Consider the following 72,089-nt stretch of genomic DNA (forward strand, 5'->3'; position numbering starts at 1 on the left):
CCCCCCCCACACACACACACACACACACACACACAAACACCCTCTTCATCCCTGGTTATAATGACAATGAGAAGAGGGGTCTGGGGATGGGGTGGTGGTGGTGGTGGTGGTGGAGGAGGTTGAGTAATGGATGTTTATGCTGATGCTGGTTGGGAGGACAATGTCAGAAGCAAATACAACATGTCCTTAACAAGTGTTGCATAGGCAGTCCGTCCACACACAAAAATAAAACTCGAGCGCAATAAAACGAGACATTATGTTTGCTGGGGAAATAATCCGCGGGACAAGAAGAGGTAATGAAGGGAGATGAATGGGGTGTTCCCCCTCGGCCCTCCAACGCCGCGTGCCTTCATTGTCCGACCCAGCTCCATTTTCCTGGAGCAGCTGGAGCTGTTTTATGTCCCAATTCCTTCTTTAAGATCCACAGTGCTGCTGGGCTTTTTTCATTATGTGCGCTAGGTGCTTCAAATTGTAATCCATTGCTAGCCATTAGTGATACCTGTTATGTGTAAGCGATCGAAACCTTTTGTTGTTGTTGTCGTTGTTTCGTTTTATTTGTTAAATCGTGGCCAGATATTCGTAACGATTTTGGTTAATTCCTTGTGTGTTGGCCCATAAGTAATAATCACGGTGCACAGTATACTAGGGGACGAGTTTAGAAAAGGTCATCTTTGAGTGTGTCCAGATCATTAGATATGAAGACTAACTGTGATTCACTGTGAACTCTAAAGGTCAGTACTGACCACTTCTGCCTCAATAAATAACCTGCCGTTGCCTTCCAAGCGCACATTTCTGAGGGCATTAACCACCAACGTGTTGTTTCATCACTTAGGACCTGGACACTTGTCCAAGGTGTATATGGATGTCATGTCACTGCCAGTGGTGCATACTATGCAATGACTGCCCACAGTGTTATTTTAGTCTAAAGAAATATCATCAAGGAGACACTATATGAAATGGGTCCAAGCAATCTTTGTCGATAACTGTGTTCTTATTAACTGTAATTGCTCACAGACATAAAATGAAAATGTATTAACTGGTCCTGATAAAAACAATAAATAAAAAATGTAACCACCCTGATATTGTTTTGGTTTTGATCTCTACAGTATATTTCTATGAGGTGACACATATACTGACACATATACTGTAGGCATGCTTTAACTGAATAGCTAAGTGATATTAAAGGCCTTTAAAATGTGTAATCCTCATGAGTGACTCAGACTTCTATAACATTTTTAACTATTAACGTAACGTCCTGTGCAAAGTTGAAGAGCACCAGAGCCACACAGTAGCCTTACACCCTAACAGTACTCTATTGCCTATTATCTATTACTATGTGTGGCTGATTATACAGCATAGTATTGTCATCAGCTCTACTGTTTTACATTACACCATATCATTTCATCACTACATACAGCATTCTATACCGAGCTGCATTACAACTACATCCCACAGCATTCTATACTGAACTGCATTACAACTACATCCCTCAGCATTCTATACTGAGCTGCATTACAACTATGCTACATCCCACAGCATTCTATACTGAGCTGCATTACAACTACATCCCTCAGCATTCTATACTGAGCTGCATTACAACTATGCTACATCCCACAGCATTCTATACTGAACTGCATTACAACTATGCTACATCCCACAGCATTCTATACTGAACTGCATTACAACTACATCCCACAGCATTCTATACTGAGCTGCATTACAACTATGCTACATCCCACAGCATTCTATACTGAACTGCATTACAACTATGCTACATCCCACAGCATTCTATACTGAACTGCATTACAACTACATCCCACAGCATTCTATACTGAGCTGCATTACAACTACATCCCTCAGCATTCTATACTGAACTGCATTACAACTATGCTACATCCCACAGCATTCTATACTGAACTGCATTACAACTACATCCCTCAGCATTCTATACTGAGCTGCATTACAACTATGCTACATCCCACAGCATTCTATACTGAGCTGCATTACAACTACATCCCTCAGCATTCTATACTGAGCTGCATTACAACTATGCTACATCCCACAGCATTCTATACTGAACTGCATTACAACTATGCTACATCCCACAGCATTCTATACTGAACTGCATTACAACTACATCCCACAGCATTCTATACTGAGCTGCATTACAACTATGCTACATCCCACAGCATTCTATACTGAACTGCATTACAACTATGCTACATCCCACAGCATTCTATACTGAACTGCATTACAACTACATCCCACAGCATTCTATACTGAGCTGCATTACAACTACATCCCTCAGCATTCTATACTGAACTGCATTACAACTATGCTACATCCCACAGCATTCTATACTGAACTGCATTACAACTACATCCCACAGCATTCTATACTGAGCTGCATTACAACTACATCCCACAGCATTCTATACTGAACTGCATTACAACTATGCTACATCCCACAGCATTCTACGTATACTGAGCTGCATTACAACTATGCTACATCCCACAGCATTCTATACTGAACTGCATTACAACTATGCTACATCCCACAGCATTCTATACTGAGCTGCATTACAACCATACTACATTCCTCAGCATTCTATACTGAGCTGCATTACAACTATGCTACATCCCACAGCATTCTATACTGAACTGCATTACAACTATGCTACATCCCACAGCATTCTATACTGAACTGCATTACAACTACATCCCACAGCATTCTATACTGAGCTGCATTACAACTATGCTACATCCCACAGCATTCTATACTGAACTGCATTATAACTACATCCCACAGCATTCTATACTGAGCTGCATTACAACTACGCTACATCCCACATAACGTCCTTTGATCTGGAACATGGGCAGAAAACAGAATAGTCTCAGATTTCACAGGATCCTCAGCCAGCCAAACAGCTCCTATCTTGTAATAATAACAGCACAACAAACACGAAGAGTAGACAGTACATCGGGGGGAGTCAAGGTTGAATTTTAGTGCTGGGACGAGGAGAAGCCCGAGGCGCCTGAGATGAATGGCGTGGCAGAGAGCAGCCTTCTCCCTGGTGGCGCTTTGGGCTCCTGGGGGCCACGGGTTAGTGTAAATGTTTACTCGCTCATTCACTGGACGGCGAGATAATTAGAATGACATTTAGCGACGCTTCAGGTGGACGCTCCTCGAGCCCCTGGCCCTGGCCCCTCCGTCTGCCTTCATGCCGCCTCCGCTGCAACACATCATTAAAAATCAACATGGCATCAATCTTTGGAGTGGCCATGTGAACCTGGGGCCACCGGCAGTGTTCGGCCCCGACGCGGTCGGTGGCACATTTGCGGCGCGGAGGTGTGGCCGGTGTGCTTGCGAGCCGTCACCGCGGCGACATGGGCAAGCGGCCTGACGAGAAAGTTATTTTTTCTATTTTCCACAGCGAGCTGCACCTGTTGTAACTGGAAGGTCGCCTTCTGAGCTCGTTAAAATGAATGCAGGAGGTATTCAGATGGAACCAACTCTGACTTGAGCCTGATTAATACGTGTGTGTGTGTGTGTGTGTGTGTGTGTGTGTGTGTGTATCGGATTGTGGACTGAGGCACCTGGATTGATTGAGAGTTCAGAAGTCAGCACTCCAGGGTGTGCAGAGAATGGAGGAAAATCCTTGGAAATCCTGGGGCAGCACTGCAGGCTGCCATATGTAGACCTTGAAGATAAACCGCAAACAAGTGCTGCATTGGAAATAAGCACGGATCACATATGCACAGGGGGAAAAAAATATCTTGTTATGGAAAATGTTGTACCAGGGAACTCTGCATTGAAAAAGGAAATGAATGCCCCCCTCCGCCCAGTATAGCCTGCAGCTGAACCCTGAGGTTAGGCAGGCTTCAGATAGGCTGTAAATGAGTGAAGTTAAAGGTTCACGGAAGTGTTGCTGACCATAAGTTCCTTGCAAGTCTTCCCACCACTTTTTTATTTTGTTCATTTGTACACGTCAAAGTCCAATTTTTAATGAGGAAACTTGTGGCTGATAATAGGCTGTCTTTTTTTTTACCAAAGAAATGGATCTCTCCTTATCTGCCAAAGTCATCCATTATCAGGGCATATGGACTTTAATGATGAAGGGGTGGAGGCTTAAACACCAGTTCAAACGAGTTCCTGGTTTAGAAAAAAAAGGGAAAGTGCCTCTGAGTTTTTAAGTGTGTGGTCTTGTTTTTGGCATGAGCTGAAAGTGCTAATTTGGAGCGGAGGGAGAGCGCTGTGGCCGTGGAGGTGCACTCAGCCTTGCCTGCAGCTCTGAATGCTGGCTACATTAACAAGGGTTAAAGTGGGATTTTGTAAAGGTGGCTGAACCGTCTCAAACAATTTGTCGGGATTTGCGAGGGGCAGGTTTTTAACTGCGGAGCGGCTAAGAAATCCCGCATTATGGGGATGGGGATGGGGGCTGGGGGAGTTGTCCTTGTCCTTTGCACTGTGTGTGACAGTTGATTGCATGATAAATTCAACAGCAGTGCGCAGAGCACTTGAAAGGACGCCGGGAGAGTGCACCGGGCGCGCTGACCTTGGTGAACCCAGCGATGTTGTTTTCAACCTAAAGGGGGGGATGTGCACACACTATTAGCCCACGCACACACAAAGTTCCACCAAACTCATTCCATTTGATTCCAACCGAACGGCATTTTCTTTTTTTATCACTGTACCGTCGCTGCTGCTACCATGTCGCCATGGCAACAAACCCTTTATGGTTCGGATTCTACCCCCCTCCCCCCCACCTGACATCCCCCACCACCACGAGGCACACTCTCTCTCTCACTCATTCACTCTCACACACACACACACACACACCACCCACCCCACTCCTCTCCTGTCTTCTCTGGCGCTACCTTCTGTCACCACTTTTGCTGGAGCAGCACTTTGGCCGGAGTGATAGCCAGCAATGGGCGCCACATCCCAGGTGAGACATTGAAACTTTTGGAGGGGCCTGCCATTCATCAGGTCGATGTAATGAACACAGGCATTAGCTCATAGCGTCGTGTTTGTTTTCACCCCCTCCCAAACGCCGCTCGATACTATATCTCGGGCCTGTCTGCCCGACGCAGGGGAAGAGGGCGCTGAGAAATCGTTGTGTCTGATGTTAGGGGCTGCCAGGCCAGAATGATGGATAGATGGGCGGAGGAGAGAAGGTGAGAAGGGAAGAGAAAGGGGGAGTTGTGTGCACACAGTGCCGTGAGCTTTAATGGGCTGAGCAGAGTGGAGGAGAAACTTGGTTTGTCGCTGGTCTCTCTGTGTCAGTCCCTCACTTGTTTCATCCATCCTATTATTATCCCCCCTGCCCTTCATTCTTACATTCCTGTCTCTCTTTCTCTTTTGACTCTATTTTCTTTCATTCCTGTCTCTCTTTCTCTTTTGAATCTACTTTTTCATCTGCCTCTTTTCTTCACTTTGTTTTTGTTGCCCTCTTTTTTCATACTTTTCTGATTCTTTTCTTTCACTCTCTCCTGCATTCTGTTTTTGTTTGTTGGCCCTGTGAGTTTGAGGCCGAAAGCCCTTCATTCTCAGCCACCAGATTGTGCCAGGGGGCTGTCATTGTCTTCAGCTTGACAAACATGGAGCGGAAAAGGGGGGGGGGGGGTGAAATGACTGATAGAACGCTGTGAAGACAGAGGGGGCAGCCCCGGCTATTTCTCTCCTGGCCTCTCATTTTATTTATTTCGACATTCCTCTGAATGTGAAGTTTCGCCGAGCACGCCGTGCGCACGTGGTGTTATTGTTGGAACCGTTCGTTCGACCCATCTCCTGTCCTTCGTCGTTGAGCCAGGAATAGGAGATGACATGCATCCATTGTGCACTTCTTTCTTTCTCTTTCGCCTTCTCTCTCTCTCTCTTTCCTTGCCGTGGCACTGTACTCATCTTCGCGTTTCAGAAGTGTCGACAGGGGCAGACGGAGCTGGAGGATGCAGGGAAGGGTGTGTGTGTGTGTGTGGGGGGGGGGGGTTTGAGAGAAAGCATTTGGCGCGACGCTTCAAAGGGGACACGCTCCCTGAAACATGTATAGTAATAGAGGATCCACTCTAGTGTGTAATAATCAATTTGATTTTCTAGTGTGCATGCCTGTGTGAAGAGAATCCATCTCCCCTCCCTGTCAAAAGAAAAGAAAGCAAGACGGAAAGAGAGAGAGAGAGAGTCAGAGAAAGAGGGGAAGAGGAGGGGGAGGTATAGGGAAAAGGAGAGGGACAGATGGGGTGGCCCGGGGTAATTGTCAATTGGAAAAGTTTGGCTGCTTCCAGTGTTCTGCCCTCCATGTCTCCTTTTTATTTGGCTCTGAGAAGGGACAGTTACTACAGGGAGAGAGAGAGAGGAAGAGACCGACAGAAAAAGAGAGACAGAGAGAGAGAAAATATCTGAACTGAAGAAAAAAAAACTGAAGAACGTGCGTTTCCTACAAGTGCCATTTTTACAACACGCTTTTTAATAGACCATGAGCTGTTATAAGCTGGATGCCAAACATGAGTCAGTCACCAATACCTTAGGGTACTGATATGGATGCTACCATGAGCTGTTATAAACTGGATGCCAAACATGAGTCAGTCACCTCTACCTTAGGGTACTGATATGGATGCTACCATGCGTAGGGCTAATAAAGCATCCATCCCATTCCAAATCATTACGTGTTGTGCTATATTCATGGCCCAATATTCTTTAATCTTCCTAAAGTTGTTCTTTTTTAATAAGCATGGCGTTGTTATTTCCAGGACAGGACCCTCCTGAACTGACCTCGGATTGTCTCCCTCTTTGTCTCAGACGGTGTGATTGCAAATGATGGGCTTTACATTGAGATTTTGGCCATCTAGAGTTAAAAAGCACTTTTAAAATTCACCAACCATCACTTCACCTCTGAATAGGAAGTCCAATTACCATGCATACATACACCTCTATGACCTTCTGTCTGTCACACATACACCATAAGAGTATAATAATGTTGACCTTTTCATCAGAACATGGTGTCAGACATTGGTGTTTATTATAAACAAATAATGCCAAATGTCATGTTTTTAAAGGCAAAAAAGCTGAACAAAAAAACTAATCCTCAGAGAAACTTCATTAGTGGTTTGCACACATATTCCTTTGACCCATAGACAATGTAAGTTTTTCATGCAAAGTTGTTGGTGGTGTTGTGCACACACATGTGTATGTGTGCATGTTTGTGAGTGTGTGTGTGTGTGTGAGTGAGTTTGTATGGTTTACCTCAGAGGATAGTTAGGCTCCGGTGTTTTCAGCATATTGGCTTTTTTCCTTGCGGCGGATCAGACTAAAAGGTCACTCAGGGAAAGTGGCGTTAGAGCCCAATCTGCCACCCAGAGCCTGAGAGGTGAGGACAGGCTGGCATTTGTCCATGGCAGGTAGGCCAGAACTGGGTCACCACTGACGCTGCCAGACTGATCACAGATCAGCTCCCCTCTCCAGTCCAAGTCCTAGTCATTGCAGTAGTGTGCAGGTGTTCAGGTAGAGTGAGTGACTAAAAGACAGCATCATGTACAGTATACTCTCACAGGGATAGGAGGGATCAAATCACACTTTCTCCATTACATTACTGTACTTTACATTTAGCTGACACTTTTTAACCAAAGGGACTTTCAAAAAGGGTACAGTGTAACAAGGAAAAAACTCCAAAGTAAATGAAAAATGAGGTAGAAATGAGGTTTACAACCCTGCTCTCATCTTTTTCCTGTCTGCAAAACCAGTAGTCTATGGAATGGATTTGTCCAGCCACGGCAGAACCGAGCCAGGTCTGTTCCACTGCCAGTGTCATCCAACAGAGGGCGCTTCACTCCCCGAGTCCAAGGGAGAGCGTGAGAGCCAGGCAGGCAGGCAGGCAGACGTGCTGGTGAGGAGGCACAAGAGGGAATTGTAGTGGGATAGAAAAATAAAGGCTTTTCTCTGCCCCCTCCTCTTTCTCTCATTCATGGCGCAGATTCACAGATTGCCCCCAGTCGCTTAGCATTCACTGTAAACTGTTACCTTGATTTTCAGGCCTCCACAGAAAAATGTCATGATGAAAAGTGGGAAATCAATGTATAATTTCATCTCAGGGAACAGAAGTGTTTTCACACTCGGTGGTAATGAGCAAGGCTGTGGCTATTTGGAGAGGGTGCTAAGTATGTGGCGCTCATATGGGAATAGGAACCTTTCCCTTTAACAATATTTCACTATTCTTATATTTTATTTATTTTTCTTCTTCTCACTGTTTCTTTTCTCTTTCCTTTCATCCGCTCTTTCTTTCCTTGTTTCTGTTTGTTTTTTCACTCCCTGTATTACACTTTCAATTAACAACAATGAAACTTAAAAAAAAAACTAAAAAAACTCTTTCTCAACATGCATTTATATGGTTATTTTGACATTTAAAATAAACGGATAAATAAACCCACGAATATAAGAAAAGCCTGGCATTAAAAAAGAAATAATCTTGTGGATTGCGCCATGCAAGAATAAAGCAGAGACAGTGTCTACAGGCAGAGTGTGACATTTTGATTGAGATACTCTGTGTCTGATAACATGCAAATTCCTGCCGAGGACCACTGGTTGGCCAGGCATGTGTTTGTCTCTCTTCTTTCATTTCTCTCTGTGTCTCTCTCTCTCTCACACACACACTCACACTCTCTCTCTCCCTTTCTGCTCTACTCAGTGATGCATGATGCTATCTATTACATTACTGCATGTATTTGCATTCTCCGTCTGTGGCGGGCATCTTTAATAATATCACAACACATGCAGCCCTGCAGAGAGGGCCTGGTGATGGAATCAAAGGCTGTCAGCTAGCAGGAAAATAACAGAGTATGTCACCGAAGGAGGGGAAAAAAACACAGAGAGGGAGTCCATCTGTATACACACAAACCAGGCACAGCAATGACATCTTCATTTCTCTCTCTGTTTAGAACAACAAAGGCACCTTCAAGCCTGGTTATTTAATACAGTATTATAGGTCTGTCCAGGAAAAGCACAATATGTGGGAATTGATTTCATTATGATTGAGTTGCAATTTTTTTTTTTTTGTAGTTCCTAATCTGGACAATGGACTGATTAATTGCATCTTAAACATAAGAGAGCTAGCAACCAATATTCATTCAAATGTGCTTCTACTTGCTTTTGACTCAATATGCTGATTTTTAACGTCTCATTTCTACATGATGATTGTGTATATGAGAGAGAGCCCAACAAAACAACACCCCTCTCTTTGTTTCTCTCCCTCTCTCTCTCTCTCTCCCTCCCTCTCTCTCTCAAGCATTGATTTCTGGAGTGGTGTTGTGGCGCAGCGGTGAAGGAGTGGTGGTGGTGGGGGATGGCGGGGTGGAGTGTTGACCTGGGGGCCCCTCGTCATTACCAGTGACAGGGGGGGTCAGTGTGGAGGGTTTATTTGTGCGGAGTCCTCTCTATGCAGTGAAATGAATAGAGGAAACCAAGTGATCTGATGGCCAGGAGATGGAGGACTGGAGGACTGGACAACAGGAAACGGCAGTGGGAGACCCACAGGAAGTCCTTGACAGCATTTACGGTGGGTTGTGCTCAAGAGTCAACATCAGATGAAATACACGAGAATTACAATATCCATTACTATTGAAGAAAGAAAAACCTTCAGTGCAGTCAGGACAACTTGAGTTACAATAACAATGTAGTGAATTCACTTCTGCTTTCATTATATCCATTTATGTATTTTCCATTTTGTTTTCTTCATAGAAAATGGTTAGAGTGCTGGACATTTTATGGATCTCATTTTTTTGTCATTTAGGGAGAAGTAAGTGACTGCGAGCATGTGTATGTGAGTGAGTGTGTGTGTGTGTGTGCGTGTACTGTATGTGTGTTCACTTCCCTTCATACTGTACCTCCATCCACTCATGAGGTTCCAAGCACTGGAGAGTGTGGGGGTGAATGTGGGAGGTCCGAGGGGGGGTGGTGATTGTGGCGGTGGTGGTTCCTCCGTCCATCAGTATAATTGTCTCGAGCCCTGGAAGTTATTTTCAGCCGAGAAAAGGTTGGTCTCTTTTGTTATCACACAAAGGACGGCCACCCTTGCCCAGATCCGCTCTGCCTTTGAAGAGCCAGTGGCCAGAGAGAATTACCTCAGCGCCGTCTTTGGAATCCTTGTGAGAAAAACAGAGAGAGAGAGAGAGAGAGAGAGAGAGAGAGAAAGAAAGGCGGGTTTTGATCTTGCCTCCTTACATCTCCATGAAGCCTCGGCGAGTCGAGAGCAGGTGTTACGGAGACTTTCGCCTGACACCTCACCATAGTTGTCTGGTTTCTGGGAGCCGTAATTGCCCTTCGCACTTCCCCTGGCGGGAAACCTCTGCCTGTCTGTTGTGTTGTTCCCTTCACCGCCATGTTAATCCCCCTGACAAAGTCGATATTTCACAGGAGGTTTTGTTGCTGCCCTAAACGCCAGGTTACCTGGCGCTTCCCGCGACAGAGCTGTCACTCAACCGGGCCTGTCGCGACCTTTGACATGAAGCGTGACAGTGACACATCTTGGCACCAACAAACCTCCGGTAAGACATTAAAGGGACAAAAAATGTCACTAATGTGCCAATTTATTATAGGACAAGTGCTCTATAGCCTTTCTGGATTCTCACAGGCTAGTTTACAGCACCATACCTACAGTAGACTATACAGGAACAACAATTCAGAATCAGTCATATACTGATGTGTGTGGACTTCTTAAACAAGCTCTCTTCAGATATTGACAGAAGCAAATAAGTGTGAGAATGTAGTCCTTATTCTATTGCCATGTAAATGTTAGCACATCTACCCAGTGCACCAGTACTATACAGAGCATCAAACATCAATAGATCAATAGAAATTGTATAAAAAGCTTGAGTAGTTCCATACATTTGATTCTAAATTCACTTTGCCCTCCAAATGGCTGCAATCCCACCCCGGGCTCTGTGGCGTGTTTAATATTCATTGCTTTGTCCGGCGCTTAAGGATTTCAGTTCATTTGTTCACACATATATCTTTACTTTAATAGCATGAAAGTATATGCATGGGAAAATGTGATTGTTATGTCAGAGAATCAAAAAGCACTTTTAGAACCAATTGCTGTGGCTGTGCTATAGGCAAAGCCCACTCATCTCTGGCTTTCATTTTTGCCTGGGGGTGATGACCGCAAACAAGCTGGGCTATGTTCACAAGTATATGTATATTCAATAGGGTATTGATCCCGTGTCGACCCTCTCCCTGTGCTTTCTGTGGCCACCAAGCCCCCCAGGCCCCTCTTTACGATTAAAAAAGAACAACAAACATAAAACAAATTTGTTCAAAATGTTTGATACAAAGACCATATTTTTGTCTTTTTGGCTCTCCACCGCACCATGTATTTATTTGGACTGAATTATCACCAGGCCCAGGTCCCCACCATGAGCCTGGCCCTTGACATCCCCTCTCTCTCCCCCGGTTACCAGTGTCACAGAGTTTCCAAACAGTGGCGGCTGTGAGCCTGATCAGTCCCAGTCATGCGGTCGGGAGAGCCGCTGCCTCATTTGCCTAAGGTACCACAGTCTGGCTAATGGCAGCGCAGAGCTCTGCCTGTGGACTCAAGCAGTTTCACTGAGCCCTGAGGCTCCACAGGGAAGCCCCAGCCTCCCCCTAAAACCCTCCACCCCCCCCCCCCACGCCTCCCCTCCTTCCCTCCCCTGCCCAGCCGTGCTCGGATGGCTGCCCAGGCTGGGCACTCTGCCGCCAGGCCACATCAGAGCTGGCGTCAGCCGCCGCTACAAGGATTTTGGCAACGGCCCGGGCATCATGCATCATTTAAAAAACCTGCTGGAATTCCCATGATTCTCTGGCCAGGGTTATTTATTAGAGGATAAGGGGGAGAGGGGGTGAGAGAGAGAGAGAGAAGAGAAGAGAGAGGGAAGAGAGAGGGGAGAGAGAGAGAGAAGAGAGAGGGGAGAGAGAGAGAGAAGAGAGAGAGGGGAGAGAGAAGAGAAGAGAGAGAGGGGAGAGAGAGAGAAGAGAGAGAGAGGAGAGAGAGAGAGAAGGGCAGGGAATGAGGAGGAGGAGAGTGGGATGCTGTGGTGGGGAATGAGGAGGAGGAGAGTGGGATGCTGTGGTGGGGTGGAGGAGGAGGAGAGCGGGATGCTGTGGTGGGGTAGAGGAGGAGGAGAGCGGGATGCTGTGGTGGGGTGGAGGAGGAGGAGAGCGGGATGCTGTGGTGGGGTGGAGGAGGAGGAGAGCGGGATGCTGTGGTTGGGTAGAGGAGGAGGAGAGTGGGATGCTGTGGTGGGGTAGAGGAGGAGGAGAGTGGGATGCTGTGGTGGGGTGGAGGCAGAGGAGAGTGGGATGCTGTGGTGGGGTGGAGGCAGAGGAGAGCGGGATGCTGTGGTGGGGTAGAGGAGGAGGAGAGCGGGATGCTGTGGTGGGGTGGAGGAGGAGGAGAGCGGGATGCTGTGGTGGGGTGGGTAGAGGAGGAGGAGAGCGGGATGCTGTGGTGGGGTGGAGGAGGAGGAGAGCGGGATGCTGTGCTGTGGTGGGGTGGAGGCAGAGGAGAGCGGGATGCTGTGGTAGGGTGGAGGAGGAGGCAGAGAGGATGACGCATCCTGCTGGCTCATTGGGGACAGACCTGCATTAAGCCGCGTGGCTCCTTCGCTCGTTTTTCTCCTCTCTTTCGGGGGGCAAAAAATAAATAAATAAATAAATAAAAGAGTTAAAAAGGATCCATTGTTTTTAACGCAGATTGGCGGAAACCCTTTTAGCGGCTAATACCCCCCAGTTTGTCCCAAAAGCCATCAATTAAGGCTGCGCTAAAGCCCTGACTCACTGCAACCTGCGCCTCAGCGCTAACGGGGGGCCGTAGGAGGGAGAGAGGCCTTTTAGAGAGTGCGGCAGAAAGCAGATGTTCCCAAAGTGGTCCCCGGACGGACCTGCTGATGAATGCTAATGGAAGTGATTACCACAAAAAAGGCAAATGGACTCTCTCTCTCTCTCACACACACACACACACACGTATTACACACATCACACACACACATGCACACACACACACACATACGTCACACGTACACACATACATACACACGCACACACACGTATTACACACGCACACACACGTCACACGTACACACATACATACACCCACACACAAACACACATGTGAATATACAGTACACACGCAAGCACAGGCCCAGCAGACGTGTATGGCAACACCAGGTGGACAGAGCTGGTGAATCAGACCCCATGCTGTCTACCACGGGAGGGCCTGGCTCAGTCTGCAGAGATTGCACTGAAAAACAGCTCCCGGAAAAGAAACAGACAGACTTACATATTAAAAGAGATAGACAACTAAAACAAGGCAACCTGTGTGCACAATTTTGGTCCACTGTACATAGGATGGGTTTTCTCATTGTCTGAGCTCTGGCCAACAGGTTATGTTTGTGTCTGTATCTGTGTGTCAGTATCTGTGTGTGTGTGTGTGTGTGTGCGTATGTAACACTGTGGAGAGACTAAATAGGAATCGTCATGGAGAGCTGCTTCAGCTAACTACAATGTCTAATCAGTGAAACGGGAGGGCGAAGGACTCTAATTACCTGCAGCGTATTTATTCTCCCCTCTTGGTTGTGACCCAAGAGCCATGCATGGAGCCTGGAGGGACAAGAAAACATTTGGTGACTGCTTCAGTGCCATGCATGGAGCCTGGAGGGACAAGAAAACATTTGGTGACTGCTTCAGTGCCATGCATGGAGCCTGGAGGGACAAGAAAACATTTGGTGACTGCTTCAGTGCCATGCATGGAGCCTGGAGGGACAAGAAAACATTTGGTGACTGCTTCAGTGCCATGCATGGAGCCTGGAGGGACAAGAAAACATTTGGTGACTGCTTCAGTGCCATGCATGGAGCCTGGAGGGACAAGAAAACATTTGGTGACTGCTTCAGTGCCATGCATGGAGCCTGGAGGGACAAGAAAACATTTGGTGACTGCTTCAGTGCCATGCATGGAGCCTGGAGGGACAAGAAAACATTTGGTGACTGCTTCAGTGCCATGCATGGAGCCTGGAGGGACAAGAAAACATTTGGTGACTGCTTCAGTGCCATGCATGGAGCCTGGAGGGACAAGAAAACATTTGGTGACTGCTTCAGTGCCATGCATGGAGCCTGGAGGGACAAGAAAACATTTGGTGACTGCTTCAGTGCCATGCATGGAGCCTGGAGGGACAAGAAAACATTTGGTGACTGCTTCAGTGCCATGCATGGAGCCTGGAGGGACAAGAAAACATTTGGTGACTGCTTCAGTGCCATGCATGGAGCCTGGAGGGACAAGAAAACATTTGGTGACTGCTTCAGTGCCATGCATGGAGCCTGGAGGGACAAGAAAACATTTGGTGACTGCTTCAGTGCCATGCATGGAGCCTGGAGGGACAAGAAAACATTTGGTGACTGCTTCAGTGCCATGCATGGAGCCTGGAGGGACAAGAAAACATTTGGTGACTGCTTCAGTGCCATGCATGGAGCCTGGAGGGACAAGAAAACATTTGGTGACTGCTTCAGTGCCATGCATGGAGCCTGGAGGGACAAGAAAACATTTGGTGACTGCTTCAGTGCCATGCATGGAGCCTGGAGGGACAAGAAAACATTTGGTGACTGCTTCAGTGCCATGCATGGAGCCTGGAGGGACAAGAAAACATTTGGTGACTGCTTCAGTGCCAGGCATAGATGTGTGGAAAAGCAAAGCGCGGCGTCGTTAAAAGGTTCTGGCGTGTTGTGGTGAGGAAGAGGTGGAGTAGGTGGAGCACGGGCGGTGGTGGAGCACCGGCAAGCGAGCGGGCAGGCAGGCAGGCAGGATGTCTGGAACTCTGCTGTGCGCTCAATGACCCTGAGCTGGGAGAAGCCCGGCGGAACGGGACACCGCCACTGATCCCACCTCATCTCACTCTGCTCCTGGGGTGAGGAGGAGAGATGGAGGAAGAGAGAGAGAGAGAGAAGGATGGTTAGATACTAAAAAGGGGAAAAGAGAGCAAAGGCAATGAAAGAGGGATAGAGGAAGGAATGGAAAGATGGGGAAAACAGAGAGAGGGAGAGAAAAAGGGTGAGAGAGAGAAAGCTGGTGTTTAGATGGTAAGAGAGTGAATGGGGTGAGAAACGAAAAGCAAAACGCAATGAGAGAGGGAGGGAGGGAGGGAGGGAGGAAGGAAAACAGTTGTGCTGAGCAGGGTGAGAGCCGGGGGAAAGAGTGGAGGCGTCGGCGTATGAGCTGGGGGGCGAGCGAGGTGCTGGATGCTCCCATACTGAGCGCAGCATCCTTCCCCCTGTGGGGATGAAAAGCAGCCTCAGGATTACCCACCCACCACCCCAACTACTACTACTACTACTACTATCTGAACCCCCCACCCCTACACCTTACCCACCCACTCAAAGTCCCTCAGAGCCAGACTCACTTAGCTCCAGCATCCCAGCGTGTGTGTGTACAGCGGCAGGGGGCCTCCTTGCTGCCTGTCCCAATGCACACTTCCACACTCTGCTATGGTCCCTCCCTCACGCTAGTGCATGCCGCCAGCTCTACAACAGCATGGGAGCTCTAACAGCAGTCAGAGGGCCTGTCCAATGAGGTGGTGACTAGCCTTAGCTCTGTCATCTTCTAAGGCACAGAATCTACACCTACTGTAAGGTAAAGCACAGAATGGAGCCCTTACATAAAATGTATGACAGAATCTATTGGGATACGCTACAGAAAATAAAAATTGGATATGTATATAAAAAAAATTGTCCTTCCCTAAATACAAGCCAAGATTCAGCTGTCTTCAGGGTCATGGATCCAAACTGCTCAGAGTTCACAACACAGAAATCCCTGCAGTATTAAGAAAAGGTAATTTGTGTAGCCTCCCTGCTGTGCTCAGACTGTCCTAGATCCCTTCTCAACCATCTATCCTTGTCTGTGTCAGCCGTGTTCAGAATGGTTCATCAGCAACCTGTCACAACCAGGATGCGAGTGAAATCTAGAAAATTGACAATCAACACTAACAAATGCATTGTACTTTGAAAAAATAACAGTTCAAGGAGCACTGATAAATTGCCTGAAAGTGCGTTCAGAAACAAACCTTACTCTATTTTTTTAATTGCTCAATGCTAGAGCCCATAATTGTCACTGGACCTTTGCCCCAAGGATGCCTGGGACAGTACTGGGTTTGTAGGTTTGCATCTCTCTCTGATGGTTGACTCACTGAATAGGCCTTTTGGTTGAAATTCCATTTTCCCAACCCTTTTGTAGCTGATTTTTTTAATTAGCTGCATAACATTTTCTGTCTTAATTGTGGGTCAAAGTTCTTTTTCTTCTGCCACAAGTATTAGGAAAATGGAGAGAGTTAATTGGGTTTTCTCACTTAAGATCTGGGGTAAAAAAAGACTAAGCTCCGCCACAAATACGTGATGCAAATTTAAGCAAAAAGTCAGTGGAAGAGAAGTGCTTTTAAATGTCAGTAATTGTGAACCTGACTCATTTGGTAGCTCCTTCCTAGCCCACCCCCTCCGCTAAGGGTTTCACCACATCACCTTTTCTCTTATGCAGCACCCAAAAGCAAATTACATTTAATTATCAAGAGCTTCAAATGTGCGAAAGTAAAAAGAGAACTAAACACTAAACTACTTGTTTCCTTCCTCACAACATTTTTGCGCTTGTTTAGGCGGAATACAATTGGGACCAGCACGCCCAAAAATGTTAGTTTATCCTCTTTTTTGCTTGTTGAATTGAGCAACTGTCTGCCACTTTAAACATGTTTTAGGCCTACTACACAAAATGTTCAGTGGTGAATGTGTTTTGTGTGCCATGGTATATCAAAGGTCTCCCATTGCTTCCAAGGAAAAAGGATATGGAAGGTGCTTTTAAAATTGGCCAACACGGACAGACTTTTTTCATCCTCCAGCCTCCAGTTTCTGTGCAAAGTTTCTGTGTTCGAAATCCTGTCAATTAGATGAGGCAAATATACATTACTCCACCCAGTGCACACTCAGCAGGAGGTTAGGTTAAATTAATTACCATCACACTGAGAACCAACAGCTATATTTGGCAGAAACATCTCTCTTCTTTTTCCATATGTGTTCTTGGCAATTACAGGAATCCGAGGCTTGCAAATGCAATTTCTTATCAACATCCAAGACACACAGTGAGTCTATGTATCATTCTTGTATGAAAGGGGGTTTAAAATGTTAATTGGCCACAAAACCGGTTGCCATAGCAGCTGACGTCACATGTTGAAGTTTGACAATGAAAGGGGGCATGTGTCCCTTTGAAGGTAGGCTGGCGAATTGTGTTCAGTGACAAAAGCTGGAATCGCAAGAAAGCCAAAGACACCCTTCATCATTTCAAAGAGTGTGAGAAAAAAAAAGAGCATAAAGAGATAGCCTCGGCCGGCCTCACCATCTGCTAAGCAAAACACGTCTCAGTAGTGATCTCCGCTGATTATGAGGGTGAAGCTAAGATAGGCCTAATACTGTATGTGTGACACAACCATGATTATGATTTGATTTCATATGGGGAAAGTCCCTGACCTTGTTATCAACTGTCTTTGAGAAAAGAAACCAAGCCTGCCTCTATACTTACTGGCACGGCATGAAATAGTTCATCTATATGTAAGCACTGTATCCAAACAAACAGTAAAATAATGTCTACACTGAATATGCATGAGACTGTGCCAGCATTACATCAGTAGTATTACTTTAGGCCTACATGGTAAATAGAGACACCTGGATCACAATTAATTTAAGCAATGTTCATTAGCAAATGCTTTATAAAAGTCAGTGACATTTGGCAGGGGGAAAAAAATCTGCTTTATTAAATTGCACCCTTAAAGGAAATGTCATAAATATTTACTGCAATAAAACATTATTTTGTCACGTGGAATCAATGGAAAGACAATTATAGCCTCCACACATTGATCTGACTCATGCTCCAAGTTACTCTGTTAACAGCAGACATAAAAGCAAAAATGAACACAGGAGTGCTATCAAACAGAAAATGAAACTCTTAAGAACAATTGGACCCTTTTCACTATTTTGCCATGTATTATTCAAAATCAGCAGTTTCTCCCTCTCGTAATTCACACAGGCATTATCAATTTGGCAGACTTCACAGCATTCCAACGTATTTCAAGCTACTCCTTTTCACTCGCGTCTATCTATAGATTTCAAAAAAGGTGTCAGAAACAGCCCAGTGGGACTAGTAAATTCAGAATCAGCCCCCTTGTTGTCAAGACAATATGATGCTAATTTTGACATTGGCGGGTATCCCGCTGGGATGAGGCCCCTGACGCGCACTAGCGTGCTTCTCTCTGGTTTACATATATCAACCTACAACCAAAGACAAACAGGAAACAGAATTCCCCGCGACCCTGCCAAGGTTAATTTGAGCGTACTGAACCATCCTAGACAGGGCTGGTCAGGTTTTGATAATAAGATTGTTGATAAGTGTCCCATGGCCATTGAATATACACTTTCAAATCACATCCCGTTATTAATATATATTTGTCCCCTTTCTAAGAGGCATAACAAGATCTTCAGTGGTGACAGATGCTAAATATTTCCAGCTCTGTTGCTATGCCATTGGTCTCCATCGCCGTGTATGGCACAATGGGCACGTTCTCAAGAGGACAGAGTGGTTCCTCACAGTCGCCGGAGAATAAAGCCACACTAATGTTAATCGACACACATGCACAGCTCCCAGTAATAAACTCATTAGAAAGCGCCAATTAGACCCCAGGTTTTGTTGTGGATACCGTCGCCTGGGAGAGCATGTAACAAGGCAAGAATATGCCTGGGCTTTGTGGAAAAAAAGGGCAGAAATATACCTCCATCTGAAGCCTTTTGATTCGGATGACAAACACTGGAACCTCCTCTTTCAAAAGGTCTGCTGTGACTTTTTCGTATTGTCTCTGCCTCGGATTGTTTTAGACACTATGAAGGTCTCCAAGGCCCATCTGTCTATTTGACTTGACAATGGCTGCAACAAATAACTTATTTTGTTGTACCATGCATGCATCCTTAACAACAAAAATAATTAAGGTGTACACAAATATTATATACAAGCATACTGTAAGTGTGGAAAGAGGAACATAAAGAGGAGTGTAAAGTATGCCAGTAATGCCACTAATAAAGATACAGCATGATACTAATGTTTATTTGAATGTAATGTTAAGAAATGTTGAGAAAAAGGGTGGATAACTAGCTAACCAGTTTATCATGTTTCATGTTTTTCTTTAGCTGATTCACCTTTTCCTCAAAGGCTGTTCTGCAATGTACCCTTCAGGAAGATTGGATCGGTGATGGTGACCCACCCCCCCTCAGGGGTTAATGTCAATTCCATTGCCAACCCCCCTGTCCCTGAGAGGAAAGAAAGGGAGTTCTAGCTGTATGTCATTGTGCCGGTAATCTTCTCATTAAACGAATCCCTCTGGAACAAAAAAAAAATCATGTTCATGATGACCAATTAGCTGTCGCTTTAGAGACGCCTGTGCGGTCAACCTTTCGGCTCGGCGCGCATCTAAATTTCACCATCAAGGTAACGCGGACGCGCATTAAGGCCAGACATTTGCCGGCGTGGTGACTTGAAAATGAAGGGAATACATTTCACAGATGAGTGAGGATTCAAATGTGGCAAGGCCAAAGACGCATCGCACACACAGTGTCAAAAGACCCACACTCGCAGTGGCAGTGAATAGTTTGCGCATAACAGAAAGGATTTATGGCACCCTGTGTTTTGCTCTCAAATGGTGTTTGGCTTACAATCTCTGGTAGAACATTTTGCAATGTCCTCAATGCTGATCGGTTATGTAATGTCAGAAAGCCAAACATTTCTGTGCTTTTTATTGCAGGTTGTGGAGAGGTGCTGTAGCAATTAGAACGTGCTCACTCAGCGAACATCAGCTGCAGCATCTAGTCTAGTGTCATTTAGCTTCACCATTTAAAAAATAGTTTATACTTGAAACCTACCCAAATCATTCTTATTAGTTGGTGAGGAGGATCCCTGCAGTTCTTCCAGTCTGTCTTCTCCATGCCCTGCATAGGTAAGGAATTCACTAAGTGAAAGAAAAACATGGATTGCTTTTAGTGAGTAATCACCTTGGGACATTTTCAAGGGATTTCTAGTAGCTAAGTTCATCAAACCCAAACCCAGGCAATAGAGTGCACTGAAAATAGTTCAAGGATTGGTTGAGGGTGAACAACTTAAATGATTCCATGTTAATATACTGTGTGTTTATACTGACATTAAGGGCTGAAAAGTAGTTATAATTATAATCTTTGCCTATCTGACATCCAAATTATCAAATGACACCAGATTTTTTAGTATACACTATTTGGACACTTCACCTTAAAAGAATCTCATTCCTGTTGCAAAGAACCGGTGCAGCCTTGCAAGCAATGGTTCTTTAAATGCCTTCTTACCTTCCTACCCCCCCCCCCCCCCACCCCCGACTCTCTCCTTGCCCCAACCACCACGTCCATATCACAGCAACCATACGACAGGAGGAGTGCTGTAGGGCAGCGGAGAGGAGGAGCAGAGCAGTCCTATCTGGCCAAGGAGCCGGCGTGTTGTGTGCAACAGACAGCACAGCCCGGACGCCAGATGAAATGATCCATGTCAGAGAAGCGTCGTGACATATGACAAGCGGCTTCGGGAGAACTTGAGGAATGAACGTTAGCCCCGATATTGACATTGTGCGGTGGGGGAGGGAAAAAAAGGAGACTGCCATAGGCAAAATATCCACAGAGAAACAGTGCAATAACCCTATAACGTTGGATGACACGGCTCAGCTAAGGGAAAGAAATTGTGATGAAAATAAATAAACTCTTGGGATGGGAGGGGGAGTTAATAGTTTTCTTATGGCATAACTAGGTTATCCTCCACAACAGCAATACACCTCATATCCCTCCATACCCTCACCCACCACTCTACACACACGCAACAACAAACTATTTAAATTATTTAAATACGTGTAGGAGGGGGATCATTTGCATATAGATAAAAAGTCAGTTTAATTTTGTAAATTACCCTTTTATACAGCCATCTCGAGGATTTCTCTTTCATCTTCAAATTAACGTCTCGGTGACATTTTTTTTTTTTACCTTCCCTTCTGAACATGTGACAGGGAAGAGGAGGAAGAGAGATAGGTGTTTTTGTGTGTGTGTGTGTGTGAGAGAGAGAGAGGAAGGTATTGTTGAAGACAGGACAAAAAAACATAGGAGGGAATGAGAGTGGGGGTGGTGGTGGTGGTGGTGGTGGAGGGGGAGATGGTTTCCTATTCATGCTGCACCTCCCTGTAATTAAGAGATTATTTACACATGCACACTCCTGTCATTCCCTCCCCTGCAGCTCATTACCTCCCTGACCTCTCCTCTCGGCTCCTCCGCCACCTCTCTGACCACTGTCAGCAGGGAGAGAGGGAGCGAGAGAGGAGGAGAAAAGAAAAAAAAGAGAGGTAGGAGGGGAGAGGGAGGGAGAGCAAGAGATGGGGGAGAGGATATGGAGAGACAGAGAGAAAGAGTGGGAGAAGAAAGAGAGAGAGATTGAGGGAGAGAGAGAGAGAGAGGGCAGTAACGGAGCACTCGGGCCATATCAGGCCGTCCAAGGCTCTGAGATTTTTCCCGGTGATCAGCATGCATATTCCACCGACACGACGACCCTCGTTCCGGATGGCGTGGAGGTGAAAACAGCTAGAGGCCCATGTTGTGACGAGAATGAAACACTCTCTGCAATTATTCTACAGACACCAGAGAGAAAGAAGAGCAGGAAGTGTGTGGGGTGGGGGGGGGGTAGGATGAGGAGAGAGAGAGGGAGACAGAGAGATTCTGTCTGGTCCACGGATGAGGACAAAGGGGAAACAGGTCTGGCTGATTAAATGGGGATCTAATTGTGGGATTTATAGGGATTTGATTGCAAGATTCACCGCCTCCCCTCCTTCCCATCCCTTCGCAAAGGGCTGCTCCCATTAAATCAGGCAGCGGCAGGTCCATTTCATGGCCTTTTGTCTGAACTCACTTTTTTTTCCCCCTTATCTGCCTGTGGTGAAGGAAAAACTCGGATCAAAAGTCAATCTTTTAACGTGATAACCTATCAAAAGAGGAGGAGTGGGGGGGGTGGCTGTAAGAAAAAAATGTGAGATCTTATTTCTTTTTCCCACCATGCGGCCAAAAGAAAAGGGAAACTTCAGATGAACTCCATTCACAGCCATTCTTCCCAGGCTGTGTAATCCATACCTAACGCGCTGTAGTTCCTGAGCGCTGGGCTAAGAGCCTCTCTCCAGCATCCCTGATAGAGGAGGCCCAGAGGCCAACATGCTAACACACACTCCTGCTTCACATGTTACACCTCACATATAATCACTACAGTCATCTGTATGTCACAAACTGGCACGCTCCTTTGTTCCTGTGCTTGTTTATTGTGAGTGGACCCTGTTGCATCAAACTAGAAACGTCACCTTTTTGAGTGACCTTGTGCTGTGCCGTGCAGAAGGATGAGATGTGTGCAAGGGCAGGGACACATGAATAAGCTATGTGCTTATATGCGTATGTATGACTGGAACATGAAGCCTCTATTGAAGGTCCTGCACATCACATTATATGCAGCAGGGCAAGGCATATCAGTGGAGGCTTGTTGTAACATTGCATTCGTACCTTTTTCCTTCTTTTCTCTCTCGTGTGTGAGGCAGAGGGAATCGTGCTCAAGCACTTGTCTCAGCGCAGAGCTTTTTCCACAAAAAATCCCTCTATCTCCTGCACAATCCTGGAGCTTCACCGCAAGCTGTAGCACACTGGGGCAACATGAACACATGCAAGCAATGCATAGCGATCTCAGAAATAGATATGCACATACATACAAAACATGGTGCAATACACCAGTACCAAACACAGACACACACACACACCTCTACTAACTGTAACATGAGTGCCATGATGACACCATGACAAAAACGACATGATGGTGCAGTGGGAAAAATAAAAATTGAACAATAGTACACACGCTTCACATGAAACGCATAAACACGCAGGCTGCATGGCTGCCTTCCCAAACAGAGGGTCTGGAGTGAGAGAAAGGTGCACCATCCAGATCAATAGTGTCATTATCAGCGGGGGTGAGCTGAATTAGATGTCACGGCACCTGGGGGCAGGCAGGGAGAGTGTTGGGGTGGGAGTAGCCGCTAAAATGGCACGCATCAAGATTATGAAACTACAGTGATGGATTGAGACACCGTGGCCCCTTTAAGAGAGAATTGCCCATGTGCAGTATGGATTAGCCTGTTACGGTCCCCCGCCACGCACTGACGACCAAGTAGCGACTTGGCAAATGGAACACCATATCAAACAGTGGGGTGAGCAGTGAGATCTCTATAAAAGGGAATGAGAAGCACCACTGGATGGCTGAGTGGTGCTGGTGTGGGTTAGAGGGAGAACATCAGGGGACCAGACTTTTCATCCCAGACAGGTTTGCCAGAGTTATTTCTTTATTCACAATAATTTGTGTTATTATGTACGCCTGTGTGGAACCGACAGGCGTCACACTATTAAGCAGAGAGGTCACGGTGCAGACGTTGCCCAACTTTTGGGAGTCTTTGATGGAGAATGGATATAAATGTTTGTGGCCCCATGATCCATTGGCTAGACTATATATTGATTTGCTCTGAGTGCACAACTTGATATATCGCATCATTTTTTTTTTTCGCTCTCCAATTTTGTTTCTTTCACCTTTTTGGAGGGTGGGGGGGAAGGCAGAGTGGGGGCTGAGGAGTTGTTAATAAAAGGGTAAATTGAGAAACAGGAGTGTCTCGATTTAAGTGCACAAAATAAAAGCGGCAAAAGCAGCGAATGGGGTCAGTCTGGGTTGTGATGGATCATGGCGTCCGGCGCAAAAGTTCTGGAAGCGGGCTGGAGAATTGTCTTCATCAGACAAGGCAAGACAGGACGTCCATCACAGCAGCACCGGGCAACAAGCACACTCAATAACATCAGTGACTGGCCAAGTACAGGACTGCAGCAGAAATGCCTACCCTCTCTAGGTGCTGCCATTTGTTCGGAGAATAAACCGCATTTAAGACCATGGATACGAAAAACAACGGCGCACAAAAAAAGAAAAATGTGACAAAGGAGTAAGTCACTCGGTGATTGAGCGTCTAGCTGACGCAAACAAAATGTATTACCCGAAACAGTCGCCTTTAAGAGCTCCGTTCCATTTTTGCCAGCTGGTTTGAGGCAAGGCAGCCAAGTTAATGAGCTCACTTTCAACAAACCTCTGGGCTTGTCATGTTGTTTAAAGGTGCCATGTGTAAGAATTGAGGTAAAAATATTCAAAAAATGAGCTACACGCATCAAAAGAATGAGAAGAAATAAGGGCGATGATGTAATTAAAAGAATGACAAGGTATAGTGCTGCAGAGATATCAACCTGAATTAGCATGCTAAATTACTAGCCACAGCCCGACAGGTGTATACTCTTTGGTTCAAGTACGCCCACAAGCCGTGCGAGTTATTCGTGTATTGCAGTTTGGCTGGCGGTTATGTTGCCCGCATACCGCCTCCCATGGCAGAAACTGGTATTATGACACCTGTCGGGCTGTGGCTAGTAATTTAGCATGCTAATACCTCAATTCTTACACATGGCACCTTTAAACAAAATTTTGCAAATTGTTGATCTTCAATGGCACTGACAACAGGGAGAGTAGCTTGGGGCTTGCTGGACAGCAAACAGGCCTTGCACAAGCAGCCTACCAGCCCTCAGCATGACAAGAAATGGGGTCACTTCGGTTATTGCAGAGATGAGAGTTTTTTGTACTTGGTCTGAGCTCTGAGTGTTTATTTCAAAACTCGACCGAATAAGCCGCCCTTCTTGCCAATTCAATCATCAGTAGGTTATAAGAAAATGTTAGTAATGCCCCTTACTGTAAAGAAAACTTTTACATCTCTTTTACATTTTTTTCTTCCAAGACATTTTTTATTTAACTTCACTCAATGTAATTTTGTTATACTGTTGCCAAACATTTTCAGGGAGGCCCATTTTTGAAGTTGCGCAAAAACAGCGTCAAAAGGATGCAATAATAGGGTTATCTAACAGTTGAAATGACCTTGAAGGTACAAGAAGCACCACTACCTCTCAGAAAAAAAGTGTGATCGTGAATTGTTGGGACCAAATTGTAAAAAGTGAAAATAAATAAATAAATAAATCTGTAGCTTTAGAAATATACCAGATCGAAAATGTACCGTAACTGGAATGTTTCTATGAGGAGTGTTCAAATGGCCCAATAGCTCAAGGTTAGGAGAGAAGCCTATCCTTCCACCATTTGTGGACAGGTTTATCTCAGTTAAGGAGATACGCCTCTGGAGATAGTGGCAGAAGATGGATCTGCAGCAGAGAAAGAAGACATGAAGATTAAGGAGATCAATTAGCTAGGAACAGCTTACAGGAAACACAAAAGCTAAATAATGAAATAGAGAAATAAAACAACTTCAAGAGATTGTTCAGCAGCATGTGAAGCTACAGGGTGGGAAATACTTTATTTATTTTTTTAAAGCTTTTTTAGCTTTAGGTTCAAATTTCATTTTAAAAGGACATTTACTGGACAGATTGGTCCGGATGTTTTTCCCACCGTGAGAGGAAACATGACATCAGAAGCACATTGAGGTGAGACTGAAGAGAAGGAGAGAAGGAGGCAGAGAGACAGAGAGAGGTGGACACAGAGCCGCTGAAGTTTTTATTGAGCATGCTACAGAAGTAAAAGGCAGAGTACACAAGAGAGAGAGAGAGGGAGGGACAAAGGGAGGGGACAGACAGCGAAAGAAGTCCCTCCAAAAAAAGCACACCAACCACGAGTCAAGCACAAACCTTTCCCGCTTTGTTAGAAAATTCTGTTTTTAATTGTGCCATTGTCAAACTTTACCGGATCTTACATTACTAAAGCAGTAAAAATTCAACTAATATAGAAAACATACATGGCTTTTCCGTCTTGTTTTTCCTTTTAGCAAACAGAGACAATATGCTTTAATTCCTAGATAGGTACAGTGTGATCTTGGGGAGAAAAAAGGCAGGATGCTCCATCACAAACAAGTCCTTGGTTAACCTTACAACAATGCATGGAATCATTTTTCATAAATCACTTGCATTTTTCTTCCATAAATACAAAAAAAAAAAAAAAAAAAAACACACCTTTCAGTTGGGTAAAAATTCTGTTTGCTGTGGAAATTAAGACTAAAGGCACATAGGTTTTGGTCCCTCCCATGAATCCCTCAGCAGTAAACAGCCACACACACAAAAAAAAAAAAAAAAAAAAAAAAAAAAAAAAAAGGCTCTCTTTAGGTTAGCTTCTAATCTCATGCACAAGCCTAGTGCTCATAAATCTTTAACTAGCTAAAGCAGTCAACGCATGCAGAGTGAAACAAAACTTGGGGGGACCCTTTAGCACAGCGTAAAAAAGCAATATAAACGCCACATGAAGATCAGAAGATATCTACAGGAGCATCCTCAATCACAATGACATTTACACTGTATTCTTTGCCACAGGGCTGTTGGATCAGCATTTAAAAAAAGGCGCTAAAATAAATCCTGTTGATTTGAGGATAAAAAAAAAAAAAGCTTTGGTTGTTGAGATTGTTAAGCCCTCTTTCAAAAATAAAGTGTGGCCTGTACTCAAAGATAATTCATGAGCTAATGTCAATTTCATTATGATCCGACATTCCCAAACAACCAAGAATAGTTATACCAGATACTAACCAAAAATGTCAAAAAAAGTGGAAGAAAACCAACAGCTTAACACAAGCAACAGTGCATGACAAAACATATAATCACATTTCCCCCTGCGTCAAACATCCTTTTCTAGCATCAAAACAAATGTGCCCCCCAAAACAGACTGTAGTTCGTGTAGATGTGTGGATGTAGAAGAGCTGAAACTTATTTTTTGTCAAGTAAGGCACATTGTTTGTCAATCGGCAAATAAAACTAGGAGCCAACATTCCTTCATCCTTCCTTCACATGAAGAAATGAGAAAAGGTAAAATGACCAAATAGTACAAACTGGAAAACGGGGATCAATGAGGAAGTAAAATGTTCTCCATCCACGATTTTCAAGGAATGACTGATAATTATTTATGACAAACTAAAGGTTACTCTGGTCCCAAAAAAGGGTCAAAAAAAAAAAAAAAAATTCAACAGAAAAAGGGGGAAATAGTGTTGATGCGTCTTCGCGTGGTGGTGGTGGGGGTGACCCCTCTCAGATGGTCGATTTAGAGAAGGAAACTCTCAGATGGTGGTTGTTACCCATGTTGTAGTTGTGGAGGTCGATGAGGCCCTGAATTGCCTCTTCCACCGAGGCCATCTGCAGGAGTGCCATTTTATGATCCCTTAGGAAAACAGCAGAGAGAGAGAGAGAGAGAGAGAGAGAGAGAGAGAGAGAGAGAGAGAGAGAGAGAGAGAGAGAGAGAGGTCAGTCACCAACCCCAAGACCAAATGCTAAGGAGTTTTGCCCTTAGCCCCTTGCTGACATGTAGATCAGCGTCAATAATGTTGAAATGGCAAAGTGTGACAAACAGCGATCCATCATGCACTCCAGACACTTACTGGAAAAACTTGAAGGCTTTCACCGTGCCGCCAGAGTTGGAGAACAGAACTCGAAGGTCATCCTCTGTGATGTCTTCACTGCAAATGGTGAAGGTAATGACTCAGTATTGTGACATTTGACATAAGTGACAGAAAAAAGATGGATCCCCACCGCAATCCACAGTTGCACTGTTGGTTTACTCACGGGATATTGGATAGATGCAAGGTGCCTGAAGGAGGGAAGATGTTCTGGAAGTTCTTGGAGCCAGGCTTCTTAAAGCGGTGCAGGGGCGAGTTTGTGAAGTCCTTAGTGAGCCCTTGATCATCCAGACCCTCTCGGGGCAGCTGGACCGTCTGGTGCTTGGACAGGGTCACCCGGATGATCTTGCTGTACATCTTCTGACCATTCAAATGGCTCATAGCTGAAGACATTTTACAACAGTTCACAACACGCCATTACAAGGGAAGTGAAAAAGTGAGATGTAAAGCCAGAACTTTATTTCTTTGGAGGAGTTAGACAAAACTGTACTAAAACAAGATTTCAGATTCATTAGAGATAAATTAAAAAGAATCAAGAGGTTTCTGAAGTTACTACAATTTGCATCCATGTTGTCCCACTTGTCGGCAATTAGAAGTGCTATTCACCAAAGTTTTACTTCTTAAGTGTCAGTGCGAGCTTCTTATTTTAATCCTCACAGCTCAAATTGTAAGTGTAAGTGTACACTGTAATAAAGGGAGCCTTAATATTATTATTTACACTGTGCAAATAACACAGACCATAATTATCTTTTTTTAATGTCTCTGCCACTGGAAACTATTTCAAGAAACTACTGCACAAACAGAAAAAATAAATACAGCCTCTTTGACAGACTTGAAGACAGAAAGCTATTCTTCTACCTAATTGCTAGGATACAACCTCTACCGTCAGAGACAAATGGTGAATTCATAACAAGGTAAGCGTCTCTGGACAAAGTGAATGAGTCAAGGCTCTAAACTATAAGCATATATTTTTTAAATCTATTTGAACTATGCTGGTTAGTATGCCGGTTACACATTTAGTCATGTAAGTCAAGGAAGTGATCAGAACAGACTTCTAGTGGAGTTAGGCAAGATGATAATGAACATCCATTACTATAAATACCATTTATAGTTTGCTGTTCTACAAACTTCTGTGCTCCTTAATTTACTCCTAAATCTTATTTCATTTGTCGGCCCAAATGTCCGTGTGGCTGATCGTCTCAGCACAGAAGGCAGTGGGGAACCGGGGGCTGTTTCTGGTGGGTGGGTGGGTGGGTGTGTGTGTGTGTGTGTGTGTGGGTGGGGGGGGGGGGGGGGATGGGGGGGGTACCTTACCAAGCTGGGCCTGATTAGAGTCTGCCATCTGGATCAAGGCGCTGTCTTTTTTATTGTACAGGATTTTCACACGCTGCACATCACCATAGACGCCTGCATCACAGCAACAAGCAGCACAGGTAGAGCAGGAGGAGGAGGAGGAGGAGAAGGAGGAGGAGGAAGAGTGAGGAGGGAGGAAGAGTGGGGGACAGTTAGCCTTTCAGAAACCAGGACCATCAGGTCGACAGGGTGAAAGAGACAGAACATTAATCACAGGTGGGAAATCAAATACCCGATCTGAACAGAAGAGAACAGATCAGGACATAAACCCTCGGATGAAATTAGGAATAAGGAAATACCACTGGTCAGAAATAATGCTGCATGCAAACTCATTTCCTCGTGCATTAAATACCACTACAGGCTAAACAGAGAGAGAGAAATTCAAATGAAATAGTAGGTGGCAAGGTTCTACCAAACTATTAAAAAACAAGGAAAACAAATCAAAACACAAATGCATGGACTAAAATTAAATACATATGAAGCCTAATTTAAAGAAAATAAATAAAAAAGAATAAAGGTAGAGTGCTAACGATAACATACCGAAGAGGGTAAAGAGACTTTGGGGCGTAACCATCTTTAGAAGGAGAGAAGAGCAAGCAGCGCAAGACAGGTAGGTAGAGAGAAGTCGAGGTAGAGAGCGGAGAGATGAACAGATCGTCCAGAACGGAGGGTGGTTTCCCGTAGAATGGTGAGGTGGTCATGGAGCATGGTTCAAGGCAGTTAATCGAGAGGGAGATGTGGGGTAGGGGCAGGTTGGGAAAGGGGGAGGGGTTGTTTGTTTGTTGTTCAGGCATAATGCATGAACAGCATGGGAGTGGATCAGAGGGTAGGAGGAGGAGAGGGAGAAGGAGAAGGTTTGGGATGAAGTAGAGGGATTCCAAAGAGGGAATGGTGGGTAAGAGAGAGGGAAGAAAGGAGGGAGAAGAAGGGAGGGGTGGGGTGGGATAGGGTAGGGAGGGGTGGGGAGGGAGGGATGGGGTGGGGTGGGGTGGGGAAGAGAGGGCAGGGGTAGGGTAGAGAGGGGATGGGGTGGGGTGGGGTGGGGAAGAGAGGGCAGGGGTAGGGTAGAGAGGGGTGGGGTAGGGTAGAGAGGGGTGGGGTAGGGTAGGGAGGGGTGGGGTGGGGTAGAGAGGGCAGGGGAGGGTTGGCAAATGCAGAATAAAATAAATAAATACATGGGAAGAGGACAAAAAATAAAAACACAGGTCAGTACATAGGAAATGCAGGAGTTTGGTCAGAGAAATGGCTGGCTAATGCATCTCTAGAAATATATATAAAAAAAAAAAAAAAAAAAGCAAATTATTGTGCCAAATGTATTCACCCAGGGCAGCAAGTGGGTGGGGTACATTCATATCAAATCATAAATAACAGCAGTCTGAGAAGACAGACAGACAGACAGACAGAGACAGACAGACACAACAATGAGGAATCAAACCAAGCATGCAGTACAGTTGGCAGACGGGGGGGGTTAGCTCTGAAGATAGCAGGAGGATGAAATGCAGGCAAGCTGGAAGAAGGGGGAGAGTGGCAGGGTGCCCAACACGCCCCAGTGCCAGGGTGTGTCGACTTGAAAACCACCTGGTGGAGTTATGGTGTGGCTGGAGCATGGAGCACACCCCTGTCTGCCACAGCCACCTCACGAACACACACAGACAGACAGACAGAGGCCGCTCGGGGGTGGGGGGGCAGAGACTTGGGGTAGCTGAGCCGACAATTTCAAACTGCTGGAGCGACTCCCACAGATTTCATACCAGCTTTCAGAGAGAGAAAGCAAGAGAGACAGCGAAAGAGAGAGCGCGAGAGAGAAAAATAAAGGAGAAGAGGGCAAGAGTTGGAGAGGACAGAGACAGAGAGACAGAGAGACAGAGAGACAGAGAGAGAGAGAGAGAGAGAGAGAGAGAGAGAGAGAGAGAGAGAGAGAGAGAGAGAGAGAGAGAGAGAGAGAGAGAGAGAGAGAGAGAGAGAGAGAGAGAGAGAGAGAGAGAGAGAGAGAGAGCTCTGAAAGAAGTTCCACAGTAAGTGAATTTTCAATTCACCAGGGCGACAATCTAAAAGCTGGAGAGTCAGACAGAGAGCGAGGGAGAGAAATCAAGAAAGAGCATTTAGAGGGCAATGACCAAGATTTGTGAAAATAAGACAGAGTTGAGAGAGTGGTCAAAAACTTTAACTATTCTCTGAGAGAAAACCTTGAGGAGAAAATGGATCAGACGAACGGAGGTTACACAAGACAGAAAAGACGTGGCAATCGCGAGCACACTGCGACCAAAATACAAAAATGTCTGAGAGAACATGGTGTGAGGATGATGATTATTATAGTTAATGATACCATTACCATTATGAACATGTGCTTAACCTCTTGATGGGCTGAGTTTATGGAGCACAATGTGTGTCTAATGAGCGAATGTAAAGCAAAGCTCGGAAAGAAACCGGCATTTACATTTCAAATCTGGCTAGGGATGGTGCATGGGGCGCACAGACAGGCTTATGGCTTAGGTGTCGCACTAAGTCTGCTGCAGTGCACAGTGCACCTGAGGGCCCAGGGCTGCCTCTTCACAAAAACACCAGTGGTGCCCTCAGTCCAGAGCTTCCAGACAAAGCAACAACAAAACAACAGATGCTGCTAATAAATGTGCAGCAACAAGACAGGAATGGGAGACAGTAAGCACAAGCTGTGGTGATGGAGAAAGAGAGAAAGGAGAGAGGTGTTGGGAACATTGGTGTGTGTATGTGTGTGTGTTTGGTGGTATACTGACCTCTTCGTTGAGGTTACTGACCAGGAGGACTCCACTGGTGCCCGTGTGGCCGAGTGCCACCCTTCCAGCTGCTGCCGCGGCGGCCGCTGCAGCATTCAACGGGCTCAGGGCACCTGCGAACACCAGGTACGTTCAGGTGGGGGCGCTACACTCACTGCCTGAGGTGGGACTAGGCGAGACACAGTGGCATTATGTTCTACGGTCTAATCTACTAGAAAGAGAAAAATCCTTGTCTTGGTCGTTGGGCTGCCAACTAGTCACATCAAGCAGCGGAAGCTTGCCTTCTGATTTCTAGTTTTGTATTCAGTTTTGTAATGATTGGCATCCTAGGCCCAATGCCTTAACTGATGATTTGGGTATTTTGACGTAGGATTCAGACAAAGACATGCACTCACAATAGACCAACAGGAAGGTTTTAAGCCATTTTTAATGGTAAGCCATCCATCTCAAGTTCTGCACTCTGGAGCTGAACACTAAAAGACTGTTGCGGGCCTAATCCCACTTAGGCCTCACAGAATGAGCCACTGGGACAGACATGGAATGGTAAAGGTGAGGAGAGAGAGAAAATAAAAAGTGTGATCTACCTGGAATCTTACCGAGCAGCGAGGAGGAGTCCTTGCTAAAGGCTGCTGCTACGGAAGGGTCAACACTGGGCTGGCCGTCTCCAGACGGGAGCTCCGGGCGCGTGTAGTCCCGACTCTTGTCGTTGTTGTACTTCACATTCAGGTTGACCAGCTTGGAGAAGTCAATACGGAGTGTACAGCAAGCGTTGTAGATGTTTTGTCCATCTAGGGCCTGTAAGCAGGGTGGTAGGGGTGGTGGAGGAGCAAGACAAGACAGGATAAGCCTCAGTCTCACACAGTACAACCACAGTTCACAATGTGTGATTGAGACAGACAACATGGGAGTGAGATGGTCACAAAGTGAGACAGAATACAAATAGAGAAAAACAAGCAGAGGAGAGAGAGAGAGAGAGAAAAAAAAACGAAAAAAAAAAAGAAAAAAAAAAAACAAGAGAACAGAGCAGGGTGAAAGCGATTAAGTCAAGACACACATGCACAGAATAAGGGCTGAGAGAGAATGAGACCAAGAGAGAGAGAGAGCGAGAAAGCGAGAGGTTTGTTAAGCCCAGAGGAATTTCACAGTGGCTGAGCAGGCTGCGCGCGTCACGAGCGCCTGATGCAGCTGTGATCTCTCACCCACCAGTTTGGCCTGCTGCGCATTCACGGGCTCACTGTACTGCAGCAGAGCCTGGAACTGATTGTTCTTGGTGAACGTGATTATCTTCATGACCGTTCCAAACTTCGAGAAGATCTGCAGATAAAGCAAAAGGGGAACAATGGTGCATTTGAGAAACGGTTACATATTATTCGTACGTCCAGATTTTAAATCAGGCAACAAGAAAACTACCAGTGTTGAACTTCAACGTTGTTCATCTTCAACAATAAATACCCTCTTAACAAATGAATTGTATTTGCATCCTACATTAAAAACATTTTAAAAATGTCCCTTTCTAATGTTATTTCAACACTGCTCAGCTGAGGATTTAGTGGGGCAATAGTGACGACCATGACAAAGCGTGGAGGAGGAACACACAGCTAAGTAGAGGTGCTGGCCAGGAGATTATCAATTTAAAAACAGGGTAGCCACACACTCTGGTCTCTTGATATATTTATTAATGACCAATGTTTCGGTCCTTGACAAAGGCTGCGCACCGAAACACTGGTACTTTTATGCTTTTATTTGTTATTACTCTTTGATTTTGTTTATGTAAAGCACATTGAATGACCTCTGTGTATGAAATGCGCTATACAAATAAACTTGACTTGGTCATTAATAAATATATATCGAGAGACTAGAGAGTGCAGCTACTCTGTTTTTAAAGCAATAGTGATGATCAACATGCCTGGACAGCCCATCCACTCATGTCCATAGCAGAGGCACCACAGAGCTACTCTAAACATCATTTAGGCCAACATCACTGCAGGTGCCCCCACCCCCTGCCCACTGCCGAGTGGTCATGCGTGACCCACCTGCTGCAGCACGTCCAGGGTGACGGGGTAGAACATGTTGTCGATGATGATGCGCAGTACGGGGCTTGGAGCGGGCGTGAGAGCGCTTTCGCTGGCAGATGAGCTCGACGTGGGCATGCCGCCCCCCTGCACAGCTGACACGGCCTGTAGAACCGCCTGTGCCCGCTGGATCAGAGACAATATACACAGAGAATGAGGAACCACACACACACATTTCACATGTAGAGGAAATGCATATCTAGACCTATTAAGCAAGCAAAAAGTAAACACAGACCATAAAATGACACTAAACATTACAAAAAATAGTCTTGGCTCAGATTACAAATTAATTCACCCAACTGAAGCAATATATTACACATACATCACACATTAAACATAATAAGCATCACAATTAACAATTTGTTTTACAGACTGCTTTAACAGGCTGACAGTGCATCTATGTTCCTACTACTGACAATTAGCAGTGCTAATTAAAGCTTACGTGGATAGTATTGCATACCTGATTGCCTGCACTGTCTGTCTTCAGCTCTTTGTGAGTCGAGTACTGGATGATGACAGGCGCGTTGCGCACGTGTGGGGTCACGGCCATGTAGTAGTTTAACATGGTGATGGCTGCTTCCTCTGTCCCCATCTCTAAGAAGGCCTGAAAGGTGAGAGGGGAGGGGACAAAATTAGTTGAGACTGTCAATTTAAAAAGTGGGTCCACTGCAATTACAATGTGAGCTATAACCAGGAGACGCCGGTAGAAATAATGACCCTTAGAGAAAATAACTAGTCTTTATCTGGTAATCAGATGTAAGGTCACCTGCCCCAATCAATAGTGCTAATGGTGTAATTAACCATCTCAGGTGAAAGGAAGCCAGGGCAGAGTTTGAATCAGAGTTAAGGCAGAGATGAATAACCCTGGCTCAGACTCGGGTCAAAGAAATGCATGATTCCATTTACAAACAAATCTATTAGAGAGACATACGGTAAACCAGTTGGTCTCTATATTTTTTTATAGCAGTAAAACCAGTTGGTCTCTATATTTTTTTATAGCAGTAAAGCCCTGCAATCTTCTCTGCAGCGTGTGAAATATGTTTTTATTTTTAACCTACTTTAGCACATTACCATTGTAAACCTGTTGTGTAGGCAGATATGGATTTCCCAGCAGGAGCAATAGCCTTCTAGGTATCCAAACTCCTAGTTAGAATAATGAGCAGTCATATGTAGACTACTGAATACTCAAACTACTTTGTGCTAAATGCTAAAGAACTCATGCTGAATAGTCTGATCAATATTACACTTTCCCACTCCAGCTCAAAAGTGACAATTACAAATACTTGCAATAAGTAAACGGCTGATGTTTTGGCTGATACAATGAAAGATAATCGTAACTTCACACTACTCAGTAGGCCATAAGGATTGTTTAGACTAAGCGCCTTTTTATCAGCAACCGGCGTCCGTTTTACATTATAACCCTATGGAGTAGACCATGTTTTCAAAAAAGTCGTCGGCTTCTTTTAAAACGCGACTGCAACAGTCTTTTTCTGCAGCTCAGAAGTTGAGAAATGTTCAACTTCTAGCGGAAAAACGCCATAAGTCATGCTGTCTTTTTTACAGATGACCAATCACAAGCAGATTACCGAGACTTGTGGTTTCCTATGACAACAAGTAAAAAATGGAGAAGGTGACAGAACACCGGTCGAGAGACTCGTTTTAGTGTCTGAGCATATAGGGAATTGTTTGACACGACTTCACAACTTTACCATAACATACCAAAAGCAATAGCCAACATTAATTTTCTCTTCCGCGACATTTTGCACCCACACGTAACGTTAGACAAAGTGACTATCGCAAAAAGATGCTTCGGGCTGCTTTTTGGAACAATACGATGGCAGCTTTTTTTTTTTCAAACTGAAAAAGCGGTCTGCACAACTTCTTGTGTCAGAAAAAGACGCTTAGTCTGAACGTACCCTTAGTCTGGCATTCTTGCCAGCATTGAGCTGTAAAAGAAAGCACAGACTGTTGAAAAGTACCTATGGGGTGGTCTATGGGACAAACATCATAATGCTGGTCCCCCGACCCTGCAGCAGATGCTCACCTGGTTTTTGCCCTTCAGCGTAAGGATGTTGGTGACCTTGCCAAAGGGCAGCCCCAGGGCAATGACCTCGGTCTCAGTGGCCTCGTTGGGGAGCTTCCTGATGTGGAGCACGCGGGAGGGGGGCGCGTCCTCCACCTTAAACTTCTTACTGTCGCTTCCGTTTGACGTGCCGTCTGTAAACAGGCATAGGCGACAAATTAATTGATAGAGCAATTCCCTCTTCAAGCAACAAACTAGTTATTATTGGGAGCAAAGAACAAGGCATGCCCAACATCAAGGGCAAACTTGGCAATTATAATTCAGAAGAGTAAAAGCATAAATTTCATTGCTACGAAGGGGGGGGGGGCAATTTTAATAAAAATTGTGCGACTTCTTGTGCTTTCTTTTAATCTTTGATGTGTTTTTTTTTCTTTGATTGCACAGTGAGATCATTTGGTGAGGACGACCAGAGCATGAAGGCTTGCGCAGTCTACTCCATGCCTTGCCTCATCTGAGGAGGCAACACAAAGAAAGGAAAAAAGAAAAGCCCTCCTCAGAAGCAACACATTGAGATGCGCAGCACACATAATCAAAAATTCTGGGCACACGCTTGCATGTGTGGGTGCCCACCTACAAAAGGAGCACGAGGTTATTCACGGACCACGTACCTCCCCTGAAGAGGGGGATCTGCTAATACAACATTTTCACTTTGAAACACTCATTATCCTTTGATTTCTTTTAATGCTATCCGTGGCTGAGCAAATGACTTATGTAAATTTCATTCTCAGGGCTTGGGTAAGGAAAAAGAAGAAAAAAGAAGTGAGCAGGGGGAAAAAAAGGGTAGAAAGGGTAGAGAACGGACATCAACTCACCACTTATACTGCTCATGCCAGAGTTGGGACTGTTGTAGAGACTACTAGACAAAAGCTCGTCTGATCCTCTCTGGAATAAACAACATGAAATTCATAAGCAATCAAGTAAGAGGAAATCTCTGATCTTTAATGTGGACATTGTCTATTCCAAACAGCTACTCTCAATAGACATTTCTCTGTAGCACCGCTTATGGCGTCACACGACATAAAAAAATACAGCCACCACAACCGCAAACTCTATGCCCCTCTTTTTAATCTTATTCAGCCCTAGATGCAAGGCTTGTGTCCTTTTTATCCCCTGAACCCAGAGCTCCGTTAAGGCCTGGTGAGCTGGAGCCCGTCGCCTCCGCCGATCGGGCGCTCTCGGGGCAGCTAAAAGTGACGAATGGGACAGTGGGGAGAAACGTGAGGCTGTTACGACCCCGAGCCCCCTAATAGGACATCTCTGCTTTTTGTCTGTGAGTGAGATCCAGCGGATTGTTCTTTATCGCCCGCACTTTTATGGAGGCTATAAATAAGGTGTTGAGCCAACCGTGCGGCCGAAGACGGGGAAATAAATTGGATATAATAAAGTTGTCGCTGACAAAATCCCTAAAACCAACATCTCAGTGAGACGGCATTCTTTAAAGGCTAACTGCTATTAAGGGGAAGGACCCAGTGTTCGCATGAGTTCCCAACAACAGCAACACTCTAAAGCTAGTGATTAAAAAGGAGAGCAATGCTATTAAACACACAGCATGCTGAATTCTTCCCCAGGAATGGCTAGGCTAACTTGGTTTTGTAGGGGGAACGAAAGGTGTTTCTTGCCCCTAAACAATGTTAGTGGAAGAAATATCAGGGACCATTTGTGAAAGGAAACAGGCTTTTTCCTAAACTGGCCAAGACATTAACCAGTCCCATTCAATTACTGCCAGACTAATATTATCAAAACTGTACATGAAAACTTGTATCCATGAAAAATGAAATTAGTATCCCTGGGACAAGACCAACTTCCTGCAAAACACCATATTTCTTCTGTGATTCAATAAATCACAACAGATTGGCTATTGAATATAACCATTACTGTAGATCTAGCCATTGAATACAAATAAAAAGCCAATATCCATCACAACCTGAGCTACCCCTCATCTCTGTGCATCCCACTTATCTACAGTACTGTACCTCCTTGACTTAACTTTAGCCTAAACCGCCATTCTATTTCTTATAGGTGGTACTTACACTATTGTCTGCTATTTGTACAGTGGCTTGACTGTTCTCTATTTCTTATGATTCGCTTTTGACAAAAGTGCCAGGTAAATTAATAAATGGAAATGTACCATTACCAAAACAATATTCTATTTTGTACGAAGGCAAGGCAAGGCTGTCTCAAAACAATTAAGGAAACTTTGTTCATGTTTACCTTGTCTAAGCCTACTTGTGACTTTCAGTATGGGCCTGGTAGGCCTAGTTTTCAGTTCAGTTCAAGTTTATAGTCCTATTAGTACAGAGTACCACAGCAATGAAATACAATGTGCCTTGGCACTCTCTCAGCACCAGTCCTTAATGAACTATTATAAATAACATTTAAAAACAGTACAGGCACAGTAAACATTTAGTAAACATATAGTAACTAAGTAAACATATAGTAACTAAGCTCAGACCTCAGCCCTCCTTCCTCTTGTACCATCATTCAGTAGCTTAATTACCTTGGGGTAAAAACTATCCCTGAAATGTGATGTGAACATTGGGATGCTCTGCAAACGCCTCCCTGATGGAAGGTGGGAGAGGAGATTGTGTGCAGGATGACTAAAATCCTGCATAATACCTAGTGCCTTCTTAGTGACATAAAACATTTCCAGTAAATGTTTTGGAGCAGTTCAAGTGGAACCCCGATGATTTTAGATGCAGTTTTGACCACTTTTGTCAGAAGATTAAGGTTGTGTGAAGTAGCCCTGCCAAACCACATTACAATGTTGCCTGTCAGTATACTCTCAATTCTACAACGGTAAAAGTTCTGTAGAATGTTAAGGGGCATATATTTCTTGAAACATCTCAGGAAATAAAGCATCCTATGTGCCTTCTTCATAGCACAGCTGATATGGAAGGACCATGAGAGGGAGTCTGAAACGTGGATGCCTAAGAACTTAAAGGTGCTGACAATTTAAACTGGAGAGTTGTTAATATAGACTATTTAGGTAGGTTAGATAGGTTTATGTGTGGGTTTGTTCCTTCTGAAACTTACAGTATGAGGACCTCCTTAGTTTTCCCCACATTGAGGACCACTGGTAACACATGATTAACAGGCAATATTACTGTTGTATTTTCTTGCTAGCAAAACCACCTAATACCATCTTGTTGAAGAAGCCATGAGCATATCAGTGTGAGAGAAAACACCAAAATTAACCAAGGTCAATATCACTACTTACCTTCACCCCCACACCAACATCACTGACAATGCTGGGGAAAAAATGCAAATAATGGAAGCAAAGTCAAACTGGTAGCAAACTATGCAGGGATGTTAAGAACTACATCAGCATTATATTACAACATGCAATAACATCACTGTCAACTTGAAGCTCAAATTACACCTTTACATTCCGCATTCTTTACACATGATTTGCCGAAAATAGCATGCATTTCAGGACTAAAGCCACCACATTTCTGAACAGGGTGCAGCTTAGTGAGGTGGATGAAAGCTTGTTCAAAGTTGCTTTTGCGGGATGTAAAACAGCATCACACTGAATAAGGCATCCTCAGCCAGTCTCAGGGCCTACTGAAAGGAGTGTAGAGACTAACGTTAGACCTGCAGTTTCATCTTGAACACAACCATTGTCTATGGACTCCTAGCCTGAAATAACTTCAGGAGACATCATGCAATGAATCCTGTTTTTATCCAACCAGTAACAGTAATGTCACTGCCACTTCTCTAATACTCACTTGGCTAGCATAACCAGGGAAATTCAGTTAATTAATGATTTGGTTAGAGTAGCTAACATTAACATAAGGTTGCTGACATTGGCTTAATTAGACATTCGCTCAACGTACTTAGCAGTTCCCCATCGTTATGCTAATTTCTTTATTAACACAAAATAAAATATATAATTCGCCCAGAATGGACAAACTAACTTTAAATGATGGTTAATGCAAAATTAACGGAAAACATGCTGATGTTAGCTCGCATGGCTGATATCTCGTTAGCAGCTAGTACAAGTTGACACGAGTGCAAGTTTCTTGGTTACTATTAACGTAAATAGGTTTAACAAACTGGTTTCGTTTTGAGGGCTATTTAGCATGCTGTAGACATATAAATGTGTGGCTGACGTTTCTGCCTAATTTACTGCACATGATATTTCAGTATTAAAGGAGAATTCCGGTGTGATATTGACCTAAAGTGTATCGAAACATGATACCGAGTGTGAACGTATGTCTCATAGCCCATCTCGGCTTGTCCCCTGCACTCCAAAATCTGGCGCTAGTTAGCCGATGCTACCAACATGTTCTTCAATAGTGGTGCTTCGGCATCGGGCTAGCCATGCAAATAAATCACTGTTTTACACCCATTTACGAGGCTCAATGTATCTCCACACTTCATTGGTAGACTTCCTAGGGCCCTGACATTTAAAACGAGACATTGAGAACTTTGAAAAAGCACTGGTAGTTTACTTACAAGACGATTTATACAGACAGTATCTTCACGAAGTTTAGCATTTGCAGCCATCTTGAATTTAGTCACGATAAGTCGAGCAATGAGTAAGAATGAACAGCTATGATAAGGGATCAGATTCCAAAAATAATTCAGTGGAAATGCATGGATTCCAGTTGCTGCTACTGGAAGAAACTGGAATCCATGCATTTCCACTGAATTATTTTTGGAATCTGATCCCTTATCATACCTGTTCATTCTTACTCGTTGCTCGACTTATCGTGACTAAATTCAAGATGGCTGCAAACGTTAAACTTCGTGAAGATACTGTCTGTATAAATCGTCTTGTAAGTAAACTACCAGTGCTTTTTCAAAGTTCTCAATGTCTCGTTTTAAATGTCAGGGCCCTAGGAAGTCCACCAATGAAGTGTGGAGATACATTGAGCCTCGTAAATGGGTGTAAAACAGTGATTTATTTGCATGGCTAGCCCGATGCCGAAGCACCGCTACTGAAAAAGTTGTTGGTAGCATCGGCTAACTAGCGCCAGATTTTGGAGTGCAGGGGACAAGTCGAGATGGGCTATGAGACATACGTTCACACTCGGTATCATGTTTCAATACACTTTAGGTCAATATCACACCGGAATTCTCCTTTAACGTTAAATCACTCAGGGACACGCCTTTCTGGATAACTTAGCTAACGTTGATCAAACAATATGCAATTGTCTATGCCTACGTCGTTGCACACAGTCCTCAATGTTATATCCATAAGCGATAACTTACAAATAACGTTATGCAAAATATGTTACACCCCAATGCGTTAATAAGCCAACTGACGACATGATATGCATCGTTCATTGAATAGTCAAGTGCGCTGACAGGCATAAGGATAGCGCTTTGCTCTTACAAACTTTAGATATGTAGCTAAACTTTGAAATTTGAAATGGTTCGCCACATACGAGGCCAGTTCCCCGCCACAATGTTAGCGTAACTTATTCGCCATAGATACTCATCACAATTGTTGCTTCGCAGTAGATACAGGTAGCAAGCTAGCTTGAACTAAAATGCTATGCTGAGGCAATAACGTTCTATGGCAATACTGGCTGCGCTGCATTTCACCCCAGCTAACTATGCTAAGTTAGCCAACTATGTTAGCACACGTCGTATAAGTTTCTGCTGTAATTAGAGTCCTAACATAACACAAATTGCAACATGTCGCTGGTGTGGAAATGCACATATTACTTACCCGTCCATTGCCGGAGAATCTATCTCTACGACGCAATAGTTGTAGAGGTTTTCCTTTGCCACTTGTACATACGATGACAAAATGGAGGCGGAAGCTACTGAAACTAGGAAAGTCGGAAGGAAGCGCTCGAGGCCAAGCATGCGCAGAAGTGCCAATAATAAGCCTGTAGATCTAGGCCCACAGAGAAACTATTATTCTTTGGTAACTTATGTATTTGATTGATGTAGTAGGCCTAAATAAAATAGTTATTTCGTGGTAGGAGACAGGAATCTTAGAGCCGCTAAGCCACTTTCAGTTGTGGTTCAGTGTTTTAGTGAGCAACCTTACGGTAGGCATATATTATTTTTATCAGAGCACAACCCAGCCTAAAGCCTTGTTTCCTGCCCATGGTTGCCCTTTTTTGGCAGGTTTTTTTTTTTTTTTTTTTTTTTTTTTCAACTCAGTTTTATTGAAACAAAGTGAAGTACAAAGGCATATTAACACAGATACCTACAATAGTGAGTAAACATAAGGATGCTCAACAGAAAATACAAAAATATACATGAATGACACATTGAAACAAAATAATGATAAAGAAATAAGCAAAAAAATAAATAGGGCCTACATAAAAAGGCTATCATTATTCCTCTTTAAAAAGGTTTCGGTAAATCTTTATCGTTTTCTCACTTTTTTTTACAAATAATTAGTGCTAAAGTTTGCATGTACATATTGTGTTCACAATTAAAAGCTTCCAGATTTGGGGGCTTTTTAATACATCTGCATTTATGAATATGGAAGTTCCTAAAATAAACAAGTTTAAAATAAAATCGATATTAGGGTCAGAATGCTTAAAGTACAAAATAATATTCTTATATGTTATTTCAATGTTTTTATTGAAAAACACATGAGACAAAGATTCTGGCTCTGTATTGCAAAAGGTGCATTTATCATCAATATCTAAAAATTTAGAGAGAGCTTTTTTGTCAGGTGACCCTATGGGTGACTATTTTGATGTCACAAAACGTTGGCGACCCCAAGCCTAAAAGCTCATTCGTTTGGCTAACTTTGCATGTCTGGATGTTTTGCTACTTTGTTTGGATGTTGATCAAACATCATGATGACATCAAACATCTAATGCGAGCTGTCTAAGTTTATTTTTTACGTAGTCAGATTTTAATGAAGGATCCAATTAGTTACTTAATTTGGATATCATGGGGTTTTAATTTTTTTTTTTTTTTATTTAATGTATGTATTTTAATGTGATGTAAGATACCTCAGGCGACCCTATTTGAATTTCAGACGACCCCAAGGTTTGGAAACTGTTGTAGCCTGTCTACACCACTTCCACAAATCAATCAAAGAAAATGAATTAGCCTGGCCCTATTTGGAAGATTAACTTTATATTAAGCAATGTTGTCAACATTTTCCCATCTACCTTTACTGTATTTATTTGCAAAAGCCTTATGCACTAACTAGCTGTTGTTTAAGCCTTCATAGCCTACTAATGAGAGACTCAGGTTGAGAAATGCATTGCCATTTCATCACTGTAAAGAATGCGTGGTCTTTTATTTACCAGTGTTCTTGTGTGTGACCTCTAAGAGAATATCCTGCTTCTTATCACATTTCCAATGCCACGGGTCTATAATTCACATATTTAAACCCATCAGTGCTGAAGATAGGCTACTAATGTAGGCCCAATTCAAAACTAGAACAGTTTTCTTTTTTTACAGTAGGCTACTTTCCTCAGACTTGAACTCAGTAGACCTGAATTATGTTAATTGCAAAATAGTATTGATTTCTGACTGATTTCAAAAATAAATTTAGACCAGGATGATATCACATTAACGCAGGTTATCTATGTTTCATTTTCCACAGAACCTATGGTTAAATTATATGGTATATTGAAATACCTTATGTTTATGTAATGCATTCATGGATGTACTACTCTATGTTACTGACTTCTTTTTTTCTTAAGACTAATTATAAAGTATTTATCATTTCAGTTTGTCTTTTATTTGTTATTGGTATTTTTGTTTGGGAGTCCTGCACTTTGGATAAAAGTGCCTGCTAAAGTGCCAGTGCCTGCTAAATACCTATACTTATGTTTTGCCTTTTACCTTAGTTTTGTTTGGTATCATAACATTGGTGTGTGGGCCCTAAAGTTGAATACATTTAAATGTTCTCACAACTTTTAATTGAAAGAATAGTTATACCCAAGACTACCAGCCATCATCATGCAACATTGACATTTAAAAGCATTACAGACTTTAAGGTTCCAGACACATAGACAACAAGACACAGTTAACATTAAACATGATGGAGCCATAAAACAAATAAAAAACATATAAACTTGTCCAATTAAAACTGAAAATATTTTGCAATATACTTACATAACAGGATCAGACATGTTATTAGGTAGGCTCCTTTTTGTTTTACCAGTGAGAACAGGAATGAGTAGTGGGGTTTATGCATACCATTAGTCTTGACAGACATACGTCATGCTACTCTGGCTCTTTGCGGCTTCACGCCCCAGGTGAAATTAATGCCTAACTGCTTATCTTAAAGGACCTGGGATTTAATTAAAAATGACATTTCCCCAAACACTCAGTTGTGCTTCCGAGACTGCCATGTTGAAATTAGCTGAAGAGAGCCCTCTGAGCAAAAGGGAAATAAGCAAACTGTCAGCTGCATGCCATATCAGGAGCACTCATCAGTCAGTGAGGAGAAAATAACAGCCCACTGACATACCCGCTTGTCTGTACTGGGACAACTGATATTCTTATTAGCCTCGCTTGGCAACGACTTAAATCAGATATAATAGCAATCAATTCTATTGTGGCAAAATTAATTTTGTTTTAGGCTTTCACTGGTCGTACTATTGAAACTGGCTTTGTAACTTAAAAAAATAATTGTCTAGACCGATTTTATGAATGTGATTTTATATTATTATGACCGCGCAGCGAAGCGGCGGTCATATAGGTTTAGTCAGATTTTTTTTTTTTTTCTTTTTCGCATGTCCAAATTTCCGTCAAGGATTCCATGAAAGACCGGGGTAGACGAAACTTGGTGGGCATGTAACCCCACATGGATAGCATGGAACCATCATTTTTCGTTTTGATCTGCAGCCCCCCCGCTGGACTGCATCCCCTGAAAGGAGGGTGGGGCAGACACAGTTTTCTGTGAATATCTTGAGAACTGTAGGGCCTAGGATGACCATTTTTTTTTGTATGTTGATCTCAAGGGGCCATGTCAACCCATTCCATAACCACTCATTTCATGTATAGCGCCACCTAGTTAAACACAAAAAAGTAAAAATGAGGTGTTGTAATTGCAGGTGACCTAACATAGTCAAAACTGCACGAAATAGGAAGTGTAGGATCATTATGACACCCTCTGAATGCACACCAAGTTTCGTCGAATTCCGTTCATGGGACGCCACACAATAAATTAATTTATGTTACTATACACCAACTGGCCTGTAGGTGGCCGGAGACAGTTTTCTGTGAATATCTCGAGAACCGCAGGGCCTAGGAGGTCCACCTTTTTTTATATGTTGGTCTTAAGAGGGCATGTCAACCCATCCCATTACCACTTATTTCATGTATAGCGCCACCTAGTTAAAAATTAAAAAGCAAAAAATTAGGTGTTTTCACCACAATATCTCTGGCTGACATGGTCAAAACTGCACAAAATTGAAAGTGTAGGATCATTATGACACCCTCCGAATGCATGCCAAGTTTTGTGAACTTTCGTTCATGGGGGGCCTTACAATAAAATAATTTATGTGTACATTTAGTGACCGTAAACCAACAAGGATTCCCGGGACACTGAAAGACCGGGGTAGACGAAACTTGGTGGGCATGTAACCCCACATGGATAGCATGGAACCATCGGTTTTCGTTTTGATCTGTAGCCCCCCCGCTGTACTGGACCCCCCGAAAGGAGGGTAGGGCAGACACAGTTTTCTGTGAATATCTTGAGAACCGTAAGGCCTAGGATGACCAATTTTTTCCGTATGTTTGCCTCCAGGGGTCATGTTAACCCATTCCATGTGCACACATGTGCATAAACAGATACACACGCACACACATACATTTACAGTAATCATACGTATGACACATACTCACACAGTAGACAATTGTACGCATGCATGCACATGCACAAACACACATACGCAAGCAAACTTATGATTTATTTTTGTTGAAATGTGCTGGACTGGGCGGCGGTCATATTTTGTACCGCTCTGCGGTACATCTAGTTTTAATTATGCTTTGCCTTTCCTTGGATTCATTTTTGTGTTAGTATTTCTATTTATAGTTTTGTTGAAAGGAAGGATTTTGCCTGAAAGGTTATCCCATGTTTATGCTTTTAAAATGTTATAGATAGATTTACAAGATAAAACCCCAGTCGGTAAAAATGTCTGCAGGAAATTGTCCAGAACTGGGCTACAGCACATGAAATTACATCTGCCCCAAAACATGGCCTTGCTAGAACCACAGACAAAACCAATATGGCAGAGAGGCTCCAACATAAAAAAAAAAATGCACTGACATGTCTCGTCAGGGGTGATGTCATTCTGCTGACATCACTGTGTAAATGACTGACATAGTCATGAATGATGTCGGCATAATGTGACCCCAGATGGCTTGATGGCTTTAGTGCTCTCGCTGGGATATTTCCTCTAGGGTGGGGTGTCTGACAAAGGTGTCGCGTTTAGGCCAGCTGTCTCTTTGCATCCTGCCCTCGTCTCTATTCACCTTACATAGGAATGAGTGTGAGCTGAAAGGCTGTCGGATGCCGAACGGCTACTGGATGTTGTTGTCCAGTCCTATAACGTGATCTTGTGGACATTCAGCAAATTAATATCCTCATCAGGGTTGTTTGGTGTCTGCAAAATTGCTATCATTATTGACATTTGAAAATGATTACTATGTCAGATGTCAGCTAGGCTATTTTACCTTATTTTAAGAGCTGTTGTTGACGTGCTTAAGGTGTTGAAATATGATCAAATGAGGCAATACTGACAGTCTGACCCATTGAAGAGCGACTTGTGTCCAAGCAAACACTAGATAAATTGAATGTGACACAGAGGCTCTCCTTCTGCCATGTGATGTGGTGGTTCCTTCCATTAGTCTGGGTGATGCATCTCTCACAGTCGCCGAGAGAGGCGAGTGGTTCATGTGGCCACTCTCACAAACAACCTCACCCCTAATGACAACATGATGCTTGCCATTTCTTCCATCTCTAAAATAGCATCGCTTTGCCAGTGATTATAAAGGCCTATTGATTTCCAATTTTCTCGCGTGCATGTTTCAGGCTCCCCAGACTCTGGCCACACTGTGCAGCCGTCACTGCCCAGTGTGGCCAGATCGATGTGTTGATGGCCATGCCTGAATCCAGCACTCTCCTTTCCCCAATAGTCCAATCGGGAAGTGAAAAGAGCTTGCCTGTCCTGAATTCTCCTTTCTTAGCTTCAGTGCCACACTGATAACTGCGGTGGGGAGACCACAGTATATGCTCATCAATCTACAATCTATTATATGAATTTTGCAATAGTTATGGTCTTCATCAACATTAGGAAAAAACTCAGTGAGATAATTGTGGAAAAATAAGTCCTAAGACTAAACATTGCTCGTAAACTGTGCAGCATTGTAAACGGTGCAGCATTTCTATTATTTTAAAGGTAAACTATGCAGTATTGGCAATTTTCTTACTGTTTTCTCGGTTTTTGCTTCTTTTTCGCTGGCTCTGTCATGATGAATGTCTGAGAAACTCCATCGCTACCTTTTTCTAGCCGGTGCCTGGCGTGTATGTGTATTTGAATGCAGTAAAGCAATTCGTTACACTCGTTATACTTCCTGACACTGAGGCCGTCGGCCCGCCGGCCCACAGTTGCAAGGGTGGTTTTTCCGCTCACAGGCGCTAGGGGGAAGCGAGACGGCCACCATTCAACCCGAAAAAAGTCATATAACCATTCCAATGACTCTGAAGCTGGTAAATGAAGGTAAATTAAGATAACACGTGCATATTAACTTAAAAACCTGCATAGTGTGCCTTTAAATGGAATTGTGAGTCTTTTATCTAAATTTTCTTTGTGGTAATAATGTTTATATGTTCACAATAAAAATGTTACTGCTGTGGATTATGTCGTTGTTCAAAGTCTCATGACTAATTAACTATTTTTAATTTAGGATACTCACTTAAATAAATAAAGAATTCCAGTGAAATCTACAGAGATTGAAAAAGGATTAAGCATCCTCCCATGTGTCATACATTGTTATTTTATTTTATTACAGTTTGGTTGGGTGGTGACACTGGGTTGTCAGAATGAATTTCCCATCAATCGCACTTAATGAATAGTCACACATTGGGCAATAGCACAAGGTCACGTATGATCAAATATTCATGCACTAGTTTTGTGCCAGAGACCGCGGTGGTGTGTTGAAGGACAACCTGACGGGCATGCATCCTAGAGGGCTGCATTTGTGTGTGCATGTGATTCGCAGCAGCTGCCAATGTGTTGCTTTGAATGAGCAGAAAGGTCACAAACAAATATATTTTTATCAGGTCATCATGGAAGTCCCTTTGAAAAATGCATCAAAAAGATCTAACTTTTTTTTTCTTTCTTTTTTTTCAAAGACTAATACACACATGCCCACACACATGCAATCACAGACACACACTCACACACACACAACACACAATCATACAGTATATTTTATCTTCACTCATGAAATGCATCTGTTCCCTTTTGCCTTATTATTATTGCAGTGTTTGTTATCTAGTATGTAGCCTCCACATATAGTTGCGACACACACATAGACAGAAAGGAAAATGGAATGGAATCCATTTTTCAAAATTTGATCCAATTTCAGTCATTCTCAAGCCTCCCTCTGTATGGGCCCATTCAGTGCCAGTCAGAGCCCCATGCCTGGACACTTACGGAGTAATATAATCATGTTTTTCCCCCAATGTGGCCCACACAATATTGGCACAGCTGCAGCGGCAGGATGCCTTATGATTATGAAAATGAGATGAAACAGAGAGCTGCAAGCTGTCTCCAGTCTCCCGTGGCCCATCACCCTCTGAAGCACAGACATGGGGCGCGGATGCGAGACGTTAAATCCAGTCTGAGTGTCTTTCTCTTTGGCCCCCAAAGCACGCTCGCATATAATCCCCCCCCCCCCCCACTCCCATCCAACCGCATCCCCAATGCTACATCATTCAGACACCCCTCTTTACGGTGCCGCTTATTAACTTAATAACTCATTCGCGTCCGTGTAAAAAAGATAGGAACAAAACAAAAGGTACAAAAACAAAACAATTGCAAAAACATGGTGAGGAGGAAGAGGACACATTAGAGCACAGGAGGTGAACACTTAGCCCAGACCTAGTTTCAAACTCTGAACATCACAACCACTGGAAGACTTGGTCAGCTCTTTGCACACAGTGCGTTTCGTGTGTCCAACCAGCTGGAAATGAGGGTATCAGCACTGTAATGTAACCCTGAGTTTACCTTTGGCAAAGAAAAAAAAAACAGTGGAGTTGTTAGCATCAGAGCTGCAGCAGGGTTGGTAATTGAGACAGTCAGGACAGAGGGTGGTGTGTGTGTGTGTGTTTGTGTGTGTGTGTGTGCATGTGCGTGTGTGTGTGTGTGTTTGTACGTGTCTAATGTGTGTGTGTGTGTGTGTGTTTGTATGTGTGTGTGTGTGTGTGTGTGTATGTGTCTAATGTGTGTGTGTGTGTGTGTGTGTGTGTGTGTGTGTGTGCATGTGTGTGTGTGTGTGTGTGTGTTTGTATGTGTGTGTGTGTGTGTGTGTGTGTGTGTGTGTGTAAGGTGGGAATTGGATTGGGGCCGGGACAGCCAGGAGAATAGCCATCACTGAAGTTGGCGCTGGAGCACAAGCTGACCGCGCGGCGGCCTTGAAAGTGCCCATTACGTGTGGAGGGAGGGGAGATTGGGCCGGTGACCTCCCCTAGCCCACCGCTAAACACAGCAATCAGAGCCCAGGCTTGGCTAAAATAACTCCAGCATCCGCCGTGCACGGAGCACGCCCTGAACCGTGGATGAACTGCACTTCCAGTACAACTGAATACAAATTACATTATGCACTGGATTGTTTTCGTCCCTCCCCTGAGCGAGTGGATGGTGGGGGGGTGTTTCTGGGCATCTGATTTTGACATATGAAATCCTCTTGGTAGTATTTAGCGGTGTTTAGGGCTGATTTACATAAATGCTCTAAGGGGGAACTTCTTTGCAGGCCTTCCCTCTGTCTCAGATCACAGTTGTGAGCGCCAGAGGCAATGTTTGGGCTGGAGATAATGCAGTCCATCGCTGGGAGTTGTATGGACCCTTTCAACAAGGTAAACAAAAACAATGCTTGAACATTCTATTTGGGCCCCAATCTACTTCCTCTACATTAAGATAACATATGGAATGTTAAAAAGGAAGTCTTGTGGGGCCAACTATGATGCTGATAATGGAACTCTCTTGAAAGGGTCCATAGGAGCATACTGAGTAGTTTGGTCCTTGGCCTTCCACCTGTAGGCCTACCGCAGGTGAACACAAAGGGCTATGGAGGAGTCTTTCTCCAGGCTACGTAGAAGTGTTGTGCTTACCACATACTTACAGGCAACACAATGTCTTGGAGTCTGTCTTTCGCTCTAGGATTTATTTTAATTTTGCTCACATTTTTTCTCTCTCTTTCTTTCTGTAAATGCTTTACCAACTTGAATGAGCCCCTTCCCTGTTTTTAAATGTGTGAAGTACTGGAATGGAAGTTCCGAAATCTCTTTATCACATTGGTCAAATTGTATTACATATTATACTGGGTAAATCCAGCCTTATCTGACGGCGGTTTCTTTTCGCCCTGCAGCTCAGGCTGGACATCTCTTTCTCATACATCTCTTTCTCTTGCTTCCGTTACACTTTTGCGGGGGCCAATCACAAACTGGCTTATCCACCTGCCGCGCTATTGGCAGATTTAAAATGATGACGATAGCGGGAGAGCCTGGAGTTTTCGTGTCGCTCTGCAAGGTCACCCGGTTCGTTGGTCAGATTGGTGAATGACTATCCAATTGCGTACAGAGTCATATGAACTATGCCCGTCGATCACGCCTCTTGTGCAGTAGAAAATACATAGCGAACTCCCCAGACTAATGTTCAATCTTAAAAGATTGGGCTTGGTCTGGTGAAAGCCAGACTAATTACATATTGCTCTGCAGTGGTGTTTCAACATGTAGAGTATTGCATACATAAGCATATTACTAAAAGTATTTCTATATTTCATGAGGTGATAGCTGTCAGGACCACTCTTTGACCAGATTTTTGGAGCTTGTAATCCATTCTCTCTCTCTCACTGTCTTTTTACAAGCATACCAACATTCATTCAGATATAGAATTGTTTGCACAACTAATTAAGTAACGCCAATAGAAACGGGCATGACAATAATCAACTTAGACACATGACAAGTGTGCTTGTGTGAGTTTGTGCGCGTGTCTGTGTGTCACTGTGTGTGTGTGTGTGGGGGGGGGGGGGTGGCAAGAAAGTGCAAGAGTAGTGAGAATCACACACCCCCCTCCCAGCAAAAGCAAAGGAATTAAAGCACACAAAACCCCACCACCCTTTACATACAGCAAACTTAATTCGATTGCTTTCATTCCCTTCTCCCTGGCGGCATGCAGTCGGCCTCATGCGCGCGGCACCAGAGTTTTATAATCAGATTAGTGGAATTTCTTAACCGCATCAGGGGCACAGTGGCACAGCCCCCCGCGCGGCCACCTGCACGCTCCGCTCGCATCGCATTAATAACAATCAGGGCCATTTCCATGTCTTCCATACGCAGGTGTGTCAGGACGCCGGTGGAGAAATCACCGAGGCATCTGCTAATTGCCGTAACTGGTAAGTTTAATTCCTTAATGCTCATCCTGTTACTGAGACGCCCAAATGAAAGGTGATCCGGATAATTGAGAGTGCCATAAGCCGCCTCATCACCAAAAAGTAAAATGAGCACGGACACACACACACAAACACACACACACACACACACACACACACACACACAGAGGCTCAGAGTTTCATGCACACTCTCTTTCAGTGTATCTCCTTTCACATACACGCACACACACACACAAACACACATCAGACACACTTTCCAACCTTTTTAAGGATAACCTTCCAATCAGCAAGTAATTAAAGCCTAGGAAATTAGGCAAGGGAAATCTCATCGCAATCAGTTTCTTTAATCAATCAATTGCACGCTATTGATCTGCAGTAACTGGGTTGCCTCTCACTTGGCTTCGAGACATCAACCCTGTCCAAGTGGACCTATCTGCATACGGCATTAACCAGGCCTGGCCAACCTACCTTACACAGCAGTTACCAGTCAACAGGTTTCACTCCTCTCTCCTGCTCTTTTACACAGGCCATTAACCTGCAGTTAGAGACAAGAGTCTGATATGTACACCCACGCAAGCATCTCTCTCTCTCCTATGTGAAAGGAGAAAGTCCTATTTACATCACACTGGCTGTGTTCCCTCATTAGCTAAGAAGATTGCTCATCCCGAGCACCGACAAACAGCTCCGGTGAGCGCAGCCACGGTCGTGATCCTCCCCTGGGCGGCCATGTCAGTTTTCCCAATGAAGGAGCTACCTCAGTCAGCCATTATGGCTCAACCATGATGCATGATGCCATCTGACGGCTTCTGTCTACAATTTCATAAATCATCACTCGGGAGGGAGCGAGCGAGGGGCTGCTGTTGTTGCATAAATTACTTACAAGTTTGTCCGCATTGATCCAAGACCAGTCCGCGGAGAGTCATCCATCCATTCCGCAGTTCTATTTTTGTGGCCCGTGCCCTTTTTGCATATTGACAATTAGAGCACTGGAACATTCTATTTGTATTAATTAGGATGAATCAACGCATGAGGAAGATGTCTCCCAGCCTTGAATTAGAGGCATTAGTCCTATTCAGTACGATTTGTTCAAATTATGCAACTAAATAGCAGTCATGATTACTCCCCTGTAGAGAGGAATGTGTGGATTCCTGTTTCAAACTGTAGTTTGGGTGAAAGAGCCTGTATGTGTTGGTGAGTGTGAAAGCACGTATGCAACAATGCAAAGTTGGCATTTGTCACAAAAAGACAGACGGCCATTCACCGAGGTTGCGCTTAACCTCTCGACTGCCTGGGCAACAGAGGCCACAGGAATGAATGGAGACCAAGTGCAGAGTGAAACTAATACACAGAACTGAGCGACTGTTCCTGAAACGGTGTGAAGGAGCAGCGCTATTGTTGTCTTTAGTAGGGTTAACGCCGCTAAAACTCACGGGAAAAGCAGTGCAAAATGAAATCCTCTGCAGACAATTTAAGTGATTCATAAAGCAGTATAATAAAAAGGAGAGAGTGCGGGAGAGGGGGGGGGGGTGCTGCTGGGGATGGTGGTGAGTGTCCCTTTGATTAATGTGCTGAATTGACTAAATATAGTGAAGAACTGTGTAACTCCCCACGGGAAGATTTACATTGCTAATGATTCACACCAGGAAACTCTGGAATAAGATAAAGAAACCGTGAGAGGAAGCCTGACACTAACATATTTAAAAGCTTAATTGAGTAGCTCTATTTAAAAAATAATACAGAAGAAAAAAAAAGATTTAGGGGAGGCCTTTGCTACATCTTTGTTTGTTTTTAATGGCTTCTTTGGCTATACAGCATGGTTACCGAAACTTTACATTAACGTCAAAAAAAGGGGGGGGGGGGGTGAGGGAATGCAAATTAGAGTCAATGAAGCTCTCAAATTGAATCTGTGTGAAACTGTGACCTTACAATGAGTTTTGCACGGAGAACAAACCAGATGTGTCGTGCCACACTTTCATGAAGTGAGCACGGCCCACTGGAAGCAGGAGTTAGCGATGAGCATTTTACTATTCTGTCCGGTTGTACAGAGCGGGGCAATTAATCATATCTCCATCTCCTCCTGGAAGACCCCAGACAGTTTAATCATTCCACATACTTGTGTGTTTAGCTGTAGTAATTTGGCTCTATCACGCTGAGACAGTTCCTGCAGTGATTTATGTGGGGCGTTCTCACCACAGAGCCAGGATACAGAGGAAGTGCAATACAAAGGTGTTTTCATCCCCCCCCCCCTCTCTTTGTTGTCCTATCTTTCTTTCTGTCTCTCTTTTCTTTCTCACAGAAATTATTTTTGAAATCATTTACTTGTAATCCTGCTTGCACTCATTCACCCTCTAAAAGAAATGGATGCACTGATGTTCGAAGGAGGAGGACAGCGGACCTGCAATTACTTAGTCCATTTTTTCAGGGCGAGCCGACTCAGCAGACCCCAGTGACAGGTGCAGAGGGCCAGGGAGCACTGGGAGTACAGTAGTCTCCGCTGAGGCCCAGGCATGAGGCAACACTAGTGTCCAGGCTCAGAGGCTACATAGCCTCACTGTCAGCTTGATCTGATACTGTAAACAATCATATGTGTCCACATGCAGGCAGAATGATCTAAGGGAGGGCTGGTGCATGAGCTGTTAAACTGACGTGTTTTAGTAATTACCCTCATGTTGCTTATCTCATATCATATCAACAACCCCGCTTTCAGTCAGCATATGTTTAAACAGCACAGTTAATAATACATTTTGTCCTGCTGTTCTTTCTTTCTTTCTTTCTTTCTTTCCTTCTTTCTTTTGTCATGGAAACCTATATCTATTCTTTAAAGTAAACGAAGTTTAGCGTTTGCAGCCATCTTGAATTTAGTCACGATAAGTCGAGCGACAAGTAAGAATGAACAGGTATGTTCATTGGAAATAACCAATAATTCAGTGGAAATGCATGGATTCCAATTTCTTCCAGTAGCAGCAACTGGAATCCATGCAATTATTTTTGGAATCTGATCCCTTATCATACCTGTTCATTCTTACTCGTCGCCCGACTTATCGTGACTAAATTCAAGATGGCTGCAAACGCTAAACTTCGTGAAGATACTGTCTGAAGATAAATCGTCTTGTAAGTAAACTACCAGTGCTTTTTCAAAGTTCTCAATGTCTCGTTTTAAATGTCAGGGCCCTCGGAAGTCTACCAAATGAAGTGTGGAGATACAAATGGTATCTCGTAAATGGTGTAAAACAGTGATTTATTTGCATGGCTAGCCCGATGCCGAAGCACCACCATTGAAAAAGCTGTTGGTAGCATCGGCTAACTAGCGCCAGATTTTGGAGTGCAGGGGACAAGCCGAGATGGGCTATGAGACATACGTTCACACTCGGTATCATGTTTCAACACACTTTAGGTCAATATCACACCGGAATTCTCCTTTAATTTATTTTTCTATCGCAAAGTCTGCCAGATAAACACACAAAAGCCAAATTTGGGATATTGGTGGCAAATTAACCAATATGTTGGTGCTTTGTTTAAAACTGCATGCCTATTCGTTGTTTAGAATGTTCTGTTCCCAGATGCTTGGTGGCATCACACAACACTTTTGTTCTTAATGGCAGCAGTGTCTTAATTAACAGCTTCCACACCAATACATTTTGCTGGAGTCATCTCGGCATTTCCCTCCCCGACCAAACATGCTCCTCTCCAAATAATGGGATCACCTCGTTTCAATCTGATTAAAATAGATTAATTAATCACTGTGCACGGAGAATGTGTTGTTTGTGATTAATGAAGCTTAAAGCCCATTTGGCCTGTACATCAGAAAACCCAGTTGGCTCGCCATTTCACCTGCATGTGGTATGAGGAGCGGAGATGTCACTCTTGCACTCCAGCACCGTGTGGCACTGCCAAAAGTATTTTCAAGCAATAGTCCTTTCTCAGTACTTTGCAGGAGGAAGAACGATGAACTGAAGAATAAATTGAATTGAAGCTGATCTGAATGTAGTCACAAATTCAATTTGACATTGTGAAAAAATATTGGCTGAAAATATTCAACCTGACCTTGGAATATCAAGCCAACAGGCTCTATCATAAGGATCTGTCATGTATCGACAGGCTGTATCATATGCCAATTTGTCCTAGCACAAACCTGACATAATGCTACTGTATGTGAACACTTACAAAGAAAATAGCATACTGCAAGAATTTTAAAAGGTTTGCACAAACGCAGACAATCTGTGCGCCTTCAGGCTGATTTTTCAGACAGATTTGTTGCTCAATTTCATATTGACTCAGGTGAACTAAGGTAAAGATAATTATACAAAGCCAACACCCTGTGGTTGACCATGTATCGCACGTGATAGGAGGGTCATCAACATCCCCTTATCCCAGGCCAATGGGAATTATGCAGACGAATGAACAAACGCTTAGTTTAACCAATTGCCCTTTTATGGCCACATTTCCCCATTTTTACTGCGCCGCCGCTTTAAATGTCATGGCGGCAAGCATGTTCCGCACACCTGTTTATCTAAGGATCTCGAGCCTGTCAGGAGCCGTGGCCGGCTGGCAGCCGCACATTTTACAGGCCCGTTATGAGGGGTGGGTGGCCTTTCGGGTTTGAGCAATGTCCCCCGAACCGCCGTGTCATTTCTCACACGCTGACTTTTAAAAGCACATGACGGATGGAGCGGTGGACAGCGGCTCCAAATTAAACGGGAAAATGGTATCGCTCAGAGTTTCCCCCATTACACAAATAACTGGGAACCATTTGGAAATGGATTGCAGCAGCAGTGGCAGCAGCAGCAGCCTCTTGCAGACCTCCGCCTGAACCCGGCCCTGCTGTTTCATATTTAGATTATGCCTCCCCGTAAATGTATATGGGCTGCTATTCTCTCACAGCTGTTTTTCGGCTGACATTATGAAGAGGCCCGAGGAGGTGGCCATAGATCAGGCTTGGAAGAATGAAGTTAGAGGGAGCCTGGTCCCTAGCACATCTTCTGCTTCGTTGTTAACCCATGAGGGCAAGGAAGAGTATATCCTCAATCCCATATATGCCACACAAATGGGCCATTTGGCTATGGCAGTTCAGGTTTGGGTTACTATTTTTAGTTACTACTATTTCACAGATGCAAAAAAAAAAATCAGTTTCTAATGTCTCCCAGGGTCTTTATCAAGATCAATACAAATGGGGGCATGTACAAATGTTGAGAAATCTGTGTATATTTGTATGTAGAATGATGAAGGAAATAAACATACCAAATGCAAATATGAATTTTATTATATATCATTTTATTATATATATATTTTTTTTTTACTATGAAATCAAAATGTTGAAACGGGTCATTCACTGCTCTGTCTGCATGATTAATTTGCTCTGAGGTAAAACAAAAGGAAATTGCCATTGTCCATCTCGTTTGCCGGTCATTGATTAGTCCCGGGGCGGTCGTTTCCTGCCTGAATATGGCCCATGGCAGTGGCCCATTCATTAAGGAGAGCACATATGAGCCAACGCACGCTTGCTGTCAGCAGTCCTAAGCTCCTGATAATCTGCGCTCATGCACTACATTGAAAGGCATTTCCCCCCTCTCTTGTCTTGGTGGCTTGAAGTACACAGGGGCAGGATGCTGCTCAGCATACATAATTTAGAGGGCGCATTGTTTTTTAGTGCTCGGGCTCACAAAAGACAAATGATTCGATCACGGGTTTAATGAGAGCTGCGTTACAACACACAGCGGTTTGTGCGCCATCCATACGATCCATTGCAATCAGGGCCGAGTGTCGACGGCGGCATTAGCGGTTCCCCTAGCGGTGCTTCACGTTTTTTTCTAGCCGCGTCTTAATTTGCCCGGTCTGCCTCTGAGAGTGCCATATAACTGGGCCCCTTAGTGGAGCATCTCGGAGAGGCATTTTCTCTTTCTCCCTCCATTTCTCCCCATCATCTGAATCCCAACTCCCCTCTCCATATCTTTCTGTATCTCCCATTTCACTCTCTCTCTCTTTCTCTCTCTCTCTTGCTCTTTCTCTTTCTCCCTCCCTACCTCCCTCTCACCCATGCAATCTCTGTAAAGCTCCCCTGTAGAACATCCAAAGCAATATTTTGTGACAGAATTTCTCAGGCTGTTAGTCGCGACGCCTCCAGAAGGCACGGGGGCAGACACCACTCTCCCTCCCTCAGTGGTCCAGCTGTTATCTCTGAGCCAGGGGGAGGCACTCACACAACACACACACACACAGAGACACACACACACACACACACACACAAGCACACACACACACGCACACACACACATACAAGCACACACACTCTCTCACTCACGCAACACACACACACACAAGCACACACACACACACACACACAAGCACACACACTCTCTCACTCACACAGACACACAGACACACATACACACACACACACACACAAGCACACACACTTTCTCACTCACACAGACACACACACGCACACACACATACAAGCACACACACTCTCTCACTCACACAGACACACGCACAGACACACATACACACACACACAAGCACACACACTTTCTCACACACACACACTCACAGACACACACACATACACACACACTCAAGCACACACACTCTCTCACTCACACAGACACACACACACACACACAAACTCTCTCACTCACACACACACACACACAGACACACATATACACACACACAGACACACATACACACACACAAGCACACACACTCTCTCACTCAAACACACACACACACACATACACACACACACACACACAAACAAGCACACACACTCTCTCACTCACACAGACACACACACACACACACAAGCACACACACTCTCTCACTCACACAGACAGACAGACACACACACACACACACACACACAACACACACAGACACACACACACAAGCACACACACTCTCTCACTCACACAGACACACAACACACACACACACACAACACACACACACACACACACACACACAAGACACATGCACGGAGTGAGGCTCCATATATACACACACACTGCGCCGCTGGCAACAGTAAACTCGCCTTCTCTTCGCATCTGGTTTGAGAAGCGGAGGGAGTTGCTCAGGGGAGCTCGCAAGAGGAGCAGGGAGTCTGCCATCCCGGCTTTAGAGCGCAATTTTTCACTCTAAGAGAAATAAATGAAGTATCAGAACACAGAGCATGTTATAAAAACGGGGCGGTTAGGATGTCAGGGGCGGTGGGTGGGGGGCAGGGAGTGGGGTGGTGGTGCTGGGGTGGTGGTGCTGGGGTGGGGTGCTGGTGCTGGGGCGGTGGTGCTGGGGCGGTGGTGCTGGGGTGGTGGTGCTGGGGCGGTGGTGCTGGGGCGGTGGTGCTGGGGTGGGGTAGGGGTCATGTGCAGAGGGAAGCCGAGAGGTGTTTTACAGGTGGACAGGCAGTTGCTTTATCTGTCCTGCAGGCAAACGCAACGAAGCACAGAGAGAGAGAGAGAGAGAGAGAGAGAGAGAGAGAGAGAGAAAACATCACCCAAATGTGAATGCCAATCATGAACTGCGAGGACTCTACAAGCTCTCTTACTGAAGGCCAGGAGACTCTCACTGCCATGAATAATGTGTGTGAAGATGCCAGGTGATTGCCCTCTGGGCCTTTTGGCTTCTCTGACTAGAACGAGTCCATTGTGGCTACAACAGAATGGAAATGTGTTTACTCCTCTATGCTTCGAGGCTATGTGGTATCGTTTAGCTCATATGCAAACCTCTGCCTCGTGCACAAACTTTTCTAATCAAAATTTACCTTCAAATATACTCCATCCATGTCAGTGCCAAAAAACGGTCACTACTTGAGAAGCCATTTTGACACACTACACCCTTTCTCTTTCCCTATTTGTGTGTGGCCTGTCTTTTTCCAGGACCCGTGTGCTGGGTGGGTAACATGCCAGTCTCCATCCATGTCCGAGTCCCATGTGACAATCAGATCCATGTCTGAGCCCAGCCGGCGGTCACCTCCAGGGGCCTGGGGTCTGGAGCCTGGTTGGATTGCTGGTTGGAAGGCTGGCTGGCTGGCTGGTTGGATGGCTTGCTGGTGGGTGAAGCCTGTCCCCCTTGGCTGGTGGTGAGTAGGCCGGATCAGCTGCTCTGGCTGCTGATGAATTCCTCCGCCTCTTCTTCGTCCTCTTCTCATCGTGAGTGACCATTTCATTTCGTGGCTTTAGCCCAAATACGTTCTCTGTACAAGGGGCTAGAGGTGAGCTAGGGGTTGTGTAACGTCAACTTTTTCTGAGCGGTCAGCAGAGTTGCAAGCAGAAGGAGGATTAGCAGTGACACACACAAACTCTTTGGTGTTGCTTTAAGTGGCCCTTAATTTGTAAAACAGGCCCTTAATTTTACCTTAAATGTCATGCTAAGGTGTGACCTCTTCATCTCCATTTAAGGTGTCAAGTCAGGGATTCCCTGTGTTGTGATTAAGGGGGTAATTAAGGACAATTTAAGTATATCTTAATTGCATTGCATGTAAATGCAATGGACTATTATCACTGTTCTTATTATCTGTTTTTATTATTATTCTTCTTCCGACCAAATTCGACGTTTAATAACATTAAAACCACTGAACCGTTTGACGTCATTCAAACACTCCTACAAAGGTCTTGTAACGGACAATTGTACAATGTCATTTTTACTTTTGTGAACTTTATACTTTTTGAGATATTTACGATAAAAGAGCAATAAATTCCCATAGAGTTAACATTGACCGCTGTGGCGGCAACTTTTAGCATTATGACGTGACCTCCAGCTGAAAGCAATCAACAGTTGAAGGTGAGCTACCGCTGGCCCTGGAGCTGTGAATCTTCTGAAAGTCTTCACCTGCTGTGCCTTGGTCACTTTATTTGCTCGTAAAACTCTTCTTCAGAGGCACATTTCTCTAATTACAGACAAGGTAAGTGTTCCGGTTTTTGGTATTTGAGTCATTTATGTCGTCAAACATTATGTAACGTTAGTGTGTATGAAATGATGGGTCACAAATAACTAAACTAACGTTATAACGTTAGGTAACGTTAACGTTAGTGAAATAGTTGACGTTAGCACCTTGCTACGTTGATATGTATTATGTAAGGAAACCCACTGTTAATCAACGTTAATATGTCGTCAACTTTACAGTGACCGATTAGCTGTAGGTTTCGATAGCTAACGACAATCAAACGTAATGCACTAACGTTACATTTGTTCATTAGGCCTACCTACCAGGAGCGTTTTAACTAGAACGTTAAAGGCCGTGTTGCAGGGTTCATTTTCCAAAGAATTTGCACAATTTGCTTGTTGGTAATAAACATTTAAACTGTTATCCATTGTATTTGATGTTGTTGGGTATCACAAAACGGAATATAATACGAAAAAGCAGGTACTATTTCACAGCGTTTGAAGTGATTCTCCTTTCCCCTACAATGCATTGCATTACGTCACCTTGGGGAGGCTACAGACCAAAGCCCACCTTGAGACCCTTGAGAGTAACGAGAGAGGAGTAAAGAGAGACCAGTGAGGGATTGTTCAGCAGTAGATAGCGCAGATTATAGATAAATAGATAGGCTATAGATAGCCTAGATATGTATATACAGTAGACAGGTAGATAGATAGCTAGATAGATCATGTCATATGCTGGTCACGGGGGGAGCTCCTCGACCAGCGGCCAAAATGCACTCGCTTGAGTCGCTTCCCTAGTTACTGCAGCTCTCCACCACAGTTTCCATCGAGACGGCACAGCCCACACAAGCACCTGCAAAACTGCGACTTGCCCATATTATCTCCCTCTTTGGTAAGCCGTACCCTGACGATGTCAATGGCAATCAATCACGAGCAGTAGTTATCGAAAATATTCATGCTGAAGACACGACCAGCCTAATCGGCGGCGGCTAGAAGCTAAGTTTGCAACAACTGGGGTGGCTCACAGGTGGGGATGCTTTATATTCTGATCTTCTGACTAAGTTTGCCCGGTAGCCTACTTATCTGAACTAACGACATGATCACTATCACTAGATATAAAGAAAATGTTGACTTTCACTCGGTGCTGTTCACTGACAGTAACAAAAAAAAGTGTTGTAACGTTATAAGCATAATGCATTGAACTGAATAGGTGCATTATGTAGCCTCATAACGAGGCCTCTCAAATTCAGAAAATTGCATTAAACTAAAATCGGAAGACATTGTTATCTTTGTTAGACCATAGGGTCGTTGTCATATAAATGCTGTAACGAAATTCGAAGTGTAAATATACAAACTTTATGTTGAAAGTGTAACCGCGACCGTTTCCCATAGGAATGAATGTAAAACATACCCTCCAAAACGAGACCTCCCGAAATTCAGAAGAAATTACTAAATTGATATCAGGCACCGTTATTACCATTGGTAGATCATAGGGTAGCTGTGATATAAATGCTGTGACGAAATTCGAAGTGTTAATATACAAACTTTATGTTGAAAGTGCAACCGCGATGTCCATTGAAATGCATTGAAATGAATGAAGCGCAGATCATGTAGTCCCCAAAGTGATGTCATCACAGAATTGCGTAAAAAAAAACGCTAATGCCAAAAACAACAAAAACTGGCATTTAACACCATTTGGAGACATTTTTAAAAATGATATACATATATTGAGTGATTTATGTACCCATTAATCAACAGTGGTGGTTAACCTGCAACACAGGCTTTAACGTAAACCAGAGAAGTAGGCCTACAGATACTAGGCTCTGGTTCTATTCAACATCAGGTCACTTTCCACAGGTGTATAGAATCAAGCACCTAGAATAGATTATGAATGCAGACTTCGTGGTGCTTGATTATAGCCTAGGGCTAGGCTGTGTGAAGGGACCTGATGAAACCCATCATGGGTTTCATTCATGGCATGAATAACGTTAGCTAACGTTACTTGTTGATGGTCACAACGTTATAGCTTCTACCGTTCACATTTTAGTTAAAGTTAACAAATATATGCTCCTGTTTTTATTTTAACAAATGTTTAACGTTGTACACCGCTTGTTTGTGTATCAAATAGGCCAGGCTACGTTTCATTCTACACTCCTGATTCTTACGTAGCCTAAGTAAACACTATCACGGTATACTATAGTTTGTCTATTGATGGGTTTCATCAGGTCCCTTTCAACAGACAATCAAGCACCTAGATTATGAATGCATTGGTGCTTTATTAATACTCCTGTGGAAAGGGACCGTATGAAAGCCATGAATAGGCTACTGCTAGAAAATGGACAATACGACTAAAGTCTTGTTAAAACACACAACAGAAGTTGAGCTATAATGTTTGTGTTGTCAACATAGGCTACAATGTTTACTTGGCCTACTCATTTCTGCATTATTCAGGTCTATAAATTAAAGTGTAGCCTGGCACGTGAATCAAACTTTCCAGTTGTAGTACATTGTAATCTGTAGGAAAAAATGTGGCTGACAGATCTAGCAAGCTGTTTAAGTTATAGCAGTTGGTTATCAAGATACTTAGTATCAGAATGATACTACTCATATGATTATCAACTACTCATATGATTACTCATATGATTATCAACAGCAACAACAGACCCTTTGCCTGCAAAGTTTTCTAAGCTGTTTACGTTTTATATTTAAAAAAAATATGATTAGCTATCACCTATACTAAAACTGAAAACAATAAAACACAGAATTCTGCTTTGTTTGCAATTTACTATTATAGGCTAGTATTTAACTACCAGTAGCTTGATGGTGCAACAATTGTATTGTAGGCCTACTCTACCTTTTTTTTTTAATTGTCCTAGAATTGTTGAGAGAATTGTTTAAAAAGCTTAAATTGTTTACCATGTTAGTCGTTAGGTTATAATGTGTCAGCCTAATGTAATGTAACAACTTCACTTAAATACCTTAGTTGTATTGAACAATTGTACAATTGCAGACATTCCTTGTTTTACTGTTAAACTTGTTTGCTTTTGCCTTTTAGATTCCAGACCAGACCAGACCAGTGGTGATGACCGTGTATGACATTACGTGTGTGCCTGTCTGTGTGCACACCTGTCAACCATACATCTCTGACAATGTTGCTAGCAACATACCTACTAACATACATTCTTACAAACATGTGACCATATCTCAACATATCTGCACATACCATTTAACCATACTGAGACTTATCTGAGATCTACACTGAGACATTCTGAGAAATATATTGTGTGAGGACTATACTCACTAACTATATGGAATTGCATTTTCTAGTTTTATTGTAAGGTGTTAAAGGAGAATTCCGGTGTGATATTGACCTAAAGTGTATTGAAACATGATACCGAGTGTGAACGTATGTCTCATAGCCCATCTCGACTTGTCCCCTGCACTCCAAAATCTGGCGCTAGTTAGCCGATGCTACCAACAACTTTTTCAGTAGTGGTGCTTCGGCATCGGGCTAGCCATGCAAATAAATCACTGTTTTACACCCATTTACGAGGCTCAATGTATCTCCACACTTCATTGGTAGACTTCCTAGGGCCCTGACATTTAAAACGAGACATTGAGAACTTTGAAAAAGCACTGGTAGTTTACTTACAAGACGATTTATACAGACAGTATCTTCACGAAGTTTAACGTTTGCAGCCATCTTGAATTTAGTCACGATAAGTCGAGCAACGAGTAAGAATGAACAGGTATGATAAGGGATCAGATTTCAAAAATAATTCAGTGGAAATGCATGGATTCCAGTTTCTTCCAGTAGCAGCAACTGGAATCCATGCATTTCCACTGAATTATTTTTGGAATCTGATCCCTTATCATAGCTGTTCATTCGTACTCTTTGCTCGACTTATCGTGACTAAATTCAAGATGGCTGCAAACGCTAAACTTCGTGAAGATACTGTCTGTATAAATCGTCTTGTAAGTAAACTACCAGTGCTTTTTCAAAGTTCTCAATGTCTCGTTTTAAATGTCAGGGCCCTCGGAAGTCTACCAATGAAGTGTGGAGATACATTGAGCCTCGTAAATGGGTGTAAAACAGTGATTTATTTGCATGGCTAGCCCGATGCCGAAGCACCACTATTGAAAAAGATGTTGGTAGCATCGGCTAACTAGCGCCAGATTTTGGAGTGCAGGGGACAAGCCGAGATGGGCTATGAGACATACGTTCACACTCGGTATCATGTTTTGATACACTTTAGGTCAATATCACACCGGAATTCTCCTTTAATTCAGGGATTCCTTGATTAAGGGAGGAAATTAAGGGGAAATCGAAAAAGTAAGGGGTCAATGCAGAGGTATTTTTTCTTCAAATGGTCTTGTTGTTGAGTTCAGGCACCATGGCACATTCAACACTACTGTATATTATTTCTTATTTAATTCTGGCCAACTGAACTCTTCACTGGCTGTAGCCTAGTAAATTAAATAGGCATGATTATATACTGTACTTATGGATGTTACCTAAATGTAGGCTGGGCATATAGGCCTACACCAATATAATAAAATGGAAACAGTCATAGGCTACATATTGTAGGCCTATAGGCCTACCGCACATTGCCCCATCAGAGAATAGTGCACTTATTTGAGTGTACGAATCCCCTTCCCAAACCTGATGTGACCAATCTTGGAAGTTATGAAATTAATTGTAGGCTACTTCAGGGTTTCAATGAGTAAATGTATTTTTTTTTTAATTTCCAAAGAAGACAAGGAAAGAAAAGAGAGTGAGTCAGATAACAGGTCCTGATAGATGCTCTACAACTAATAGTAAATTAATTAAAGAAGTCCTTTTAAGGTGTGAGGAAAATGTTTCTTTTTTTTTTTCATTTTGGTTTCATTACCAAGAACCATGAGGGCCGTCTTTCAACCCATGACATATCTAGTACTGCCATTGGTGGTTACAGAGGCTCTCTCTCTCTATCTCTCTCTCTCTCTCGGAGGAGGAGGAGGAGGAGCGTGATGAGGTTGCACAGGACCTCCTTAATGTTTTCTCTCGTCTCATCTCAGCCCTCCACCAGGTCTCCTGTTCCAATCGTACTGTACTGTACCCAGAATAACTAGGAATGAAACAGATAAATATTGTTAAAGAACTACATGTATGTGAAGGTGCATTTCCGAATCCAGTGTGTTTATGAGGATCAGAGGGGGAGATTCCTCTATACAGTACCTCCATTAGGATGAAACCTGACGCATTTCTGATCATGCTCAGCACTGGGCCTGCTTCATCACAAGCGTGAACACGATCAAACACACTGCTTTGCTTTGGTATAGGAAGGGGAGGGGGATGTGTGTGTGTGTGTGTGTGTGTGTGTGTGAAGGCAGTGAAAAGATCTAGACTTAGTTTCCATAGGCTCTAATCACTCAGCTGGAAAGGCAAATGCACACACACACACACACAAACAAAAAAATCAGTGTCACTGACCTCATATCACTTTCCCATGTCCCCAAGGACAAGCCTTTATAAACTAATGGATGGTTTGCTTCTTTTTTTTTCACAGCAGCACAATTAGGCTGCCTGAAGCTCAGCATGGCTAATTTTGCTAGCTTTTCCACTGTGCCTTTGGACATGAGGGATGGCTGATTTATTCAACGGAAAATTAACAGTACATAAAGCAGTCGCCAGAGCAACTAAGGAAACATTGTCATGCTTTCCGATGTTAATGTTGCTTTAGGGCTACAGGGCATTTTTATTCAAGCTCCTCATGAAACCATAACAAAACAAGAGGTATGGTTATAACTCATGTTATACACATGATATACACATGTAATAAACACAATGCGTAAGGGATAATGTATAGAACGCCGGTCATTATGGGAAAATAAGTCCCTTCAGGACGAAACAAGATTCGCCCTGTCGGGACTTATTTTCCCATAATGACCGGCGTTCTATACATTATCCCGCTTATTATACGGCTACTTGCCAAAATGAAATAATAAACTCCCCATGATATGACTTTAGCCTACATAGCCTAGCCTATTTGTTACCGTTCATCGTGGCATTTGCTGAGAAACAAATAGTTCGCAACAACACACGCTGCTGAACTTGAATCAAACATTCTTTAGAACACAGCTGATCAACCGTCTGCTTTCACGTTTGAATGAAGTTCCAGTCCTTGCATAGTGATATGAAAGACGTATCAGAAGCACAAAACCCGTTGCCATTGACAGCGGTGATTATATGTTTGCAGCGGTAATTACATGAATTTATTTTACCGTAGAACGTTGGGAAATCCCATTCAAGTCAATGGAGCGTTCTACTAGCATTGTGAAGAGCCATATAATAAATTACTATATATCAGTATGTAAGTGCTATATACTGACATTGATCAAATATTTCTATTTTGGCATTAAAGCAACACCAAAGAACTTTTCCTCTGTCGCATGCACGCTATGTGTTATCCAGCACCGGCTTTGCATGTCCACAGACACGGCAGAGTGTTGCATGATTTAATGAAAGTATGATGTATTGCAACATCAGAAGCAACTTATGTCTCATACCATCGAACTGATCCGCTACCCGATCTGGCAAACTTACATAGTGCGGTTATAGCCAATAGAGGGCCGCGAAGCGAATGCAGAAGTGCCGTTCATCCTGTTACGAGTTGATGAACCACTGAAACGATTTTGGAAACATTATACAAAAACATTTGGTACAAAAAAACTCTTTGGTGTTGCTTTAAATCCTAATGAGAGCTCAGTAGACACCTGCACATCGTTTGCCTTGGATCAGTTCAAAATCATTGATGGCGGTCGGTGCCTGGACGGCCTTGCTTTGAAAGCCCAGCTAGTCTGCTGTCACATTCCCTGCGGATGCCCTGGCTCGCTCTACGAGTGCTCCAGGCTTCATTTCTAGCAGCCCCTTCCTTCTCTGGCCTTGCTCGGGGCCCATTACTCCAGTAATAGAATTTCATATTTAATGTCATTCTGCCAACGTCTCTTTGTGTTTCCTTGCCGTGCTGTAACAGCAACAGAGCCTGGCGTCTAAATAAGAAATGAAACCCACCGCGGCAACTCTCAAGGCTGCTCCCCGCTGGCGGGCCCACAATAGAGTCTGCATGTTGTGAGTCACCTTGCACTTTTGTCTGACAAACAAAAGACATGCATGTGTACACACACACACACACACACACACACACACACACACAAACACACACACACACGCACACATGCATACACACACACACACACACACACACACACACACATGCATAGACACATACACACACACACACACACACACACACACACACACGCGCGCGCGCACACACGCAAACACACACACATGCACAAATGCATACACACACATACACACACACACACACACATGCCCAGAAATAAATAACCAACTATTCCCAATTGCTGCATCACTGCTGACTTCAACAGATGATTTCATATTCTCGACAAATAACAGCATCTGGTTGGAGGAAGCACTATTTGAACAGGTAGACTGGAGAACCCACCATGGGGATTGACGGAAAGATGTGGAGGGGGCTGTTCAGTGTATACAAGAAAGGAAAAAAATAGTAAATAACAACACGAGCCACTCTCCAAATAGTTAATGAACTATAAATAGTGATATAAACGGAATGCCATGCTTGGGCCCCTGGTGAATCATGGGATGTGATGGCAGCGGCGAAGGCGCTCCAGATTTCTCGCCCCTCCACTTTAGCAGGCTCTGGAGGCCAACAATTCTCTCTGCCTGTGCCGCAGTCATATTAAACAACAGCTTGTCTTGGAAAATAAGCTCCAGGGCTGTTTGTTTCATTCTCTCTCTCTCTCTCTCTCTCTCCCTCTGTCTGCATCTCCATTTCTCTGCCTCGACCATCTTAGGTACATAAAAATGTTGCTTCTCTTGTATTACTTCTTGTATGTCTTTCCAAAACTGACACTATTTTTGCCAGTTTTGTTTAGCCACTCCTTTGAGATTGATAGACAAATATATAAAAAGGGAAAAGAGGATTTGTCAAATTTGAACAAACCGCATTACATTGGAATTACACAGGCTAGTTGATGTTATCCAATCATATAAGATGAGAGTAAAGAAATAAAGTAAGAAGACAAATGATCATATGGGGCTCTGGGATGCATTCCTGTCATCACATCCTTGCTTATTGTATTCTCATTAGCTTTTAAGCAAGAGTGTGGAAATAAGCTGAGCTCAAGCTGAGCTGTGCTGCCAAATGTTTTCACATGTGGTTGTTAAGGTTGATTCCTCTTAGGATCTATTGGAGATGTAATGCTTTTACATGTGCCATGTTTTATTTCCACCTTGATGTTAGGCATATGATAATGTGTCTCTCAGTGTGTGTCAAGGTGCATAAAACCATAATATTGAGGTTACATGCATTTCATATCAACTTTATGAGTTTTACTGGAATTAGTCCATTCATTTGTGTGTGTTGAATGAAAAGGAATGCTGTGTGGATGTAACATCTCTACTTACAGTAATGTGCAACTAACGTCCACTAATGTTACAATAGAAATGTTTCACATTTACAGTATCTTCAAACACAGTATCCTAACACGTCCAATTTCTCCACAGTTGATTTCATCATTGTACTCCAGCGTTACTAGGTTACTTCACACTTCTGAGGAGTATATATTTAGATGTATACTGAGATGTATTAATCTGTGATTATTTGTATTTTCAATTAAACATTTCCTCAAAGATACTAGATACTAAAATATCTCAACGCATCTTTAGAAAACTTATACCCTGTAGTGGTCTTTCTACTATTTACACACCTCCTCTGTGTTCCCCGTTCCCTCTGTCTGAATGCGTCTCTCGATGTGTGTACAGCAAATTGGGCGGTCTCCATCTCCCTGTGCGCTGGCAGTGTCAAACATGGCCCCACGCTGGGGACAAGTGGCTGGGCACCGTGGCTGATCTCGGCGGTGGATTGGCGCCTCCTTGTTGCTTGTGCATCTTTAATGGCGCAGAGATGGTGGAAGCCCTTCAGTGGTGGAACCCCATAAGCCTCTTCCACGAATGCCATTGCACATCCAGAGGACAAACCCACTCACCCAAACACACACACACACACACACACACACACTCACAAAAGCATGTCATACTATGAGGAATCCCATTTCTGGGAACCTCTTTTTGTCTTTGTGAGGACCTCTGAGAAGAAGTGGGGCAGGAGAGAGAGAGGGAGAGGGAGAGAGAGAGAGAGAGAGAGAGAGAGAGAGAGAGAGAGAGAGTGAGAGAGAGAGAGAGAGGGAGAGAGAGAGGGAGAGAGAGAGAGAGAGAGAGAGGGAGAGAGTGAGAGAGAGAGAGGGAGAGAGAGAGAGGGGGAGAGAGAGAGAGAGTGAGAGAGAGAGAGGGAGAGAGAGAGATGGGGATATGGATATGGAGAGAAGGGAGAGGGAAAAAAAGAGTGCAATTAAGAGGGAAAGTGACAGCCAGCGACAAGTTCAGGGGAGAGAAAACGTGACAGACAGGCGGAGAAAAGATGGAGAGAGAGCATGAGACAGAAAGAGAGAGAGAATGCGTGTGAGAGCGAGAGAGAGTGAAAGGATAGGAGAGTGAAGGAGAGAGAGAGAGAGAGAGGATGTTGTTGTGTCTGTTTGCTGCATCCAGACAGCCTCACGAGGGCCTGCTCCACTGTCCCCTCCTCGAGAACATACAGTAAGTCCCCATGTGCCACACTATTGATTTGAAAATTACTGGCCTGCATATTCACACCATCTGTTCTGCGAACAGCAAACGCCAAGTTACATTTCCAAGATGGGAGGAGCGCTTCCCTCTCCTTCGCTCTGATGGCAGACATTTAAAGAGACGGCCACCATTCACAGCTATGTGATTTTCTTTTGTTAATTGCTGTTTGCATCTTAGCTGGGTTGGTATGTAGTGCACATCTCGGAAATGGTCACGGTGAAATACAAACTCAAAATGCGAGTACGTCTGTGCATCTCAGTGTCATTGCAAAGCGTTACAGATGGTTGTTGGAATTATAATTTGCAACAGTAGGAGTGTAATATCATAATGTGACTGAAATAGCATCTGTGTGTCCCTGGAGTTTGCTGAAGAGGAAACAGAAGAAGTGAAGAAGAAAGGAGAGAGGGGGGGGTGCTGTGGCGCAGCAGGCTACAGCGCCCGTACCATATACGGTTCCGAGTGCCCACGGGGACCCAGGTTCGAATCCGACCTGCGGTCATTTCCCGATCCCACCCCATCTCTCTCTCCCACTTGCTTCCTGTCACTCTCCACTGTCCTGTCCAAATAAAGGCAAAAAAAGCCCAAAAAATATACTTTAAAAAATAAAAAAAGAAAGAAGAGAGGGAAAAGAGGAAGTGAAGAAGACAGAAGAGAGAGGACAAGCGTGGTGGTGAGGGAAAGCAGAAATAGCCAGGCGTGCTGTTTGTCTCTCGGAGGTGATAACCATGCGAGTGTGACCCGGGTGCATGAAATGACACCCAGTAAACACCTTGGGGGAATCGGCAGGTATTTCCTCCAAATGTCAGCAGGCATCCCTTGCGCTCTGTACACGGCCCAATCAGGGCACACCTGACACGTGCATGCATTCCGCTCTCCAAACACAATCAGCCCAGTTACAGGCAACAGAAGTGTTGACAAGCCGGCGCCGCACAGTGTGTGCGTGTGTGGGTGTGTGTGAGGGAGGGAGTGGACATATGTGTGTGTGTGTTTGTGCACAGGTTAGTCTCTCACCGTAACCCCCCCCCCCCCCCCCTCTTCTTCCCAAACACACATACGCACACTGCATCATCACTCCCCCTACTTTCACACACACAAAGACACACACACACACACACGTATGCATAAAACACACATTCTCTGCCCCCCCCCCCCCCCCCCCTCCTTTGGGCAGTTTGGCGGTTGCTTGTTATCCGGTGGCGTGAGGCGGAGTGTGACAGCATGATAATCCATGCGGATGTGTGCTGCTGACCCCGTGATGGTCCTGCCTGCCGCGCTGCACTGCCGACTGGGCTCCCCGTGCCTCTCCCTCCCCCTCCCCCCCCTCTCTCTCTCTCCTTTTCTCTCGATCCCTCTTTCTTTCTTTCTCTCCTCTTTCTTTCTCTTTCTCTCTCTCTTTTTCTCTCTTTCCCTCTTTCTTTCTCTCTCCCTCATTTTCTCTCCCTCTCCCTCTTTTTATCTCCTCCTAAACATCCACATTCTGTTCCTTTAGCTCCCTCACTGCACACAGGCAAGCATATGCTGCACTGAAACCACATTCTAAGAGAAAGAGAGAATTTCAAATGGGCTTTTGTTAGCTCGAGAGTCTGTGTGTTGTAATCTAATGTGGATATAAAGTGCATTATCACACCATCTGGCCTGGTTTGTGGGTATATGCATGAGCTTGTATGTTTGTACTGTATATGCATGTTTGTGTTAGTGCATGAATGTGTGAGTGTGTATGCATGTGCATGCATGTGTGCATGTCTGTTTGTTTGTGTGTGTGTGCATGTGGATTAAGGCTGGCTAATTGTATTGCCGCTAAGTTTGAGAGTCTGAGAGTCCACGAAGAACTGACTTGTCCATACTACATACAACAGATACAGTGTCTACCTGGTAATAACGCAAGCTAATTCAAAATTAAAACACGTCTCTCTCTCTCTCTCTCTGTCTCTCTCTCTCTACCAGGTGTTGAAGCATTCCTGTCTGTACCAAATCCCCATTTTATGAGCGCTCCCACGTGTTCCCGCAGGGCCTTTTCCCTCTCTGTTTGCGCTGGAATGCCCGGAGCAGGCTGGGAATGTTTGCTATCGCTACCGTCATTAACCTCCGACAATCCAA

At 44.0% G+C, this 72,089-nt stretch overlaps 2 protein-coding genes across 3 annotated transcripts; one reads left to right on the plus strand and one right to left on the minus strand.

Annotated features, from left to right (window-relative positions):
- Positions 1-4,794: 4,794 nt before the first annotated feature.
- Positions 4,795-14,746, plus strand: LOC121688966. Its single transcript, XM_042068890.1, has 4 exons — positions 4,795-4,948; positions 9,431-9,544; positions 10,402-10,532; positions 13,609-14,746. The coding sequence occupies exon 4, from the start codon at positions 13,613-13,615 to the stop codon at positions 14,744-14,746; it is 1,134 nt and encodes a 377-aa protein (XP_041924824.1). The 5' UTR covers positions 4,795-4,948; positions 9,431-9,544; positions 10,402-10,532; positions 13,609-13,612.
- An 11,078-nt stretch (positions 14,747-25,824) lies between these two features.
- Positions 25,825-41,648, minus strand: ptbp2a (polypyrimidine tract binding protein 2a). 2 transcript variants are annotated; one of them, XM_042067980.1, is made up of 14 exons: positions 41,523-41,648; positions 39,060-39,090; positions 36,655-36,724; positions 35,804-35,976; positions 34,220-34,363; positions 33,721-33,885; positions 32,891-33,001; positions 32,284-32,482; positions 31,688-31,800; positions 29,475-29,508; positions 28,896-28,988; positions 27,748-27,964; positions 27,564-27,641; positions 25,825-27,346 (listed from the first exon to the last, which is right to left on the minus strand). In XM_042067980.1, the coding sequence occupies exons 1-14, from the start codon at positions 41,528-41,530 to the stop codon at positions 27,217-27,219; spliced, it is 1,566 nt and encodes a 521-aa protein (XP_041923914.1). In that variant the 5' UTR covers positions 41,531-41,648; the 3' UTR covers positions 25,825-27,216. The 2 variants fall into 2 exon arrangements, with proteins under 2 accessions (XP_041923914.1, XP_041923913.1); XM_042067979.1 differs by having other exon boundaries at positions 32,272-32,482.
- Positions 41,649-72,089: the final 30,441 nt, after the last annotated feature.

Source organism: Alosa sapidissima, chromosome 17 (assembly GCF_018492685.1).
Source record: "Alosa sapidissima isolate fAloSap1 chromosome 17, fAloSap1.pri, whole genome shotgun sequence".
In the NCBI taxonomy this organism is placed as follows: Eukaryota; Metazoa; Chordata; class Actinopteri; order Clupeiformes; family Clupeidae; genus Alosa; species Alosa sapidissima.

Bases quoted from the DNA above. Each gene is read 5' to 3' on its own strand.
- LOC121688966 (XM_042068890.1), top strand. From the start codon at position 13,613: ATGCATGGAGCCTGGAGGGACAAGAAAACATTTGGTGACTGCTTCAGT.
- ptbp2a (XM_042067979.1), bottom strand. The intron at 35,977-36,654 runs GTGAGTTGATGT...GCCTGTTTACAG, and splicing joins TGGCATGAGCAGTATAAGTG to ACGGCACGTCAAACGGAAGC. The intron at 31,801-32,271 runs GTAGATCACACT...TGGTGTTCGCAG, and splicing joins GCTGCTCGGTAAGATTCCAG to GTGCCCTGAGCCCGTTGAAT.